This window comes from Oreochromis aureus, linkage group 1, assembly GCF_013358895.1.
Source record: "Oreochromis aureus strain Israel breed Guangdong linkage group 1, ZZ_aureus, whole genome shotgun sequence".
NCBI classification, from domain to species: domain Eukaryota; kingdom Metazoa; phylum Chordata; class Actinopteri; order Cichliformes; family Cichlidae; genus Oreochromis; species Oreochromis aureus.
This window is the reverse complement of record NC_052942.1, coordinates 32,795,171-32,867,259: the sequence shown is the minus strand read 5'-3', so window position 1 is coordinate 32,867,259 and position 72,089 is coordinate 32,795,171. Positions and strand designations below refer to the sequence as shown.

The 72,089-nt window shown below is 38.6% G+C and overlaps 1 protein-coding gene across 1 annotated transcript; it reads right to left on the bottom strand.

Moving 5' to 3' along the window:
* Positions 1 to 17,878: 17,878 nt before the first annotated feature.
* Positions 17,879 to 55,855, bottom strand: tox3 (TOX high mobility group box family member 3). The gene is made up of 7 exons (XM_031746404.2): positions 55,060 to 55,855; positions 34,639 to 34,704; positions 27,944 to 28,195; positions 21,403 to 21,666; positions 21,057 to 21,287; positions 20,889 to 20,969; positions 17,879 to 20,658 (listed from the first exon to the last, which is right to left on the bottom strand). Exons 1-7 carry the CDS (start codon positions 55,159 to 55,161, stop codon positions 19,795 to 19,797), a joined length of 1,860 nt encoding a protein of 619 aa, XP_031602264.2. The 5' UTR covers positions 55,162 to 55,855; the 3' UTR covers positions 17,879 to 19,794.
* Positions 55,856 to 72,089: the final 16,234 nt, after the last annotated feature.

Here is a 72,089-nt window from a genome sequence, read left to right as displayed (position 1 = left end):
GTCAGTGTAGTCTTGCACTGTGCTGGACAGGCTTTGTAGCCCTTAGCATTCTTCAATTGGTACCTATTTTTGCTGGTTATTACATTTCAAAAGGACAGTTCCACCACTATGATAAATCTAAGCCTATACATTATAGTGCAATTTTTCAAGATGCATAAAATAGCAGGAAATTTGATTTAATGCTGCGTGGCAAGCATTCAAGGTAATGGACCCATTTTAATACAGATAAATAGCAGTTTAAAATTATATTTTGTTGTTCTTTGTTAATTGAATGTATCTCTAAAAGCCCGCAGAGCTGCTCTCAGACGGAATAAAACTAGCCAGATCACAACAGAAAATTCTTACAAAGGATCAAATGAGTGATGTAACATGACAGTAAAGACGTTGCCCACCCTTTGTTCTTCTTGCTGCCCTACTTTTGTCAAATGATACCGAGGGAGACTTCAGGTACTGTTGCAGTAATTCAAGCTTTTATCCACACATAAGAAGAGGAAAGGAAACACTTTGAACTCTGCATGAACAGCAAACAGATGCTAATGAACATGATGTTCTAGTACAGGCCTCTGGCAATAGGATTAAAACAATTTAAAGGGGAGTGGGGAAGAGAAGATATTCACACAAGCAAGGATGAACATTAAAAAACACTGTACTGATGATGATTCATACTTGGCTTGGTTAGTATAACCAAGAAAATGCTTTTCTGTATGAACTGTTCTTATGATAATTTGAGCTATTTTATGTAAAAATGATTTATTTCAGTTCTTTCTAAAATTGAGTTTGCAGAAAGCGTGGCACAGTTTTCCTGCAAGCAATTATTTTATGCTTTTGAGATCAATTATTGAATACATCAAAATTAAGGTTTAAGGTCTTTCCAACTTTAAAGTGCTTTGTCAGTTTCCTTTTGTCAACATTTTCCCATCAAGAGCATAATATGATAGCTTTCAAATGTACCCTTGAGAATTAAATAGAAAACTCAAATTTGTTGCATCATCATGCTAGCTGTGGATGAGAACAGAATGTCCTTTAAGTCTAAGCCAACCACAAGGAGAGAGTTTCATATTTGTCCACCTTTTTTGCCAACATAATGTGAAGTGTCAGAGTTTTGTCTATTATTATAGCGAACTGAACATCCCTGCCTCCCACCCTAGTCCCTGCAACAACAGATCCAACTGTAATTGGTTATTTAACTGGTGTAGTTTATGTGAGATGATGGATGCAATAGTGAAGGATGAGGCATAAAATTGCATATAGTGAGACAGCCAGCCAGCTAGTTCTGGTACGAAAGGTTGGAAAATGTCATAAGCTGCATCGTGGTGTAGCAATAACAAGCAGTAGCATAGTAACAAACAGACACATGAATAATGTATTTACATGTGCACACATATGCCTCATGCACACACAAACACACACATACACTACAGTACACGCGTGCTTGTGCATGCACACAAAACAAATCTAGTCAAATAAATGCTTGATTATAATGTATGAAATGTTTCTGATCAGTCAGCTGAAAAACTAATTTCATTTTCTCATTAGAAGTTGCTGCCTGAGGCTCGTTCTCATGTCAATGTTTATTATTCTGAAAACAGAAAATTAAAATCATCAGCTTGGTCAGAATCAGAGCTGTGAATCACTATTTACGACTTAGGGAGAGAAAAAGAGGGAGAGAGAGAGAGAGCGAGAGAGGGGGGGAAACATATGAAAGACTGGACAACAATTGAAGGAAGTCATTTCATTTTACTGAGCCAGTGGATTTATAGCCAGCGTGACCTTTAGTTCTGCAGAAATTTGTTGCTTTGCAGACACTCATCATGTTTCTTATTTAACACAAGGTGCAGTGGGTTCGTGAATAGTTTCCATTTGATTAGTCAGTAGATCTTAACCAGTTAATGAATTGGTTTTAGAGCTAAAGTGATAACAGAGTAATTTTCAGTGGAGCTTTTTTTTCCTGTTTTCTTAAACAGCAAAAATATTCTAATTTTCAGAAAAGGCTAAAAGCATTATTTTTGTACAGAGGCTAACTCCAGAGAATATAGAAACAAACATGCAAGCACACATACAAAAGCAGTATGTTCAAGGTACCTTATTGAACTAAACCATGAACTGTCAGTCTACAATAATAAATTAACTGGAAAGATTTTGCAGAGAAATACTGATATTATCACACATTTTCTAACTTGTTTGTAAGATTTTATTATTGATTACATCTAGATTGCAATAGACTGAATTAGGGATACACTGAGATAATGGTTGAGGCTGATATTGACTAATGTACTAGTTTACTGCCATTAAGCCTGTTTGCAAATAAAGCCTCCTTTATGCGTGCACTGCAGCCCTCAGCTTTTCTAGACATTGCTTCCCTACAAAAAGCAAAAGGCAATCTGTCTTAGAGTTTATGGGAGATAAACAAGTGCAGGTATGCGGAGGAGGGTCACTGGTAAATGGGAAACAAATGAGACAAATATAACAAAGATGAAACTGATCAGAGTGGGACAGACAATTACAAAACAAAGGGACACGAAGACAAGAAATAAGACTGAAAACAGTGTAAGAGACTAATATATTGATCTATATTAATCTCCAATAACGTAGTTTTGCACCAATGTGAGAACTGATGCAATACACAGCTGGCTTGTGGTCAGCTAACTTTGGGCAGCCTGATTGTTGTTGATTATGCTTGAAAACAGCTGCAGAGCACATTTATTCACACCAATGATAAACAGTTGTGTCACATCAAGGTTTCATTAGCTAAATGGAAGCTAGAAAAAAGCTGGACGATTTTAAAACTTTATTTTAAATGATGTAAAGTTTTTTTGTTTACCTGCCATAAAAAGGGTAATGTATGTCAACAAAAGTCAAATATATAAATAAAAACACAAACTTTGCTGCAGGAAACAGCACGGAATTTTAAACATTTTTTAATGAGACATGTATATCTTATGTAGAGGCTTCCTCATAGTGGGAAAGTGATCACTTCCTGACAGCCTATTCAGCTTATTGCGGTGTTTTTGTATCTTTTAGCGCATTGTTTTGGTTTTAGGGCTAACAGCATCACTGTTTTGATTCATTCTCATACTTCTCATTGGATCCATATGCAGCAAGCAGCCTTTTCAGGCCTTGAAAAGCTTCTAAAAATCCATGCGTTCCTTGCCAAACAACAAATGCCATGAGAGGTGCACCTAACTAGCAGGTGCACCTCTCAATGCACCTGCTAGTTAGATGGCATGTATGTGTATGTATATAGATGTAAGCGTGTATGTGGAAATATGTGTGTGTATGCATGTACGGATGCAAATATGTATGTATGTATGTATGTGCGTGTATGTTTGCAGGTGTATGTATAACTTGTACATATCTTTCTTGTGTAAATGTAAATTTGTCTGTTATTGTGTAAATACTTATGCTATTGTGTACTCCACGCACATGGAGAGATGCCAAACTGCCTTTCACTGTTCTTGTAACAGTGACAATAAAAAGCTATTCTATTCTATTCTATTCTATTCTATTCTATTCTATTCTATTCTATTCTATTCTAATAAAGTTAGTGAGTAGCAAGTAGATCTTTTAGTAGCTAAAAATTCAGATATTTCCTTTAATTATATACCTAAAAAGCATAATTGGATATAAACCCTATGTGAAAATAGTTACCATGTTAAAAATATATAAGTGCAGTTTTGGACCTCTAATATTTTTAAACTGCATATTTATAACTCCATGTTGGAGCCATACTTCATGGATTCATACCTTCTAACCTTGGCTGGTATTTTGATCCCCTTTCTTTGGATCGTCTGTACATGAGACAGGCTCCAATTTCCATTTGTGCCTAAAAGTCTGCCACAGTGATGTAAACTACTGCAATAGTTACAACATGGACCCACATTCGAAAGGCATAGGGCCTCTTCTTTTCTGGATTTCAAGGTTATTTTGTCTGGGTACAGTTAATGTGAGTGTAGGGTTATACTCCAGACACATCAAGCCTCCCAAATCCCTCTAAGTGTGAAATAATTTTGATATAATTAAATAAAGATCAAACAAGGTGTTTCCCCTATAGAGTTTGATTTATTTTTTACTTTTATGATTAATATGATCAAAGCACACAAACTCTATATGCATTTTAAGCACTTTGATTACTGTTTAATTGTATAAATAAAAATATAAGGATGGACGACTGTTTACATGAGTGAACTGAAGGTTGTATGGCTAATACCAATTTCTACAACTATATCAGTGATATAATTGATATAGCTGACCAATTTCTAGTCTGTGGTAATTCAGGCCTAAGTACTGGTTGTCTGCAAAATTTTCATTTACTCAAAGATGAATTGAATTAACCAATTCTAAATTGACTTCTTGCTGCCATTAAAAGAATCAGGCCTCACTGTACTATCCTGCTCTGAATCTAGGTCTAGGGCCTTGTAGACTTCTTATTGATAGTTCAATTTAAGCAAGCTCAAGTCAGTCTATTACTGTGGCGTTGAGTTGTGCTTCAGGTAATAGTACATTACAATCTTACTGTAAAGCTCTAGCCTTGAATAAATAATGGCATACTTGCTGTTATATTGGTTTGCTTGAAAATTGCAATATACTGTATGTGCATAAAGTTTGAATATTGAATACAGTTATATAGGAATATTTTACCACTTAATTAATTAAAAAGGGCCAAAATGACTCAAATGATTCTCAAGAATTTAAAGGTTATAAGCGCTTAGCCAAATAATATTTCAAAAATAACTGTATATAATATGTACAACATAGAAATGCCTGGAGTCTTGTGCAGTCTTGTTGCAGTAAAATAGTTTTAATTTCTAGGTTACAACAAACCTCAGATGTGAGAATGAGAATGAATAATGAATGAATAAGAAATACTTTATTGATCTTGAGCAGATTTCTCTCTGCTAGACAGATTCTTGTATTATATAGACTGATGCATATGAAAATTTCCTATATCTACCCTTTTCGCAATGGAGCTGAAGCAGTTAGTTTGAGCTCCTCTGCCTACCCAGTAAGAGATAGTCGGGATTATTCACGATGGATAACAGTTTGTTCGGTGACTTTGTCTACACTACAGCTTCAAAAATATTCAGTTCGCAGCCAGTCATAGACCCCAGCCTTCCTAATCAGTTTATTCAGTGTGTTGGTGTCACTAGAGCCAATGCTGCTCCCCCGGGAGACCACAGTAAAGTTGTTACAGAATCTCAGCCTGGTCATCATTTTTGTTGGTCAAACACTTGTTCAGTCTTTCAGCATTGTCACATGCCGTCCATGTGAACACCCAGGAACTTATACTCCTCCACCCCACCAACATCCTGTCCCAGGACAGAGAGTCCTCTTTCTTCTGAAGTTGATTACCATCTCTCTGGTCTTATTCATATTCAGAACTCCACAAAATCATCCACTAGTGCTCTGTCCTCTTCCTGCCTATCACTAATATTACACATTCAACCAGAGTTTTCCTGAAGGTGGCATGACCTGGAGTTGTACCAGACTTCAATATGTACGGGGTGAACAGGAATAGAGATAGCACGGTCCCCTTTGGAGCTCCTGTACTGCACATTAACAAATTCAAAAGAGCGCTATCCAATTTCACATACCGTGGCATGTTTGGTATTTGGTAATCTATGAGATGGTGGAAGGGTTTACTGACATTTCCTGTAGCTTCTCTCTCCGTAACAGCAGCTGAATTGTGTTAAATACACCTGGGAAATCAAAGAAGGTAATATGTGTATTTTATCAGTAAAAAGAGAAATCTGACTCACAAGATCTCAGTTCAGATGTATCAACTGTTCTGACAATGTACCGAAGATCAGCCCAGAGAGCAAAGTGCAAATCATCAGATATCTCTTTAATGTTTCTGGGCGGCAAGTGAAGAAATTTGAAAGCACTAGCAAATAACTTTGGATGCTTATGAGAGACCAGGGTTGGGCACCACATAAGACAGTTGCTTGAGAGGATAGCTTGCTAGTTTGAAAGTCTAAGGCCAGCCTATTGTCAGAAGAACTGGACACCAGCAACACCTGTTTCAACGAGAATTCTTCAGCACATATTTGTCCACATATTTGTCCATATGGTCTCACTGCTGCCCAGAAACTAGTCCCAAACAAAGACAGCTTAAAAATGAGCTGAAAATACCACACCATAGTTTGCAAACATGTGGCGCAGCAGAAAAATTGAGAAGAATTTCTTTTTTTTTCCAATTAACAAAAAAATGTCCATCTTAAGCATTGCCAGTATTGTTGACAAAGTACTGGAGCTCATCTGGACCCTCAGTTTCCCCAAAAGGTAAAGATTATGGTTGAGGTACATTCAGTAAGGAGGTGTCGGAGGATTCATAAGGTGGATGGGAACATTACCTGTGCTTAATATAAGGAAATCCCCTCAAAAAAGTCAGAAAAGTCCTCCACAGCTGTCTCCTGATGTGACTGTTATGCAGCATATCAGATGCATATCAGATGAATGAAGGAGGAAGCTTGAAACCTGGAGCACCTTTGGGATGCCCTCAAGGCAGCCTTCTATTCCATATCTGATAACTCCATAAGCAAATTCTATGACTGTTTGCCAACTATTCTCCAGGGTGAAGTAAGCCATATTAACTTTCATAGTTAAACTCTAATGAAAACAAATTGACAGATTTTTCATTTCTCAGTGTTTTTCTTGACTATCTTTCTTGACTATAATTTTATTAATCATAATAAGTAACAAAACCTAGAAATTTAATTGTTAATGACTGGCAAATAAATATATAAATAATGAAAACATTTCAAAATCAATTCATATATTTCAGCAGCAGTTAGGTGAATGGCAGACCCTCATTATTAACATGAGTTTTTGCTGTTATAAATGTGATAACTTTCCAACTTCATCACTTGATTCTGCCAGAGTAGCTTTACATGCTTTGCAGTCAAATAACCACTATTCTTATAACCGTTAATCTTTGTTTACTTATATTTTTTATCTTTGTGCAGCCTCTCAGTGATTTTAGTTCCTTCCCCTTTTCATTTAAACTTACTTTCGTGTGATTGGCTGCCCTCTGCAAACAAAAGACTTAAAAGGTAGTTGAGTGGGGCTCAAATCTGTGTGCCTCAGATTATATTAAAAATCATAATTCTCAATTCATTTCATTTCAGGGCAGCACGGTAGCACAGTGGTTAGCAGTGTTGCCTCACAACAAGAAGATCCTGAGTTTGACTCCACCATCTGAACAGGGCCTTTCTGTGTTAGCATGGATTCTCTCCGGGGACTTTGACTTCCTTCCACAGTCCAAAGACATGCAATTAGTGGGGTTGGGTTAGTTGATGTATTCGAAATGGCCCAAAGGTGTCAATGTGAGTGTAAATGGTTGTCTTTCTATGTTTGCCCTGCGTCATATTGGCAACTTGTCCAGGGTATACACAGCACCTATGGTAGCTGATCAAATTGTATGTACACTGACTTAATATTTGAAACTTTAGCTATGTTTAACCTGAGTAACTACCATTGTAAGAGTATATAGTTGATAGAAAATAATGTATTTTAGATTTTCAACTTGAACTTTTACCAATTCCTAAAATGTGGTTATATACTATGGTATATGCAGAGGGTATTTCACTAAAATTTGATTTGTAGAGGATTCTTTGTATTGAGGTGCAGCCAGCCATACCTTGCTATAAACAGACCTTATTCCATATCACAAAAACATGTGTCCTGACCTTTCCACCAGAACCTTTCATTTATTTTCTAATATAGTTCCCCCTGTGAGTTACTCTGTTCTATAGTCATAGAAAAGGTCAAAGCAAGCACTCATGTCTGATGCCTGCCTGGAGAATTAGCTGTGTCACCTTTAATTTCTTCAAAATTTTTCATATGATAGTATATGTTCAATATTCACGGTGTATTAAACATAGTGAATGTTCGGTATTCTTTCTGTGAATGTGAAAATATAAAGCAAATAATAACTAAGCATCTTAATTTCGATGTTTCTCCCATCTGCTGAATCCAGCTGCTTAGTATAAAATGAATTTCTTGAAAGGTTTAACTGCTATGCTGCTGTAAGATAATTGAAAAGCTTTTGCTTATAAATATGTAAAAACGTACAAATATTGAGATCTGTAGCATTGTAGACTTCGAATGCAGCAAAGAAAAATCATTCTGTATTCCTAAAAACAGACATGAAAGAAGTGGAGAGGGGTGTATCTTTCATCCCAACCCCATTCATCCAAAACACAGACGTTTCTTTAATAACCAAAAAAAAAGGATGAGGGGATGTGATTTTCCATTAATCAACAATGGCAGAGCAAGCTCATTTGTATTGTTCCAGGGTGCAATTCTGAATTTAGGACATTGTGAAGAAATGACCCCCTTACGCCTGTGAACAGCTTTGAGAGGAAAGGAGGGGGAAGGGCTTGTCAAACCGATGTTGATCGATGATGCTGCCTGAGATTATGAACACAGAATTAGCACATTAGGACTTCTATGATAAATAGATGACCAAGACCAGCTAGTCCCCAAATCACCTCAAAGTGCAGTTTGACTAACTGACTGCACCAACAGTTTAAGCTGATTTCAGTGGTCACTTTGCGCTTGCATTGAAGCTTCTACTCAGCTGTCTGTCAACAATAGGATCTGAATTACAAAATAACAAAATGTAGAGATACAATTTATCTGTTTCAGTTGAAGTAAAATCTAAAGAATTTGTTGATACTCACTCTGAGGCTGTTTTCAAGGCTTTTCTTTGCCCCGTTTTGTCATCGTCATGAGTATTTCCAGCTAGTGTTTGCCAAAGGAATCTGCTCATTACTGAGGCCAACAAATCACCCACAATTCTACATAAGGACAAAAAAACTGATTTAGCTTCTGATAAATTTTGTTAGCAAGTGGGTTCAGGTTAGCGTCCAGCTTAGCTGGTTGCTAAGCTGGATACAAAGACAGTAGATAGACATAGCCACTGTAAAGTCACGCATTCATTTGTGAAGTACCGTTACAAAAACCTTACATTGCGTGTTTTTGTCACCACCATCTTGGTGTATCAAAATCAGATGTGGTGAGCTTATCTGACACTATGCTCAGGAGCTAAAGACTCATGATTGACAAGTCATTTTTCAGTGAGCATATCTGAAATAATCATCTTTTCGGACTCTTGGAATGACCATAATTTACAAAATGGACTTAACAAATTTGTTTTATTCAATGACCTGAAACCAGAAAATTGTTTATTGAGGTTATAAAGCAAGGGTTTATGTTGCACTGATAGGCCCCTGCTGGCCACTAAAAGGAGCCTTTTTCTTGCCTTCATTTATCAGACCTGAAAGCTACGTCTACCATTTATAATTGTAATCTAATAGTATCAAGCATTAGCCAGTGAAGTGGTGAAACTCTTCTGGCTAGAAATGATCATAGGTCAAGGTTGGAGCCAAAACTAGGAACTACATTAAAAGGTCATTCAATTCATGAGTGGGGTGGCTGTGGCACAGGAGGTAGATCAGGTCATCTACTAACCAGAAGGTAGGTGATCTGCATGCCAAGTACACTTTGGCAAGATACTTAACACTGAGTTGCTCCCGATGCGTTCATCACAGAGTGTGTGTGTGTGTGTGTGTGTGAATGGTAAGAAATAGAAAGCATTTATATGTAGAAAAATAGTGTATATAAAGTGCTTTGAGTGCTATAAGAATCAGCCCATTTACCATTAAAGGAGCTTTTGGTGGATTTTAGCGATCACAACCAATCATGATGTCTTTTTTCTCGCTAATCTTAGCTTGCCTCCTAACACAAACCAATGGTTAGCCATTTTACAATGGGTCATATTACATAGCTATGTTGGATGGCTTATCTTACTTTTAACTTTATATTTGTTACACTGCTTGTCATTTATTTATTTATTTTTACCTTTTCTTTTGTAGCTGTAACCCCTGATATCTGCTCATTTTCTCATCCACCTTCATATCACCTAAACCCCCGACTGCTATCTTTACTCTGATCATGATATGTACAAACATCTCTTTCTCTAATTCTATCATCTGACAGGTTCTCATTTTCTCAATACTCTCAACTTATATTTCTTCTTTAATGAGGCTACCGCAAAAAATGATGACGGTCTCTAGCTCCTCTGATGTTAGTATTGGCAGTGAATGGAATAATACTCCTTACTTAATTAAACAACAGTAATGCTGTTTATATTACAGCATGTACAATAACTGTATACTATACAAAGAAACAAAATCTACTGCTGTTTTCATACATATGGAGTGATGATTAACATTTTACTCACATAAAGTGGACTTTCTGACAGTAACATTAGCTGAATTCTGTGGTTTTTCTGTGGTATATTTTGTAATCTTGCAGTCTTGTGTAATCATGACTCCTTCGTGGAGACATTCTGGTTGTCTTAGCTGTCTTCATTAGTACCCCCCTATATAGATTAACAGTTTCCACCTCATGTTAGTTTGTTTCTACTCAACCCCACTAATAGTTTCTACTGTCCCTTGGATTTTCTGTTTCTTTGTATCTTTGTGTTTCTTTGTTTCCTCGTATTATTTCCTTGTGCATGACCTAAAGCACACATAAAGCTCTATAATAATAAACTGGTATTAATAACATTTAGTTATGAGTGTGATTGCACTTTTTATTGATTATTTCAGAGATGTGTGGTTGGCTGCTAATATGAACTTTTGAGAATAGGGGCATTTTTTGAGTATGTTTGAATATTGGTTAAGATGGTTTTCTCTCCAATATAGGCTATATGATGAATATGGCTTTGTTTCTATCTACTCTGCTGTCATCAATAGGCCTAATGTAAACTTACCTGAAACACAGTCCAAAGCAAACACAGAAAAGGCTTTATGAGGGGAGAAGGAGCTACTTCAGTGTGCATAACTGGCTGCACACCTACACCTGATACCGCAGAGATAAGGGTAGAAACCTTTCAAAGCATGAACTGGTTTTTTTTTCAGCAGTTTCTTTTTGTCTGTGTTCAGCTGTAGATATGAATTTATTTGAAAATCTAAACAACCTATGACTTTCTTTTTGTAAATGTATAATCATAATCTCCTATTGACAGTATGTGAATAAAACCTTTGTCTAAACTAGAGGGTCTCTTTGTAAAATGAAGCTTAAAGTATTTCCATGCTAGATCTGCTTTCTTTGGCTGACTGCACTGTTGAATCACACAATACTAACCATACTGACTTTTATTACCATTCTCCAGCTTGCTTCTCTTTACTAATTTTGCCCTTTGTTGACAGCTTGAGTGCAGAAAAACCACAATGTTATACATTCACAAAAGGTGTGAAATCTGATATCAATAAAATGTCAACTAAATGGATTTATCCGCCTTTTCATGTTTTCATAGGAGCTGATTCTGATATGGCATGCACAGAGGAAGAAGACTGAGGGGAGTTATTTAGTGCATGATGTGTTGAATCAGATAGAGAAACTTGTATGAAAAAGCCACTTAGACACCACTGAGCAAACACGCAGTGATCCAGTGTTTGAGCTTGTGGACTAAATGAGCAAACAAATACCATGTTAGCTGAAAACTTTCCTAAGCTACACAACATCACACATTTTTTCTTTATAGCAACAAAAATGCAACTCTTCATTTAGGCTCTCTGAAGATCCATACAAACTGCTGCTCTTTTAAGGCAGTCCAGCATTTTGGCCATTACTAAAAAAAGCCAAACAAGTAAAATATTCATCGGTATCATCGTTCATGCATTCATTTATTCATAGAACTTTATTAATCCCGAAGGAAATTCATGCATTATGTAATATAATACATATCAAAACAATGACTCGCCTTGAATTTTGTTACAAGCACCAATGTTTCCCAGAGGATGACTCATAATAATTATTTTGATAAAATTTCCTTTACTTTGTATTCAGGTGGCTAATATTGTTGTTTCATGTAAAATATATGGATTGTCACAAGATTTGAGGGAGTTATTCATTAAACTGGTTTGGTCACTTTTAGATGTTATAGGAGTAGATGTAGATCTGAGGGATTCTCTTCCCTTTGCTCCACCACTCCTCCATATTAATGCCCGTAGAATTTACTTGCAAGCTATGCTGACGTCAACATTAATATAATTTGTGCCAGCATTTAATTTGCCGTAAATAGAGAAAGCAGCAATTCATATTGCCAACCTGACACTAATAAAATATTTAGAAATTTTTTGAAAACATATCAAAAATCTAGAAAATAATCACCTGTAGTGTAAATCTGAAGTGCAGTGCAGTGCATGTTTGTGCAGCAAAACTCATGCTCATAATAAACAATAGGCAGCATGGCCTTTTAGGACTAAAATGACTGTAGGTAATAATGTGTTGAGGGTAAGTGAAGACCTCTGGCACCCAGCGAGACCCCCAGCTCTGCTTCTTCCCTCCCCTTTAGCTGGCCCCTTCTCTCTCTGCAGGCACTGAACAAAGAGAGGACCCAAACAATGGATCACTCTAAGAGTTGAATGGCTTTGCGGGTCAAGCACTAACCCCCTCCCTCTCCCTGTTTGACAGAAACACAACCCACACTTGTTCTGCTGAAGAGAGGCTGACCCTCCCGGCAAAGAAATAATGAACACTGTCTGGGCATTAAACTGATAAAACTACGGGGACTGGAATCAGTTTGGCAGACAAATCACCTCTAATGGCGTGAGGCTGGAGCCTGTCTTCTGTCCTGTCTCTCTCCTCTTCATTACAAGTCTACTGTACACTGTCCAGGCATCCATATAGTCATGTTAAGCTGCTCAACAGAGTTCATAGCTCAGGACGTGACCTTAAAGAGCAGCTGTCCACTCTTTTTCTTCAGGCATCACTCGCTTTTTTACATTTACTTCATTTTCTGTTTTCAATCTTGGTTGCTTGTAATGGTGTTGCAAACAAAGAGGCCATCATATGCAGTCAACTGGAAATGTGTTGGGGAGTTATTTGCTAGGCAAATTGACTGATCAACTGCCACAGAAGCCTCTGTTTATAAATAAAAGCTCCGCCTATCACATCTCTCGCAGCATCAGGGTTCAACCCAGACATTTGCATGTTTCATAGTCAAATTTGTTAAAAATACGTTTGCAAATCATCTCTAGAATTTATTGTGCGCCTTCTTCCTGGAGTTTCACAGCAGCTGGCAGGTTGTAAATCACATCAGAGAAAGATGAAGAATTTCTTTTCAACTGCTTTCCTGTGCATGTCTGAACCATCATGTTCAGTTGTTTTATGGATTTAAAAACACAGTCAGGCATCTGGTGCTGTAAGGTTAAGGAATTGTTTTAATGTTATAAATTATGTGCAAATGCAATTAGATCCAGGTCTGTTCATAGCCCCGGCAAGGTACGATAAGATAAAACTTAATTATCCCCATAGGGACGATGGGTAAGATCATCATCATTTACTGATGCCTCCCTCCTCCATTTCTTCTTCTTCCTACACTTTAACTTTGCTCCTTCTTAGCTCTCTAATGCCTGTATGGTGTATAAACTGCATTTGAGCTCCTGTCATATTTGTATATGGCAGCCATGACACTTCTGCGGAGCTCAAACGGTGGTTTTAAAGCTCCCTGTGTGCATGGGCAGCTGAGGTCTGGAGGCATCCAAGCTGTTCAGTCTTTCACCTTCGCTCGCGGCCCCTCCCCCAGGTCAGCAGCCATACATTAGATCAAGCTAGGCCTCAAAGGGTCAAGCAACCAGTGCCAATCATTCCACAGTGCAATTTAGCAGGAGGGCAAAAAAACTATAAGCCTTTATAAAAAATATTATCTCTTTATCATTTGATAGTTAGTATCTTTTCCCTGATATAGTATTTATCCCTTATTTGCATTAATGTCATGAGTTGAGATGCCAAATTGAATCTGCATTCAAAATCTACTACTAGTAAAGAACTGTGTTAGAATGTTAATGCTTTATGTGCAATTTCCTGATAATTCTCCCATATAAAAATAGAACTGTTTGTACATGCTGTACAGGTATTTCTGTTTAATGTAAGCAGTTTAAATAATTCATAATGGCCATTTTACACTATTTCCCAATTTAAAGTAAATTAGCAGCCATTTAAAAGTGTTCAATAAAAATAAAAATAGTAATAGTAATATTAAAATGGCAACAACAGTGTGACAGACATGTATACACCCTTTTCTTTTTTAACCCAGTTCTTTCCAAGCTCCTTACAATAATAACAACATGGTGTTTCTGACTGTTCTCTGTGTATCTATGCCTGCATATACTCCAGACTGCACTGTAAGGAAACTCTATGGCTCATTTGCCTCTACTCCTGCACCCTGAGAATTGACTGTGTAAAAGAATCATCCTCAGCTTGAATCTATTATCACCTGATCCTGTACTGTTGCAAGTCTGCCAGGTCCACGGATAGAACAGTCTCACGTTTAACCCCTTCCTCTCTGCTGGATGGCATTCTCTTTCCCTGACTATTACCAAGAGTAAATGTTTTTCTGCACCCTCTCCAATGAGTAATTTTTGGTGTCGAACTTGTCTCTAACCTTTTCCTACCCCCTTTTGTTTGGCTTTTGTTTGGCAACAGCTGTTATCATGGATTTCTTTTTCTTTTTTTCTTCTTTTTTTTTTTTTTTTGGTCAGCTGTGATTGCTTCGGGCAAAACAGGAGCAGATGGTGTTTTGCTATGCATGAATGGAGCGTTAGAGGAGTTGGACTGAATAGGCCAAGTTTTGAATGGTGTCTACACAGCACCTGCCTCTTGTAGCAGCAGGGACATCCTAGTGGCATGATCTGTCTTGGCTTTGCTGCCATCGTAAGGGATGAAAGAAAGAAACAGAGGGGGAACCTTGTTGGGTACCATCCATATTTATTGATTTTCCTGCAAGTCGTGGCATAATGTGGTGTACAGTCAGTTTGAGTTAATTGGATGTGACACAGCATGCACGTGTAATCTATCACTCTAGTCTCCTGGTACACTTTATCAGTTTTGTTGCCATAGAAACATGTTGGCTCTGTAATAGCCTATATTAACAGGCTAAGTAAGTTGCAATAAAAGGCAATTTCAGAGTTGGGATCCTCTGCTGAACACAAAGCCTATAAAATACTGATGAAATAAATCGGAAAGTGGCAGCAGGGGGAGAGCGAGCTGGATTTTTATATTCTTAAACTAAACAAAGTCCAAATAAAAAGAAACTGCTATCATTTCCATGCAATGCAGGGACATCTGTCAACCTCTGGGGCATGATGATCTGTCACAATAAAAAAAAAAGCTGTTTCAAATCACTGACAGCTTGCTGAGCATTTTTTTTAGAGCAACTGTATAATTCAACTGAGGATAAATGCTCCAGATGCATTTGGTCTGCAAAAAACTGACAATGCACAATAACAAACTGAGCTAACCATAATAATCTGAAACAAGCCAGTCCCTAACTCATATTTTCACTGGTGTAACTGTTATAAACAGTTTTTCTTTGGACTTTCCATGTTTATTCCATGACCTTTATTACATTGACTGTAAGGTAGTAGTGGCTTTCTTATCTGCTTTCCATTTCTGCTCAAGGCACACTCAAATATATGGTGTTTAAACATTGTTTAAACATTAGATAACAGCAGATTGTGATCTGTTTCAATATTCTATTTATTATGATCACATACTGTTAATCATTTACTGTTGTGGGGAAAGAGGATTATTCATTACTAGCAGCAAGTCACCAGAGTACAGACCAGCGATGTGCGTTTTTCTTTTGGTGCATGCTAGCATGGAGGTATCAGATCTGTGACAGCGTAGCAGTGCACAAGCTGACAGAGGTCACAAGACTGGCAGATCAGACTTACCTTAACAGAATTCAACAAAAGCAGGGGATAAGCCTAATGGCTGAATCACTCCGTCTCCAAGGCAACATCATTGTGCTGAATTCCGTGGATGGAAAATGTGTGCACACATGCATGTTTCTTGTGCCAACGTGTTTGTGAAAGATCAGAAAGATGGAAAGGGAGCAAAAGAGTATAAATCTAAATATTTATGCATGGATCAAGTTTTCTGCAGCCTGATTAATTTCTATTTGTTAAATCCGTTTCCCCTAAAATTCAGAAAAAATATATTTTCAAATTAAATCAAAGTGCTAAATTAACTGACTAAATCAGAAAGGTTGCAAAGGGTATCATAATATTTACACTAAGCCTATTGAATATTCTATTAACTTTGCTAAGAGTCTTTGTCTGTGGTGCTCCTTCAGTCTGGCAGGTCAAAAGTTCTCTAAACAAGCGTTACCATTGGTCAGGGATGTCAGCAGTCCGGCAGACTAACAGAGCAGCCAGCAGCCCCTTCCAAACAAAGTTTACTATTCATCTCAAAGGTCAATAGTTCTCTCTGTGAAACTCATCAACGCAAGGTCAAGAATTCTTTAAATGTAGTCAGCCATTTCACTGGAGGTCTGATTCCTCCTAGTAAACAAAGCTTGACATTGGACTTGTAGAGGCAGATGTCTCTGCACTCTACTGGATCAGGTCTTATTAGGAAAAAAAAAAGGTTGTTTTTCCTCCTTTTTCTTTAGGAGACAATGTTTAGGTTGCCGTATCAGAGTGGCAGGTTCTGCATCTGCGACCAGACTGTGCGAGTGACTGCAGCGTGGGTCTTATGGTCAGATGGTCAGTGTCAGCAGGGCTTTTGTTAAGCTCATATTGTATCTGTGCAGTGAACGGGAAAATAACAAAAGAGCCAAATAAATCATTAAAATACAGAATCCCTTAGCTTCCACATCTGACTCCTTAGTCATCCTTGGCACAGTGCCCACCAACTGACCTCAGTGGGGAAGAAGGGGACAATTGGGTCACTTCATGACTGCATTACTCAAATGACATATTAATGTCATACTGCCCTTCATGCATTTCATCAGCCTTAGTTAATGATGAGGACAGGAAGAAAGAACTGCATAAGTTATTGACTGCTTCATTCTGTGATCATATCATATTGCACTGAGGAAACAAATGATCTTATGGATACAAGGCTGATGCATAAAGCAGGTGAAATTTATTTATTCACCTATTCAGATGAAGCCAGCCTTCATGATCCGGGGATGTATAGCAGTGTATTATTCTTGTAAATTATGTGTGTGTATAATGGTGTTTTGAAAATATCTGTAACCTTTTTATTGCACAGTCCCATAACTCCAACCCTGGCTATGAGATATTTGTACACACAGTGACCGCAGTACTGAGGGGTTATGGAATAACAAGAAGCTCCATGCATTATTAATGGGCTCTGCTGTGAATCTGTTCAGAATAATAACAGCGATTTCCCAGAGCCTCATTACTGTGTGTTTTTAAAGCATGTGTTTGGTATCCATGGACACCCGCTCTCACATTCTCCTCTTCTTCCCCCCGTATTGAGATTCAGGTCATGCACGGCACTTGCTGTTTTTAATTTTCATTTCATCATAAGCACTTTAAGACTGTTGCCAGTGCTTATTTGCAGTTTTCCTGCAGACCTCTTCACTCGGGCTTCTGACAGGACAGATGCTGCAATTAATCACGGCAGAGAAATGGGCATCATTTCCACACCGAGCTGAAGAACCAATCACCGCAGCAGCAGAGGCAGCAGAGGCAGGCCTCCGCTCCAAATTACAAATGCCTTCCTAAAACTAACTAATTGAAAACAAACCAAAATGTGAAAATTCTATCAAGCTGCTATCACAGAAGCGCAGGAGCGAATTCACTTTCCTAATTTGTAACTAACATTAACCCGTGTTTAAAATGTCTCAGCTGCCATTGGAAGAAATAAAGGCCCCTTCTCTGGGCCAGTGGATTCACAGCCTATTGTGAAGATATGATAATTATTGTTTGCCTGCCTTCCCTCCCCCGCTCACCATATTATTCAAGGGAGCACAGCAAACCCCTGGGGATGTCTTGGAAATGAAGTGATTTTAAAAGGGAGTAAGAAAGAGGCAGAATCCAGTGCACTGGTGTGTGAGAAGGGGACTGTTATTGAGACAAGTACCAGTTACATGCTGACCTTGTCCAGTATCAACACTGTTTTTACACACAGTAACAATGGACTTCCATTCAAATCACTGAGAAACAGCACACAGTATAATAAAGCCAACATGAATGCTCATATAACCTTGTAAAGTATTGTTCTCATAGATTTACTTCATAGAAAACATACAAATTTATCTTTTTATATCTGGTGAGCGTTATGAGTATCTATAACTGCGGTTCTCTTTAATAACTAACAAGGAAATGAAGAAGTTACGAATAGAAATTATGATTAATATAAATTTTGAAAGAAAACAGTTCCTTCAAATAAATATTTGTGATTGAGAGTTTAATTTTCAACAGAGACACAAAGAAATATATAATACTTCATACAAAATTATGGCTACTATCATATTAGTGGTGGAATGTCTCTGGATTCGTCTTCACGGCTGAGCAAAAACTCCAACATTAATTTACTTTTTCTATCTTGAGCAGAAAACAACCTTTTAAGAAGTCCATACGGATATGCATCGACTCTATGGACAGTTTTCAAATGCAGTTGGTTTTTAAGCAAAATACAAACAAAATTAATTGCTGCTATTGTAACTCATAAAAAAGTATAAAAGAGCAGAAATGCACTATGTGATATAGCAATCCACAGGTCGTTTAACAATGTTTTAATTAAAGCCTCACATATTAAAACTTTACAACAGGTGATATGAAAAATGTACAACATTTTCTTGTTTCTTTTTTTCCCCCGGGACTTCTGTACAGCTGGCAAAAATACCTCCGATGCTTTTCAGTTGGCTTTGGCAGTGCAACAAACTGGCTCTGCTAGTTTTCTTTTTTCCATTTTTTTTTAAACAATGACAGTATCAAGGAGCAGAGTAAAAATACATCAATCCCCAAACCATCTGCCTTGATCCAGAAATTTGTATTTACCATAAAATATCCCCTTTGTTACACAAAATAAAAACATAATTTAATTGTTAAACATCTGAAGTAAAAACAAATAGATTAAAGAAGACTTTTTTTTGGGAGGGTGCCAGTTACACACTTTTCGGCAAATCATCTGGAGGGTAAATTACTGGATAAAGGAGGTCTCGTCTCTTCCCACTCTACGAAACATGTACAGCAGATTACAGCTACAGAGTGATGATGTGATGAAAGAAATGATTTATGGCAGTTTCTCTCTCTGTCTGTTCAGTCGTTCATCCACAAATTTGGATCCCAAGACCTGTTATTTTCAGTTGCCCTCATTCTTGAAAAGACACTGTCTGCATTTGTAAAATGTTTTACATTTGTGTTCCAACACCACTGGGCCTCCAACATCCGATGATCTGTAGAGTTACGTCTGCAAGAATGATGGGTGAAAGAGAAAGGTTGGACTAAAGAAAGTTTGCTATATACCGGCCAGTGTGGGAACAAAGACGGATGGTTACTGGTTTCCAGCAAGGATCCTGTGAGTCATTCAGTCCAGGCAAGAGCTGATAAAAATCCTTTTGATGAAACGCATTCAAAACGTCCTCACACTGCGCTGAACTGACAACTCTGGCCTCATAAATAAAGCTTTATTGTTAAATAAAACAGTGAAAGATTTGCTTCTTTCAACATACTGTGTGTCCAGTCAGTTCAAATTGAAAACTGAAAGACCTCACAAACAAATAGACAATCACTGGGTGCTCGCCCTAAAAGGCTTCCGTCATAGCTTAGCCTATTTTATAGACAAAAACCCAGTTAACATATTAATCCCCTGTACACGCATGTGCATATCTGTCTATAACAATGGACAAGTTCTTTGTATAACATTCTAAATCTTACACACACTTCTTAAGTGCAACTTAGAAAAGCAACATGTTTGATGCTTTTTATTCTATTCCTGTTCTTTTAGATAGGACTTCCATTTGGCTCAGTAAATGCTGACCTGGGATAGGACCTGGGCGTGGGCCTGAATTTGGGAAGGATGCGGCTGCTGCTGTGGGGCTGGCTGCGGGCTGCCAAGTGATGCAGAGCCTCCCACTGAATGGGGTGTACCAGGAGAGTGTTGAGGTGGAGAACACTGGGCCTGGTGCTGCTGCTGCTGATGATGATGTTGCTGCTGTTGCTGTTGTTGCTGTTGCTGCTGCTGTTGCTGCTGCTGCTGCTGCTGCTGCTGCTGGAGGTGTTGAATCTGCTGCTGATGCAGCTGATGCTGCATCTGCATGTGCTGCAGCTGCATCTGCTGCTGCTGTTGTTGCTGCTGTTGCTGCTGCATGTGGTGCTGCTGCAGCTGTTGCTGGAGATGATGCTGGAAATGCTGATGCTGCATCTGCTGCTGGATTTGCTGGTGATGCATCTGCTGTTGCTGCATCTGATGGTGCTGGAGGTGCTGCTGCATCTGCTGCTGCTGTTGCTGCTGCTGGAGCTGCTGCATTGCATGCTGTTGCACCGGTTGCATGGGCGGGCTCATCTGAGAGACTGCTGTGGACTGGGCACCTGCCACCATGGACCCTCCAGCACCCATCTGGCCGAGCAGCTGCGGAGGCATCCCAGATGACATGTTCTGGTGGGAAACTGTAACAGAGGTCACGATTTGACTGCCCCCTAGTCTCATCTGCAGAGGTTTTGGGGCAATGGCCCGTGGCAGGGCTTGTTGAAGAGCCTGGGAAGCTGATGGCATGGAGGGGTGCTGGTTGAGGGGTGACGGCAGCACCAGGCCAGGGGACAGGCTTGTGGAGGCCAGGGTCTGCTGCACTGAGCGAATTGTCTGGGCTTCAGCTGATTCTGCTGCAGCCTGGATAAGTGAAAAACATAAAAACTTATTACGATAACAGATTTCACCCATTTAAAATCCCACTACCTCCCTTTAAATGACTAGCATATAGTATCTAGTAACTACTTCAGTCATTATAAGTCCTCTACAACTTCACAGTGCATAATATGACACAATGAACTCAATAATTCACATCACCTTTCTGATAAATTCACACATTTTAAAGGTGAAAAGAAGAAATGGTTTCTCACCTTGGAAACCAGGCTTGCACGGTATGCTGCAAGAGCTTTTAAATATTCTTTCTTGGCAGCTTCTGTTTTGCTTTTGTAAACCTGTGATGACACAAAAATGTGTGTGAACAGAAAATCATAGCTTTTAAAATGGCAAATAATTTAGAGTGGTACTAAACTCTCTAGTACCTGCTTCTGTTCCTCTCCAAGACCATCCCACATAGATGCCACAATCTTTGACACTTCTCCAAAGGTGGCATTAGGATTCTGACCCTTGATAGCAGCCTGAGTGTCTCTAAAGAAAAGGGCATAAGCTGACACTGGCTTCTGAGGCTCATTGGGATCCTTCTTCTTCTTCTTTTTCGGGGTCTTAGATTTCTTTGTGGGATCAATGGGGGCTGGTCGTTTCTCCCCAATGACCTGAAATGATGGCAAGGTTTAAATAAGCACAATAACAAAATTGCTCTTTAACAGAGTCTACTTTTTACTGCTACCTTTTTAATACAGTAATCCAAATCATTAAAAGTTTGCTCACCCTGTTGGCTTCATCCTGCTCATCCTCATTGATGGAGCTGGAGGGTGAGGGTGTGGCAGACTTGCTGGCAGGAGGTGAGGGGGAAGTGTGGGTGATGTTGGGTCCTGCCATGTTTAAGGTTAGCTGTGTGTTGAGCTGGGATTGGTTGATGGTGGTCAGCTGATTTCGTGACATCATACCATTGGGGCTGTTCATGCTGATGATGGACTTCATCACCATGGCTGGGTTGGATGGGTATTGACGTAGATGACCCGGGCCAACGTTCTGCAAAGAAATTCACATAATGGCAAACACCACTTGTTAAAATAATTCAATAAAACTGTACTTTTTAAAAATTCATGTTTTTGTTGACTGAGGCCCTTTCTGTTTTTTTTCCCTGTACGGACTTCATGCTGCACCTAATTTGCTTCTGCTATCCAGCTATCCAGTTTGAATAGCTGTACTCGTTGTGACACCATGCTGCCCAAAGCTCGAGAACCTGTATTCCTTTACCACAGCAGAAATTGGGTCATTGGATTCTGTGGGTTGTTATGTAGCAGATTACATGTCATGATGTCCTGGGTCTTAAATGTCTCTATTACAAGACATGATAAATTATCTCGACACCCGAGGCACCATCTTAATACGTCAGTAATAGATGACTACACAACTTGGTTGATTCATTTCAAAACTCTATTGTATGGAAATCTGTGACACAGCTTCAGACTGCCCAGTCCCTGTAGGGGAACAGTGGACTTCAAATGCCACAGTAATATTATATATATATATATATATATATGTGTGTGTGTCAGTTTGTATGCACTACTTTATTTAAGGTTTTACAACTCTGAAGTAGGCACCTTTCAAAGATCACGTTTCACTGTTAAAGAGTGGAAAAAAATACTTGTACAGATCAACGCCATAAATCAGCCAGTTGAAGGAATGAAGCTTAAGAGGTTTGGACAGGTCCCATCCATTCTACCATCCAGGGTATAATGTAATAACATTTTCTCTTTCACCTTTTCCTAGTAAAACATTCAGTTCTTGAAAGAGTCTTAAAGAAAGGTACAGGCGAAATGTTTGCATTGATTGTGGTGAGGAGGAAATTACGAAGCCTGCCAGCTCTCCAGAGGGAAGACTGATCAGACAGCCAACAGAGCTGACATGGAACAGAGAGGGGATGTGAACACAACAGAAAAGGTGATTTGTTCTCCCTGGGTACATCCATCTGGTATTCAGCAGCACAAACTCAATCTCTCCCAACATCAACACATCATAAACCCACGCACCTGGCTTTATTGAAAGAACCTTATGAATGCCCGTCTTCGAAAACAATATTGTAACACCATTTCAGACAGAAACATATTGGATCTACAATCCATTTCTTTCTCATATGCCATGTCTACTGCTTATCATAAATACAATCTATGAAGTGAAAATGGATTTATATTTACATGAAAGAGCGGGTTTCAACAAAAAGATGAGGAAAAGTTGGGGAAAGAAATTTAAAACATATTGTTATTGCTCTTCAAATATGGAAATCCTCACAAATAAAAGCTGCAATAAACAAGCCTGCAACCAAATGACTGTGATTTACATATCAGCAACCCACCATGTTCCAAGTGCCATTGTCATCTTCATTACTGGGAACACGATGGCTCACCGTTTGCTCTTTGCTCGCTACGAACATCAAAGATGCACACACTGAGCTCATTAGTCGTGGCCATCTGTATAATAACACTTTTGCCCAATCCTTATGGTGCAGTTTTGACTTAGAGCAATGGCTCATTTTGCCGTTTGGGATGTGGTGAATTCTTTGAAATGGCTTCAAATTAAATATAGTGCATTAAAAAAACAAAGAAAGAAAAAAAAAAACATGTTTTGATGATCACCTTTAGACACATCATTATATCACATTCAACACCGTGCAAAATATCTGGTTTTACAACATATTTCTGCAATAACCAGAGTACCAGCAATTTAGCACCTCACTCTACAAAAAAGCAACGGCAGTTGCGTCACTGAAATGCCAACATTAGAACATCTGATTTGAATAAAAACATAACAGCTAATAAGTTAGTCGCAGAAATCATCTTAAGTAACAGTTGTCTTGATTGCGAATATGAATCTGATACTAGGGAGGTTTATTTATGTCCCTCTGACTCCTCATTTGCATTTTGATTGCAGCATTGTCTGGAGTCACAGCAGACATCCAACCAGATAGTTTGATAGTCATCGTAAATCTGCAAATAATTCTTTATCTTGGGTACACAGTGGCCAGATGTGCCCTCCTCAATCAGATTTGTGCGTTTCTAGGTGTGCTCCTATCTGTGTGTTTGCACATCAAACACTAACAAGCTGAAATGTACTCTCTAATCAATAAAAGGTTTTTTGAATGCAAATTCAGTTTGTGCGATTCCCCATTGTGTTGCTTTAAATGGGAAAGCTGAAATGACTAACAACAAAAATAATGATTTTTAGAATATGCTGCAAAAAAGGAAGAAATGGCTTGTTTTGTTTTGTACATTATCACCGACTTTAACCACTCTGAACACAGCAGCAGCATAAAGTGTTCTGAAAGCTAGCACATGAGTGTAAAAAAAAAAAAAAAAAATGTTTATTATATTCATTTATTTATTTTTTTGACAATGCATGAAACCCTTTCCACAATAAATGCAGGTCAATAAAACCAGCAGTGGAGCTCAAAAAACAACATTATGCATTCACCAAATGATAAAAATCTCAACACCGATGTCAATGAAAACAGACTCTAGTCTGTTCTTAAAGATATTGAAAATCAGAATTTGGGAAGAATTTATGAACAGTGGCACCAAGCTGTAACAGGCTGAAAAGAATGTTAACAAGTTCAATTTCCATTCAATCAATGCCAGAGCTCTTGGAAATGTTCCATGGCAGGAGAGGAGTAAAATCATCTATATGTTAATTATAAGGATGAATCCCCCAGTAACTTTCGCCAGCATGAAAGGTCAGTCCTATTAAAGATAGTTTATCAGTGCTCTGCACATATTCCTTTACTCGGCTTCTAAACGGGAACATCATTTTATTTTTTTTTCCCTTCCATTTTCTGCAACCTGCTGAAGTCTGTGCTTAAGCCAAATGAGAAAAATGGAATTTTGAATGCCGGTAAAGGCTATAATAGCACGAAGATAAATTGTTTTTCTTTCCTCTGCCCTGTCTCAGTCAAACACACTTCGCTCTCTTCCCCTCTCTGTGGTGTGCAAACTCACTCCATCCATCTCGCCAACCTCTAACCCCCACTTAAAAACAAATCTCTCTCCTTCTCTCCTCCCCCCTCAAACTGCAAGGCCAGCAGGTCCCCTCCCCTCTTTGTCTGGTGCAGCCACTGACCCATACCCCTTTCCACCATTTCTCCTAGTGCATTATGGGTATTTAAAACTTGTCCAACATGACATCATTTCAGTTTGAGAGCTGCCTGAGAAAAGTAAATTACAGAATCAATCATGCAGAAGGTCAAGCTGAGACTTCATTACAAGTATTGCATGCCTGCATGAATATCTTTCATTTCTGACTGACCCAATATGTCACAATAGCTGTCTGTCGGGAGAGGAAAGAAAAAAAAGAAGAAGCAGAAGAAGAAGAAGAAAAAAAATCTCTTAAATTGATGTACAACTCATGTCAGTGCTTCTTGGCTTGGAAAGGAGATAAGAGGACAGTGTAGAAAAACATGCTTTCTGCAACACTGCTCACATTTTCCATTTGATTCAGGATATAGTGGTTTTTGACCAGTCAGAATTGTGGGTATTATACTCACTCACAATCTACACAGTATCGTGGCATATCAAATCATGTGAACAACAAACTGCAAATGGCTTTTTCAGACTCACTTTTATCTTGCATGATGGATGCCGTTCAAACGCTACCATCGCTTATTAGCATATCTTTGCTGCTGCAAAGCTAATGACATGTGAAACAGCTAGTTGGTAATGAAAAATATATAATGCATTACCACATAGTGGTAAATGTAATAAGACAGCAGGGCTCATATCTTCTAAATATTGATTTTAACATCTAATACAACCGGTTGACTAGTGTAGGTATCGAATCCAATCAGAGAGGACACAGAGCCCATTTCACTACATGCTTACACGTGTCAAGAAAAAACCTCAAATGTGGTGAAGGCACCAGGTGTTTTTTGAAATAGAACCCAGAGACCCTTGCTGTGCAGCAGGGAGAAAATCGAGAAGAAATTGTGAATAAAGCAATACTGGCAGCTCTAACTCCAGTACTATTTGGCACTATTGAGACTCAATCACAAATCAGGAGGACACATGCTGGGAGACAAAAATGAGAGTCAGAAGCTTGTTAGGAGAGCAGATTAAATAAATAATGACTTCAGATTCAGGGCTTGCCAGGCACATTGCAGCTGAGAAAATGTATTTCTCTTTGTAGAAGCCCGGCATCTGTGGCCAATTTGCAAGACATACGCTGAACATTAAGGGGAGAGGAATTAGCAGAACACTTGGCAATGCAATGACATGGAAGAAGCTTTTTGAAAATAGCCCAGGTATATTTGCTGGTTGGGTTTCTCATTAAGTTCTGATAAGAGACAGGCTTTCACACAGGCTAAGTATTCTACATGAGTAAGCTAGCACAGAGGAAGGAAACCAAGACAAGAGTTTGGGAAATATGAGCATGGTGGCTTGATGAAAAATGTAATTGCAATAGTGCACGGTTTATTTGTTTGCCCCTGCAGCCATAACAAATAACACAGAATGTAATCATGTATATAAGGTTGTCATTCCTTTATCAGTGTGCTGACAAAATGACAAAATACCCCTGTTAGGGCCTTCGTAAATCATTGTCTCTCTATATGGAATACAGTGAAAACAGTGCTGTTACTTATCTCATTTAAAAGTTGCATTCTCTTCTCAAAGCAAAGATAAAACCACAGATGAATAGAATTTCTAAAGGCATTGTCACAAGACTTTTGGGGATCAATCCCATTTACGGGAAAAATGAGGGGCCACCACAAGTCTTCCTGCGGTACAATGTGCGATGACTGATAACGAGTGAGTAGTGTGCCGACGACAATGCCACGAGGCAAAGAGTAAAAACCCACATTCTCCCCTCAGTTTTTAATAGAGTCTCTGCACAATCAGAGACATGAGCCATGCAAATGGTGTTAAAGAGGAATAATGTTTGAGAATCAAATCTAATCCTCCAGCAAGTCATGAGAACAGTCAGGAATGTAATTGTGTCAAGGTTCCGTTTCTTCCAGATGCAGAAAGCTTAACTGACCATGAAATGAAAATTCTTTAGGCAAAAAGCCTTCAGGGGCTCACTTACTGTATGCAGCCGAGATATTTTAAAAGCTGCAATTATTTCACATGCCAGAAGCATGGGAGCAGGAAAAAGAGCTGTAAAAATGTTACAGTCCTTTCCCATATGGAATGTAAATAAATATATCTAATATCACTGTGATTCAACAAATGTGTTAGGGAGAAACGGGGGCAGAGGGTCTAAAACACATTACATTTATTCACACACACTTCTAATAATAATAATGGCGCCTCATCTCAATGCAATCTGATTTGTGACTCACAAAGCAAATGCACCATCAATACCATCATCTTTTTGCTGATGCCTTTGTCCTTTCAATTCTTCTCTCCTAAATGAATCTTCCATTTTTGTAATGGCTCTGTAAGACAACTAGGCAGCCAGTGACATTTCCATTTTTCCTCCTCAGTGCTTCCATGATTGTGGCATTTGAAAATGCCTGTCCACCCTCAGACAACGATCTCACAATCTGTAGCACACAACAGTATCAACATAAAGAAAGTGATTATTTCACTCTACAGTTCTATGTTTAATCAAGTGTAACAATATTAACCAATTAAAATTTTACGTATCAACATTTTACTATAGGGATAATTCTCCCCAGTCCTAAACTCTAAACATAGCATGTGTCGTTACTGAAGACCTCATGTGACACTGGGCTGAAGCACAGATCAGCATTTACAGCAGGAAAAAAAGGTTTCAGGAGGTAACATGAATTAAATATGAGCATGTGAAACTGTGGCACATTTGGGTCCCATTTTCACCGTCCTTCTGGGGATGAATGAGCATTGTACTCTAACACCTGTGATCTATTCACATCTGTTCACCTCATATAGAGAGGGATCATTCACATTCCTGTTTTGGGGGTTTTGTTTTTTTTTAAGAGATAAAAAATGCTCACAGTAAGTAACATAATATCATGACATTTACTCAATGTGATCATATACCTCCTGTGTTGTAAACAAGGCCAGATGCTGTGCCAGATGCACTGACAATAGGAGGCATGCAAAACTCTGAAGGTGACATTACAGTATGGTTCAGTAAAAAGGGCCTTCTTATAAAGGCGGATTAGTGCAGATCTCCAAATTCTGTCTTAAATTCTTTCAGTTTGGATACACCATCAAAAAATAAATCTGGAGAGTAGGACACTTGCTGGAGAAGCATTGGTGCAATATTTCTTATTCTAGATAAATGAGAGCATGTTTGGTTTTTTTTCCACTTAGTTTGAGATGGCAGTGCTCACCACAGACTGGCCGTTGTTGACAGACACCCCTTCTTGGTCCATCATGTTGCGTGAGATGGTAATTGAGGGCAGATCCAGACTCTGTGGGGGAAACTGGGGGATTAAGGGACCCCTGTGCGGAGCTGGGGGCTCAGGCATTGCTGGGAATGGCGAGTCCACTTCTGACAGACCCAGACCGGACTCCGTCTCAGGTGGAGGTGTAATGGGAGGAATCTCAAACTCCTCATCTCCCAAGCTGGGTGTATGAAAAGTCTGCGAGAAAGAGGAACAAAGAAGAAAATTATGAAACCCACCAACACAAAAGAGGCAGGAAGCATTTGTTGAGGTGGGCCTTATCTAACAGGCTGGAAGGAAACCTTCAGGGATTAAATCAGATGACTTTGTTTAAGAGATGGAGTGTTTTAGTGGAGTGGTAACACACTTTTATGTAAGTGCACTAAGATGTAACATTTCCTAAACCTATTAAAGTCCACTTTAAGGAAAAAGAAGGAAGAAGGCGAGTGTGGAGAAAGACGTCAAAAGCAAAAATATCAAGCAGCAATCATGGGAGAGAGAGGATACATGATAAAAGCCCTTAATCTTGGGGATGTTGGGTTGAAGTGCAGTGAAAATACACGTCACAGGGAGATGGGTTTAAAGAACATTTTCAAAGATTATAACGCTTGGCCAGAAGTGTTTCTTTTTGTTCCCCTTGCCTGCACCCTTAAATCTGCTCATCAAACAGCCTAATCCTTCTGCCTTTCGAATTAAAGCTTTTGGTCACACTTAATTTGCTTATGTGCCTTCTTGGAGATGGAACTGTTCACCTACTTGGGTCTTGTTTTCATCTATGCATTGCATTAAGCTACTCTCTGCAAAGCCAAAATATTCATACCCTCACAATGACCACACTGCAGGTTCACATAAATGCAGGGCCTGTTATCTTAGGTGCTAGGCTTGCTGTGCTTCCAAGTAACCAACAACCTCTTTAAAGCACAGTTCTGTTACTGAAAGTAACATGGTTTAAAACGCTGAGTAAAACAGGCCAAAAATCATGTTAAACTCCAAGAATTCTTGGAAATGTTAGACTTTGGGTATGTAGACAAAGAGAAGCTAGTTCTGCATCGAGAATCTGCTTGAGGTTGATCGCAAACGCCACTTTCTTGGCCCTGCGTCACTTTTATAGCAGTGATTGCTTGTTAAGCCTCCTCCCAAATCCTCATCTAGTTCCTGAAATTTCTCAGACAATCATGGCATGAAAATAATTGGCAAAAAAAACAGAAGGAAGCAGGCACTTATGCCAATTCGAACAGCCACAGATGAGTTTCCCACATGCCGATTCACCTTTTCACACACCTGCCTGTAATTCTCAGAGGGATTGAGAGTCCTAGAGATGTTCATGCATTGCTTTTTGAGATAAGCTCCTTTGAAAAGGGTCCCGTTTTTCCCTTACTCTTACCACTTACTAACATGTAAAGCATCATTCAACACCCTGTAGTTCTGGCATGGTGTAAAAACAGGAATCGGGACCTTAACCTCAGCAGAGGTGAAGATGTGTTATCTAAAACACCTATAAACCTGATATTAACAACCCTGTCTTCCTCTGCTCTGCCTCTGGTAGGTAGGGGATAGAATAACAGAATAGAGACAAGGGAGGGAATATGCCAACACAGACCTTGATTAGGGAGTATTAATGTTCCCCTTGCTTGCTTTAGCACACAGACACTTGAAACTAATTCATTGCCTACTCAGGGCAGCTGTCTTGACAAGCACTGATGAATTCCAGTGGCGGGAGAAGCTAATAGAGTTTTTATTCTCCACTTTTCTTTCTCTCTTCCTGCTCCCTACCACTGCTTCACTTTTCAGTGCTTGTTTCATAGCTAGAGAATCAGTTCTCCTTTCGGAAGGAGCTAAGGTCATATTCATCACAGCCCAGGCCTCTGGCTCTCAAAGTGTGAAATAAATCACAAGCACCTTAGGAACATTTACTAACAGTCCACTGCTGTCATATTATGCTCCAGTCCACTCAAAAACCACTGAAAGTTAGTTCACAATAATGCCTGTTCAGCAGCATGTGAATGAAAACCCAGTGTACGTTTATAAGGTTAATAAAACAAAACTGTCATGAGTCATGGACAAAATGTTCCAGTAGCACATGGAAAAGATCAGAGATCGTCTATCATCACAGCCGTCATTCAACTTTTTCAACTTCCCCCGTGGAGCAGGGTCAATCCCCATGCCAGCCTTCAGATCTATCGCCCCAGTCTCATCTGGATCACATCATGTAACAATCTGAAGACATTGGCACTCTATCATAATCTCTCGAACAGGAGAGTTTCATTCTGTCTCGGTCTTGGCTTGTCCACTACAGCCAGATACACTGCTTAGGCTGTGATTCTATGGCCACATTCATCCACGTAAGCCCCTGCAGGGATGTTTTTGAGGGGGCAAAAAAAAACATCACTTGCATTTTTTTTGCTCTACTCGACTATGAATACTATTTGCTGATCTAAGTAGGTTTCCTGTGGTGTTACACTGTGTAAGGTAAATCAGGGCAGAACTATATAGGGCACTGGCTCCTATATTCTGGTGCATTGTGGCCTGAATTACAAAGCCAACCTAGAGATTTGAGACAAATGTCAAAGAGGAAGGTTGGCTGAGGTCAGCTACACTTTTGTAAGGGAGCAGTACAAGCATGACTGTGACCTTTAAGTGAAACACAGACATGTACTTGGTGGAGAGGAATGCTGGTGTTTAGTATCTGCTAAACAGCATGGAAGTGGAGGATAGCGAAAGCAAAAATCACAGTGGATGTGGGAAGATGGAGCAAGATCAGTATCACAGTCTGCGCCTGTATGCGTTGCCTCACTCTGTTAATGATGATACAAATTAACATCAACACCAGGGGCACTGATAATGGAGACATGGAGTTTGTGCCTCATATAGGGGGGAGGTTATGGAAGATGTCAGCTGTCTGTGTAGAAAAGGCCCTCTCCCTAGGGAAGAGGTGCCAGATTTTACTGGATCCCACAGAGTGTTACAGTGTTGCACACTGTCTGGTGTCATTTCACATAAAGCCAGTTTAATTCTTCACCAGGAGCAGCTTAGGGGGCTCTGATCGGAGATTAAGAGATGCACAATCCACTTTCTTCGCATCACCAGCCTGATTATCCATTTAAATTGTTCTGAAAGGCTCAGCAGAGCCAAGTGCCAAGCCAGATGCTGGCTTGGGAAGTGCAGGCATGTACATGTTAAGGGGTGGGCAAAGCACAACACAACAGACAGAAAGAGAGAAGGATAGTGTGTGTGTGTGTGTGTGTGTGTGTGTGTGTGTGTGTGTGTGTGTGTGTGTGTGTGTGTGTGTGTGTGTGTGTGTGTTTTTCCACTGGCAGACACATGGTTCAGTGGTCTGAGGACAGACAAGGGCTTGTAACAGAGAGGCCTGATGTACCCAGCATGAGCATCCTAAGCAGGTGTGTGGGAAATCCCCCAGTTCTTAGAACCCATTGGAGGTGGATCAGCCCAAATTGTACCAAGAGAAATTCTCAACAGTTGTTATATTGTGCTGAGTCAATTTTCAGTGTAGGATCTATGTGATTTTAGATAAAAGCAATAATAAATCAATCACTTCATCATCAAGCTTAACTCAAAGTGTTTTTGAACAGCATCCTAAATGGTTGCACTGACAATGCAATTAATTTCAATACCCCTTTTCCCATTTTTACTTGTGTCATAGTAAAAACACAAGTAAAAATGGTGCCATAGATAAACTTTAAAAAGTTAATAGAAATGACAAATGTACCTTCAGTTGGTTAACTTGAATTATGTTTCATTTCATTGCACTTCACTTTAACAAAAACGTTTAGCTTATGTTGCTGCAAGAGGAGCTTTGAGCAGAGCAAAAAGTAGAATGATACTAGAAAGTTGTGCATATCTAGGAACTATGACTTGATTCTCTTCACGTGTTTTTTATAGTTAGTTTATTTTTGTCTAAATTACTTTGTCTAGCAAAGATATTCCATAGTTTAGGCAGAACCTGCTTGAATATCTTTTCTGAAATATGTGGAACTGAATGTTTCAGAATCAGTCCCCTTAGTTTCATAATAAATATATGTACCAAATCTCTTGGCAATGCATGCTTTCATTTTCATTTTCGAGATGTCACTAAAAGCCAAAAATGTCAACCTTATTATGGTGCTCAAGGACAAGTTATCCCCAAGAGTCCTGTTTCTAGCATGCAGTGGAAAAGAATGAAAGCACAACAAGACTTTAGTGCAAACACAAAATGTTGTCATAAACACTATAACGTTGGTTTATAGAGAATGTATGAACTACAGAAATATAAAGGGATGTGACTGGGATGGGAATCACTGAATTTTCCCTTCCAGTGGATTATCCCTGCGGTGCCTTGGAGCTCTTTCAATATCAGAACGAGAGGAAGAAAAAGCTTTTCAGGCAATATTTCCAGTCGTTCAATAAATGTAGTAATGCAATTCACAGATGCAATAACCAAGAGTTGTTAAAGGCAGCAGCATGCAATTACTGCATATAATAGGCCTCAGAATCAATAGAGGCTGGACTGAGGATCCAGTTTCAAATATCTAGACAGGCAGAGTGCAGCTACTCAAATGACAACATCAACCATGGCACCCCTAATCGGCACTATTTCAAATTTGGATCATTTGTAGTCCATTTCTACATATTTATAGTTCATTACATGATGCTAATTTGATTGGGAAAGTAAAGTGATACATCTGAGTGGAACACAATCTCAGTGTACAGTATCCTTTTCACTTAGGAAAGCAGTCAACCTTTCTCTCCTAGGATGTATGCTTTACCAGGCACACCAAGGTCATCTTATCTCATTTTCTAAGTGCATAAGGTAAATGATACAACAGCTATCCAAACAGCAATGCAAGTCTGTCGCTCTGAAGCAGAAGCACACACACTGTGTGCAGTTTTAAATATACAGTATCCACTGTGTAAATAAAGAGTAGCTGGATGTAAACAGGTTTGCATTTTTTTCTTTAAGTCATTTGTGGTAAAGCAAAACATCTGTATATATAGTAACTTTAGAAGAAAGGAATAACCCATGCTTATTCTTACACATGAAAGAGTAGGCAAAGTATCCCTATGGCTCGATTTGAAAACAATAACTAACCAAACATGGGGGCATAAATTTAACTTTGCTGTGTTTATCATGGAGCCTTCATAAAGGAGACTTCCTTTCTTATCCTGTAGCCACAACACAAACCGGTACATTTAAACAGTGCTATTGTACATATGGTGTGAAACCTCACAACTCAAAGTGGAAATCACTTTAATCTCACTTTAGCTCAGATTGCAACAAACAATACTTTGGACACTCCAAATCTTGACAAGAAAACCCTATGCTTAAGGCTTCTTCTTGCTCTCTTTCTTTCCTTCAAAGCACAATACCATCTGTGCCCTAACACTGGAAACAGTTGTTCCTTTTGATAAAATGCAAATGAGCTGGGCTGTTTTTATTAAGGAGTGCACCCCCAGCCCATTCCCCCTGCTTTCACTTACTGCCACAGTGGGCCCTCACAGCTGGGGGCTGAACGCTCTCCAAGCAGCCTGTGTCGGCATGGTCCCTGCTGCAGTGGGCCTCAGCAGCCCGTGGATACAGAGGATGCGCCCACTCAGCGTAAATGTGGGGGAAAATTAGACTTCTTCCATAATACTCTGCGGCTTTGTGAAGCAGCCACTTTATGAACATGAGGTCACACGCTCCAGACACTTCTGTGTAGCTGCCCGAGTTTGAATGTCACAGTTGCATCCCTGCTGCCCAACTGACATGAATGAAAACAATACGGTTAACAATGACATCTATTTCAGTATTTTGGAGCTACTATGTAATGATGCTTTGCTTTGGGTTTTGAAGCCAGATCAATCTCCCCTGCTAAACTGGATGAGATTAGACAGTTTGAACCACAGAGGATGATGGGTATTTTTGGTGCACTTGTCTCTAATGACAGGGCAGCCGAGTGGGTGGAGGGGGAATAAAATGGATAAATTTAGCACACTGTTAGTACTGCTATGGCTCACAGAGTCCGTTATATACCTCCAGAAGAACAACTGCTCCCTTATTCTTTTCAGTGCGACAGTATAGTACACAGTTATTCCAGCAGCTCCTCAGCCAAAGATTGCTGGTGACATTTCACTTTTTGTAAGTGCCAGGAGATAGCACAGCTCAAAGAGTGACACAGCTATGGAGTTTGTTTATGCTCCTTTATTACGTCTTTGAAAAGAGAAGGAAAACAGGTGTTTTTATCCTCAGCTTTCTGAGATATCACTTCATCTTACAGAGCATAGTTGAAGCAGTCACATCACATTAGCGTCCACTCTCACAAGTTACAACCAAGCCTGAAGAGGTTTTAAGGAGAGGAGGAACATTTTGGATGGTAAAAATTTATTTCCTGATTGAGATGACAAAAATAGTCATTCATTTCCAGGAATATTTCCTATCAGATATGAAGCTTTTTCTGACAGTTATTCATGGGACTTCTACCATCTCCCATCATTTTCAAAAAATTATTCAGAAGCCAAAAGCAGAGACTGCTTTTTTCCATAACATGTATAAAAAGGTGTAAATTATCATTTTATTTAGTCATGTTTAAAAAAAAAAAAGACGAACAAAGACTCATTTTCACACCCAAATTTGTTTACATTGATGGAAAACAGAGTATACTTACATCCCCAGCAGCGAGCAGGGCACCGTTCGCCTCGGCCATGTTCATGTAGTTGTTATTATTCTGGAACTGGAAATGAAAACAAAGAGAAAAAAAAACACAATCAGCCGAGTGGTGTCCAGATAACATCCAGTGTAAATCAACTCACTTCCCTCTCATGACCAACACCTGTCACTCAAACAGATTGTCACACATGGCTCTGAATATTTGCACACTGGGTTAACCCCTGTCTCTACATGCATAAGCACATTCTGCCACTTTGCCATTATTGTGACATGATGAGAGGCATTTGAGAGGCCCTGGCCAATTCAAACCAGGGTAATGAGAATCTGGTCCAGCTATTCAGCTCTTATGGGATAGCAATTAAGGATATGTTTGCATCACAAAGCCAAGTATCAAGATGCAGTGGCAGGTTATTAACTTAAAATAACCTATGGGAGAGGAGTGATACTGGGGGGAAATAAGGAGGTAGAGGGTGTTTTTATTATGGCTGGTGTACATTTTAGGTCAACGGGAACATTTGACTAAGTCCATGTTCATGAAGAAACTAATTTCCCCCTGATCCGTTACAAAAATATGCATTCTACTTCAGCATTTACATATTAATAGATATAGTCTTTAGTGGTGAGTTAGAGCCATACTCTAAAGACACATTAGTGATTAAGGGAGCTGATAAGCTATCAAAACCCTGTACTTTGGAAAGAAATAACATGTTTTTACAACATTCCCCCCGCCCCTACCAACCCCCACATAGCCTGTTGGCAAAATGGCAGCCACTTCCTTTCTTCATAGACAACCATGCTGACAGGTAGGAACAATGGGACATAGAATGAAGAATTATGGGCTAGCAGCTGGGCCCACGAGCACAATGCACCTCTCTGTGAGTGAGGAGAGCAAACCCCAGCCTACACAGCTCAGAGGAGAAAGAAACGCAGCACGTTTGCGTCTTCATGAGAACATTTTACCTGTTTTTAACAAAGCTCTGAAGTCATCTCTTTTGTATGTTTATTACAAAGTCACTCTCTTAAAACATCATGAGAGAAAAAACTAATAGACGGGGGGAGAGGGGGAGAGGGAACAGAAAGAGAGCGAGGCAGAGAGAAAAATGCTTCTTATCAGAGCAGAAGCCAAACAATAGTGGAAACAAATTAAGATCAGAGCAAACTGAGAAGTGCATTAATATATTTTCTAGCCCTTTGTGTTTTTTTTCTATACTCTTTTTCTTCTGAGTGGTTAGTATGCGAATGTAATTACCGAAAGAACTGCTGCTAATCAACTGCGAATGGTATCCATTAATTAGTCTATGCCCTGGAGAGAGAGTTGAGAGTCAGCAGCAATGTTAACAGTGTTGCGCACCAATGAGAACAGGGAGCCACAAGCTCCACTAGCAGTTGCTGAAGCAGGTGGTTTGAGCCACCTAGGCTTCCAGTGCCATCTTACCTGGAGCTGTCCTACTAAACTATATCCGACTCAATTACTTGAGTTTACATGTTTGAACAAATGCATGAAGACACACACACACACAGACTCACGAGCCTCTGCTGGAAAAATAACTGTCAATTGCTGGCACTGCTTCACTTCCCAGCTGTGTGGAACTTCGAGACATGACATGGCTAGGTTACGTCAGCTACTCAGCTTGTAATTAACCTTATGCTGGGCTTATCTTGGAAGTGTTACTCCGTTCCCCTTCTTCTTTTAGATAATAAATTGAAGTCTCAAAGATATCCTTCTCTATTCAAGCACTAGAACATTGTTCTGATTGTGGGGGAGATATGGCTTCATGCAGGGCTGCTTCCGCTTCTTCTTGCACTGTGCCTGAATGAAAGATTTTTTTTTTTATTTTTTTTTTTTAAAGGGGGGGGGCCGCCAGTTGCTCTCCAATGCAAATAGTTGACTGAGAATTTAGAGGGGAAAAAAATTCACAGTGAAAAAGAAGGAACTTCTGATTTTTACTTTGTTGCCTTGAAATAAAGAAAAATAATTTGCCCTAGACTCCATGCAAACTTCCTGCTCTCATTAATAGCCATTTTCAACTCAATTACTTGAAATGTTACACCAATTTTTAAACGAAGAAAACATCACAAGCATGTTTGTGAAAAAAGTGTGTGTGTTTGTGTCTGTGCGTGCGTGCACACCAATAAAACAAATATCACACAGAGGCATCCCTGAACTGTAAACTGTAAAACAAAGATATTGATCCAAATCACTTCAGCTTCATTACAGAAAACATGATCAAGTCAAGTCCATGTGCCAATTAGTAGTGTTAAACTCCCTGGGCTCTGTCTCTCTGAGTCATGGTTTATTGTGTTTCCAGGCCCCTTTAAGAGCAGTTCAGAATCTCCTCAGAGAACTGTGCCTAACATCCCAAGAAATGTCCCCAGTTACCAGTATCAATCTTCACCATTAAAAGCTGTACCATGTCGGGCCGGAGGCCTCGACGGACAAGCAGAGCAGGGAGTGGAGATTGTTATTTTTATTCCCAATTCATTTCTGGGGTAGGGGGCATTTTGTGCCCATGTTTGCGGCAGTGCCGATTGAGTCAAATGCCAGATTAAATTAAGTGTGATTGGAGGGACCGAGCAGTTGACGGTAAGGGACCATGCTAAAATGGGTCAGTGTAGACAATGAAGGCCCTGTAATTAAAATGATGTGACGAGCTAGAAGAGAGCTGTGGCTACCATGTGAAGAGTCAAACAACTGTGTGCCTGCCCATATGCAGACCTATATGAAAAGTTCGGGAAATCTGAAGGATGGGATTACTTGATTTTTGGAAGATAAAGGCTCCTAAAATACAACAAAATGGCTGTAAATGTCTAGTACTACAGTCACAGCCCAGACAGGTTTGCTACTTGCAAGAAACCAGCCTCCTCAGTCTTCCCAGTTCCAAAAAAGTCAGTTACGTACTTGGGCTTTGCTTCTTTCAGCAGTGGGGAATCATGAGGAAGCCATAGAAAATGGTGCTTTAAAATAGCTTTGGGGTAGAAGGCTTTTATTAACAGAGTGAATTCACAGTTAAAGGTGCTCTGTAATACGAACTGTGCTAAGAGTCAGACATGGCTACACGGCAGCATAAAATGCTGGGTTCCCAGTGTTTTTATTTCGCCTTCTGCACCACCAGCACATTTCTTCAATAACTGTTTAACAGGAGAGAATTAAGAGCTTACATGGACCCTGATCCTGAAGTGAAAAGACTCCAATGTCTGAATAATCACAGGCATTTAGAAAAGCCAAGCAACCTTGCAGCGAATAGGATACGTGTGAATTTCTAGATTTTTCTACAAATGCAAAGTATTGCTTTTCTTATTCGTCTTCAGACTAGATTTCAGAGATTTTTTTTTTTTTTTTTTTTAAATCGCAGTGAAGGTTTCAGTTATTCATTATCAGAGACAGTAGTACCAATCACAATTTAAACATGTTTTTTTTTTCCTGACTAAAGCCAGTGTAATTTTGCTTGATTTTTTCCCAGCTATCTTTTAAATCCCACTGCAAGAACATTTGTATGAAAGAATGTCCAGTGGGAAATAAGGTGTTTTACAGCTATTACAGCAAACAAAATTATTTCAACCTCAGGGTGAACACAATATTGCACCAACATGACCCCCTCTCACTCCCAATATGATGGAGTAACCACACAGATCCTATCAGTAAACATGAACTGGACAACGAAGAATCCACAGAATACAAGCCTGAAGAGCCTTTGATAGCACAGCTGCCTTCTCTTCATGCATACAAATGAAATGTGCATATGTTTTGGTGCAAACATCAAATATTGCTTTATCAATGGCAATTAAATGATAAAGCATGACTGGGAAAATGCAAGGTGACAGTTTTCACCAGAAAAGGGACAAACATAAAAGAGTGTTTTCTTTTATTTTCAAATCAGCTTCAAAAGACTACTGCTACTTGGTTTTACTGTACAATCATAAAGTTATAATATCATAGCTGTCTGTCAGCAGGTAACCAAATTGGACACATTCTTGCTCCGTACTGAAAACCGCCAAACTAATTCAATCAAGAGCCTGGGCTTTTCCAGAAGCAAATCAACTGCTGACAAACGATTTTACAGTTCAGCTTGAGCTCAGTAATCACAGCCTAGCATGTGTTCTCTGGAACATGACACTTGTGCTAATATGTTCTCCAGTGGTCTCCATAAAAGACAGTGAAAACACCACAGTTAAAACGCAATCTTCGATCCCAAGTAGCCCACTGTAATTTTCTATGTATTATTTTATGCAATTTCCTTTAAGGCCCTGCCCATAACCAGGTTTAGCTAACTCTCACACTGAGTGCAGGAGGCTGGAGATTCAAAAGAGCAGCACTGTTTCCTTCCCTGCAATACTGGTCGGGCTGTGTTGTAGCCTCTGGGAAAGTTATCTTCCAGAGGTACTCCTCACCAAATACATGCTCATTTACAACCCAATTCAGCATAAACACTCTGCAGCTGCGTCTCTGGTGATCACAAGGCCTATTCATGCACAGCAGGCCACTGTGCATGCAGAGGCAAGCTGACATATATAGATATATTTCCTCCTATGTGTGCAGCAGTCAATTTGTAAAGCAACTCCACAACACAGCATGTCCACACAGTCAGCTAGCAAGCTGTGTTCTGATCTGCGGGCCGAATCGATTGGTAATTCAGTTTAAAGCTAAAATCATTACTCCCCCCAGTCCAGCACTGTCTTCCACTATTAAGACTGCTAGTCCTTAACTACATAAGGTAGCATTGAGGGGAAGTTCATTGAAAGCATCTCAGTCTTCCTTTGCCTCTCAGTGGTAGTACCCCTACAACAGTACAGAGAAGCTGGTGTGAGAAAAAGTGGGATCTGAACTAAGCTGATGACAGTGTTGTTCAGGCTGTGTGGTGATTACCTTCCCTTCACACCACACAGACCACTATAGTCTCAGCTAGAGGTATCACAGCTTGCTTTACTTTAGTAAACACTGACCTGGAGGAACACTTTTCAACCCTTGCACAGATATCAAACCTCTCACAAAAAGACTGTTTCCTGGCCACAGAATGGTAGTGATTCTGCTCCGGTGACGGTGAGACACGTTTATTTAGCATTCGATCAGAGAAGGTTAAACAGGGATCTTTAACTTTTGGACCGTGTAATCATTAAAGTCTCTAAAATAATAAACTTTAGGGCATCACAGATGGGGTTGTTTTAAGCAAACCCAAAAGCAGAGCCTCTGTTCTTTAAATTACTCCAAACGGTAAAGGAACACTATAATTCCGTCACAGCGCATAAAAATAAGTTTGCATGTCCAACCAAAATGACAAGCTTAACTATCAAAATAAAGGAAAAAGTTACAAGTGATTTCACAGCTCAGCAAATATATATTATATTTTTTCAAGCTTCCCAGTCATTATGGCTGTGTTGAAAGACAGTAAAAGGCGAACTATAGTTTGTGTATTCAGCATGTTCCTTTGGGCAAAATTTATATTCAGCGCAGACACGGTGTATGAGAGCGATAACACGGAGACACAAAAAGACCAGAGTGAAACAGCATTTCTAAAGTCAGCCAGAAAAGCTGTCAATGACTAAAAGTAAACATCTGGCATATACTGCATCCGTTTATTTTAGTTTTTTTGTTTGTTTGTTTTTTTTAAGAAGACATTTGACCACAACCACATTTTTAGAATGGCTAACAGATCAAGTGACAATGTGAATTACCGATTTCATATTGAAATTCAGATTTTTCCAAATACAATAACTGCTACTAAATACAGATTCCACAAAAAGACTTTACAATGTATTTGTCATTCACCTATTCTCTCTCTCCCTCTCTCTTAGACACACGAACAACAAATTAAAGGCAGTGGAGCTGCCATGCATACCTACTATTAGAAGGAACTGGGTGCTCAGCGTCCTGCACTTGGGCATGTAAGGAGACCAAGGATCAGATCTCCAACCCTGCAATTATTGGACAATCCACTCTACCACTTGAATTATGGGCTCACTAAATTAATAGGATTTGGTAACCACTATGCTAGGAGTATAATGCTATACTAGATAGTAGATCTGTCAGGTTGTATTTATGCACAGAGTTGCTTTGAGGTGTCAGGTATCAAGGGCATCAACACATCTTTAGCAGGAAATGTATAATAATTATAGAAAACGTCATCTCAGTTTAGTGTGTTAGGGTGCTAACATTTGCTAATGAGTACTATACACATGGTTGTCACAGCTAATAGAAATGGGTCATAAAACAAAGGAAAACCTGGTGCAAAACTGTTGCTACCATTGGGAATCATGAATCTATGGATGTATGTGGGATACAAAATTCAACAGTACTCCGTCCTGCATCCTGTTGAGGTAATCGAGTCTGGAGTAAAGGGTAGACTGACTAAAATGGCCAATGTTAGAGCAGCAATGCCTACATGACTAAAATTAGTCCTTGTTACCCTTATTTTATATCATAAACGCAGCCCTTTGCTTAAAGATATAAACTTCTCAGACTTCTGCTTTCTTGTGTAAATATGGACTTTTAAGTGTAATTTACAGTAGATGTAGCTGGACTCATTTTATAACATAGTCACAGCTAATATCACCGCACTAGTTACACAGTAGACCTAAAAACACACAGAGGTTCTCCATGGCTACTGTTTTCTCTGAGGCCTAAGACTTGCAAATGTTGCCAAAACAAAGACAGTCTCAGGATTCGTCATAATGGACCAATAGCCTGAGCTCAGCAGCCTCAATAGTATGCAGGTCAACATCCAACATCCCATTTTTTCCCTGGCTGTTGAGTCTGCTATGTACTCTCAAGAGCAAATCCTAAAAGAAAGCGCGAGCTAAATGGGGTTCCATCTTTGATTTGGCGGGGTGCAAAGCCATTGGCCCACAGCCACAAAGGAGCTTAGGCAATGGAGAGGGCCTCAGAAACATGGTGTAGCTTTCTCACAATTGCTGCTGTTGCATGGACACACGGCTCTTGAGGAAGTAACATGAGAGAGGCTTGTCTTGTTGGTGTTGTCTGGCTTTTACTGCTAAGCCATGTCTCAAGGCTGTTTACTTTCAGCAGCTTTGATGCAACTCCAACTCAAGATGGTATCAGGGTGTGGATTTTAACTCAAGCTTGTCCTGTTCTGCTTGCCATTCTTCTACTTCAGAGCACAAGGGTGCTATCAGGTTAAAGAAGCTAATAGTAATTTTTTAAAAAAACGGTCAAATGTCAAAAAGTAGAAGAACAGCTTTGTGCCAGTGGAAACAGGTTTGCTTCTGATGGCACTAATGGTTGTACTTTTTTCCTGATTTGTCAGATGGCTTTGTCACTAGGACTTCACATAAAGATCCACTGAAAGCTGCAGGGAGTGGAGCATAGACGTTTTCTTTTTTTTTTTTTTTAATTCCCTGTGTGCTGTTACTGACTAATACAATCATTATGAATGGCTCTGGGAATGTGCACAGTCAAGAGCTTTTAGTGCTGGACTCAAAACAATCCTCTATTTCTTATCTGCTAATGTTGGATATAAAATGATGTAAAAGCCTAAAGTGGTGAGAGCATTAACATCAAACTATTCAGTCCATTAAAAGCCTAATGTATTCTATAGCGTGTTTTTGAGCAATGTTATCAAGTAATTAGCCCAGTTTAACAGTATTTAAAGCTATCAAATATAAAATCTATTTCTTTCTTTTGAGAAATGTTTACAAAAGGCATTAACAGCAAATAGTAAACTGGAGGGTTAGTCCCATTTTTTCCCCCATTTCATAGTTATTTCTCATCATAATTCTCAAGCCCATTAAAATCTTCATGTATGCAACCTGTGTCTTTTCTGTTATTCCTAGCAGAAGACCAGTATGCACAAACCAGCCAGTTGTTCAATCTCTATAAATCTGAAAAGCACAAACTGCTGAGCGGTGACTCATATATCAGTCTATTATATACTACAGGGCTGACTGTATTAAACAAATGGCTAGGCCTGCAGCTGGAAAAGAGAGGCAATATAGAGAGAGCAGAGGTTATTGTCTAATTTAAATCTTGGCTGCTTTCCCAGAACTGTACCACATTCCAATTTGTGGCTGTGTTGCTTGGCGCTACTGACAGAGGTCCGGCTGCAAATACTCTCGGGCTCCTCTCCAGAAATGTGTCTCCAAACTGACAATCAACAAGTTGGCAGAGATTAACGGAATGATGGGAGCAAATTAGGTAAAATAATGAAAATGCACAAATATAGATGCCGTGCTCTGTTATTTTCTTCCACCTGTGGTTGCAATAATGTATCTATAATCATTAAGACTTGATGTGCAACAACACAGGCTCATAAAGAAAGCCAGTACATTGCTTCTGTAATGTCTTTGAGTTCCATAATGAAATAGCAGCTGGAAAAGACATCTGTGAACACATAGTAGTTACAGAATGGTTGAGTGAGCTCTTAGAAGCAATTAGCTGTTTCAAGCATTTTCTCCTTGGCATACTATTGTCCGTTCATCTGCTAGATTGACAGCACACCAGGACATCATTAGCAAACCTGACAGCTGTTGAGTCGCAGGCATTGTTTTTCTTGTGACAGCCACCATCAGGCTAAGTGCTTCACTAGTGTTTTTAACAGTATTTAAACTCAAAATGTCACTTTAACATTTCCTACTTCAAAAGCAGCGTGAGATTAAGATACCAGCTTTGAATAATTACAAACACTAAGCCTCAACTTTGATTCCGTATCATTGCACTGACATTTAAAAAGATTCGGAACAAAGACACATTACACATCTTTTAGTCATAATGCAAAAATTATTCCTCTCCTCTGTGTAAAAAGACAGGTTGGAGATCAAAGGCGTATGAAAAACCTAGAGGTCTGCTGTGTGTGGAAGTGGCATTTTTTTTATTTTATTTTTTTTAAATAGAGAAGATAAGTTAGGAAAGTGTTTACACAATTTTTTAAACAAAAACTAATGCAAAAGCATTTGTTTAATAAGACTTGTCAGTCTGTGGCCAATCAAAACCAACCATATCTGGACTTAATTTCCCTAACGATGGTATCACACAAGAGAAAATTTCTGATGAAAATAATCATATACGTTGTACCTGTAAAAATCCTCCCTGTACAGGTCTGTTTATTTCTGCTTTGACAACAAATCCCTTTGAGCACTTTTATCTAATTTCAGTGCAGTCGGCTCAGGGAAGAAAAAAAAGAAAGAAAAAAAAAAAGGGGGGGGGTCACTGACATTTTCTGTATTTGAGCCTTGCCCTCTATTTTAGGACCATGCTGAGTTCTTCCACTAAAATAAATGAGAGCACGACAGTCTGCTCTGAACTCGCACCTTTCCGTGCACATGTTCTCCCATCACTCTTCATTTATCTTCATTAGGTTTGTTTGACCCATCACCAATCCTCTGCCAGTGTAAATATAAACACTACAGTCCGTAGAGATCATCTTTACGTGTGATATCTTGCAGAGGTGAAGAGCAGCTGAATGTAAATGGCCGACATTTATGTGAAAATGTTTCTCCACCCACTCTGGAGTATTCGTGTAACAAACCTCGAAAGATAAATTCCACCGATCCAATTAATCAATATATAAACAAAGCCTGTAATGAGAAAAATCAGTGATTTCAACAGGGGGCGCCATGCTGTAAACTACTGACTACAGGTTTAAGCAGGAGTGGGGAACAGAAATCCCACTGTCAACTTGTCATCGGCTAATTTACCTGGAGCCAGAGGGGGAGATTCACTGGACACATAGGGAGAGTTAATCTCTTCATTCATCTTTCGCTAAAGAGATCGACCCAATTAGCTTGCCACATTGACTGACAGCCCTTGTGTCTGCTTTTCTCCCTCGACTTTTCCCTTCCTTTTAAAAAAAAAAAAAAAAAAAAAAAAAAAGAAAAAGAAAAAGAAAAAAAAATCAGGAGTTATGCAGTTTATGCTGGCCCCGGCTGAAGGCTGTGAAAATTATTCGAGAGTACTGTACAACAGTGAAATAATCATGATGGCTTTATTCAAATATGTCGAGTCTGAAATATTCACCACTACAATTTGCTGTGACTGATTAGCCAATGGAAGGGCTGCTTGGGGATAGCTCTCCAGAGCTCTGTAATTGAGCGGATTTGACTTGGGAGAGTTTTTCTTCTCCTGATAACTACACATTCCCTTTTGAAATGTACTTTTCCTTTTTTAGCCTTTCCTGGGAGCCAGTGAACATCAGAGTTCTAACGCTTGCAGAAACAGCATGTATGTAGGACAGTTTATATTCTGATCGTCATCTGTTTAAAATGTGACTCCACATTGTGTGGATTTAATCATTTCCCACTGTATCACTGGTTGAAGGGCAGAGAGTGCAGAGACATCAGATCTGTAACCTCAAAGATCAGGGACAACAATAGCCTGAAGGTCTGCCACTGTGACCATCCATTTGACATAAATCTCTATGTTCCAATACAGATATTGTAGTGACAATTTCCCGAGTGCAGCTTTATATTCTGCAGGTGGTGTATACAAGTGAGGACTCGCAAACCAAAATTAGGAATAGGAAACAGCGCACTGAAAGAAAGAACATCAAATGTGTAACAATGAGCCGTTTCATTTTAATTCTGTATGCATAATTATAACATTAATATGTCAATCCTGATTTTGTCCGGTCCTGGAGACAAGAAAGGCTACATTTACAAATATCTGTGTGCCAAAACGTACTGAAAACAGCTTTCTTCTTTCACATTAAATCTCATTTATTTTCTACAGGAGGAAAAAAAAGAAAAAGATGTTGTTATTCTTTTTCAAAAACACACCACTAATGCTCTGGGGCATGGTTTGTCATTGTTATTCAGTGCTCGCTCACCTACACTTAAAACATGATCCTTCTGGATTTTAATTAAGCACCAAGGTACCTCCCAGGGGGTTCTGGCTTGGCAAAGGAAACTACTTTGATTTATGTACTACTTTGTTGTTCCTGCTTCAAGCTTGCATGTTATGAGAGACTGTGGTGATGAATGAAAGAACTGGGCAATTATTCTTATTTGTTAATTAGTTCCTGTTGGGAATGCATTATTGTGGATTCCAACACTAAAAGATGAACACATAGCTGTCCCTTTACCTTTCAACAGCTATGTTAGGACTGAGAAAACCGAGTATCATGCTACAAGCTGGGTACATGTTCGTACATGTTTGATTGAAATTGAATGTTAAATCAACTAAAGCTGTTAGGAATTTGCCTGATTGTCAAGCATGCCAGCAGAATAATGCAGCAATTTACATGCATCCCACTCTGCCCACCCCACCCACACAGCAGAAAATGGTACAAATCAGCAAAAATACTTATTTGCAGAACCCGATGCAATGCTATTTCAACAGCAACACTATTCAAACAGAATTTACTGGCTGTTAAACAAGCAATTAACAACAGCTCGAGAACATTTAGTAGAAGTGCCAATTACTGATAAACCTCTCAGACTTGGGGATATAGGAGAATTTGACACCATAGTCTTATGCATTAATGCACAAGGCAAAACAATAAACCCATAAAATATTAACAGCCGCATTCAAATCAAAGTGGGAGCTGACGACAAATCTCTCGGTGTCACTTGAAAGGGAAGTTGGCCAGGCACCTCAGTGACACAAGGATGGTTTAAGAGGAAGACCTTGTGCAAGCTCTGCTCTCCTGGATGCATATCAGAAGCTAATGGAGTCTCAAAACTACAGGGGTGCTGCGGGATTGCCACGATTAGCTCGTGGAACTGCTGAAGGTCACCACTGCTGAGCTGAGCAGCCACAAGCCTTCATAAAACCATGCAGCGTATCATTATTTTCAAAGTGTTTCATTATGGACGGTTAACCTTGGCTAACTCCAACCTAACACTTTAATCAGATGCCTGTAATGCTTTTGAAACATTGTAATCATTCAGTTTCTCTTCTTGTTTATCAGCGGGGGAGAAAAATAATATTGGAACTCCTTAAAAAAAAATGTTTTCCAAGGTTGTGCAGGTACTTGAAAAGTTACACTATTGAGTCAGAACCACCACAGATTAGAAACTAGATCAGTTGCCTTGGAAGGAATGTCATTTAAATGAATTGTCAGTGGCTGTCCGCAGAAGGAAAGCCCTGGCCAATGTAAAGGCCTCACAGACCTTGATCTTGTTTCTACTTCTGCCATCCCACACTACGACCACATGCAAGAGCTCACAAGCCAGCAGAAACATATATGCACATGACAGTAAACAAGGACATGCTGTGAATGAGCCTCAATTTCACCTCACAGAAATATCAGAAGTTGACTCAAGAATTTCATGGCCCCCATTCATAATCCCGCAATTGAGGTTTCTGGAGAATGGACCTTTATTATGTGGTTGGAGCTTTTACTGAGGCTGTGTCCATTGTTCCTTTTTATCGTGGAACTGAATAAAAACTAGATAGATTCATGAATACTGCATGATTTTCATCAAATAGAAAATCTCTTGGAAGAATTCTCAAAGCAGTGTTATTTCAGTAACATGTTGAGAGCTGTTTATTCAAATGAGGACAGCTGATGGGCAATTATAACCAAAAGAATAATGTCAGATGGAAGACAAGAGGTTTTTTTCCCCCCCATTTTGTTTTTTTAAATGCTGAATATTTTTAATTTGCGTTCCCCACAGGATCTACTCCTGACAAATAGAGATTAAAATCTTTCTGGATTTATGGCAGGCATAAAAAAAGCTGTCTGTTGAGGGCTAGGAAAAGATTATCATCCTAGATCAATATTGAAAAAGTTCAGTGTGCCGTGTCTCATTCTTCAGGTCGGGTTTGCGCAGAAATAAAGAGTGATGGCAAAACAGACAGCTGAAATACAAGTTATTGTTGTTGAATTCCTGTGGCCTTGTTAAAGAAAATGGATACAAAGACATTTCTGACAAACCAAGGTATGAAAGAGATATTACAGAACAAACATTTAAGAAGAGCCGTTTCACTCCCCTTAGGGACTAAAAAGAAAAAGACAATCCTCAAGCAATCAGTGCTGTGTAACGAGAGCTTGATTCACTGCAACTGAATAACGATGACAAAAAATCTCCACAGTACTCATATCAGAGGATTTCTATCAGTCTTAAATATGTTTATAGAAGATTGAATCAAGCTGCTGCAGGTTGAGATGGCAGATTTTTAACTCAGGGGACTATTAAAACTCTTGTTTAAGGGGTAACGCAGGTCTGTAGGCGGCAGTATTCCTGCTATGGTAGTTACTATATGAACAGAAATTATCATCTAACTGACTCACACTTTGTTTGAGACATCGTGTAAACAGGAGACAAAACGGTCATCAAGGTTATATATTTTACCAGCAAGTGTCAAATACATCTAATTTTTAAAGGAGTGCTTTCATCGTTTCCTGCATGATAAACAGGTTTTCTTTCAAGTTACTCTTCCTTGAACTCTGATGCAGTTTTGCTTGAAAACATGCCATCCATTTCGCCATTCAAATAAAAGTTTTATTTACCTACATTATTTAAGCTCTTTGTCCAACGGGTCTAAGGGATATTTGCACACCTGCTACTATTGTCAGTCCTTTTAGTGCAACCTGGTAACAAGCTGCATTATGGGAATGTGTGATGTAGGAGGGGGGGCAGCAGAAAAAGGGAGGATTAATCACACTGTGTAACAAGTAATACTACACACCTGCAGCTCATAGCGCTGTAATGAGAGAGAAATTCACACTCAACCTGATATATGAACAAAGGTTGGGATCATGAATAATAATATCTATGACGAGGCTGGTTTAGTTTTAACAGTTAAAGCAAACGGAAGCATATAACAAATTCAATCCCAAACCAAACCTAAGCTTTCCCATTCATTTATCCCCTTCAGTAATATCTCAGTTTTGAATAGTTTTCAGTATTTATCTAACTCAAAGGTCATTTAGATGCAGAAATTAGGAAAAGCTCAAAGAACGAAGCCTAAATGTGAAGATAGAAGCAATAAATTCAACCTGCACTGCTAAGAAAATATTACCCATAACTGTATGAGACATCCATCAGTGGCCTGTGCTCCTTACAAAGAGCCAAAGGCTTAAGTCAAGCAAGTCAAGTTAAAAGGAAAACAGCAGAATGTTTTGATACAGTCTGTGAGCCCATTAAGAGAATTGGACATTAGATCTATGAAACATGGAATGGCTGCCTCTCTGGAAAGCTTTAAAAATGAATGCGTCTTAACAGCGAGGCTAACCACTAAAGGGACACAACACTTATTGAATCAGCCAACCAGAAGTGATTGACTGGTCCTTTTGAAACTGCTTAATTCACGGTTAAAAACTGTTTTCTGGAGCACAGGGAGTTTTCCTTCCTGCTTTTAATAAGTCAGCAAGGTTGAAGCTGTCAAAAATTTAATGAGCCAAAACCAGATTAAAACAGTTGATCATAGTGGAAAAATCTCTCTTAAGGGGCTCTGTCTTGAACAAAAATGGGCATAGCATTGACTCCTTCAATATAACTTCTGAAGGTTAATGATATCTTTGGCCTTACATAACTTCAAGGTGCATTACACTAGAAGAGGTTGGTGTTGTTTAAGAATTGTACACAACAACATGCATGGAAGGAACCATCATATTGGTAACATATGCTAACAACAAAACCTCTTAGTTAATCCTTCTTTTCAAACATCGCTTGCCAAAAGCTTTAAAAATCATAGCATTTACTGTTTCATTGATTTCCTGTCATATGGTCAACAAGAATCATAGATACCATTCAATAAAAATATGATCTTGTAGTGCTGTACCTCAGGATTGCATAGTACAATCCCATGAGGATTTGGGTGAGTGCTACTTTGCGCTTCAGGCAATCTCTGCAATGACACAGACACCTTTGACATAACCTCACAACCATTAATTTTTCCACACTGTTAATCATTTTACTTGTTGTTTACATATTGCACCTCTAAAAAGGCAATGCGTACGTCTTCACGTCACAGCTTAACAAGCCTCTTGTACGCCAACTCTGTTTGGTATTTGAGTAAACCCTCAGTCCTATCTTAAGATCATCAAACCCTAAAACTAAATCTCAACCCCCTCGCTGACCTGGACAATGTCATCTTTTCCACTTTTATAGAGAACTCTGTGGTCTAGATGAGTTCCATCTTTTGGTGGATCTCTGAGTTATGGTTGCTTTTTAAGTGAGCCCAGCTCATGCTAATGCTTTGCCATACAACTTCAACATATGTTTTAATGAAGTCAGCAGTGAAATTATTACTGTCATTTTTCATTTGGACTTTAATGATGCATTAACTAATTAGATATTTGAGAAAATTCATAACACGGCTCCACATGTAACTAAGAACTTAAAGATCTAAATGATGTTAATTTACATTTTTTAAAGCAATCCAAATGAGAACAAGTGTTGATTCATCCAGAAAGCAGATACCCAGAAAGTCCTTAAAACACTGAAAAGAAAAAACAACAACTCTTCTGTAATAACTTACCATAATCCTTTGTTATGATTCATGATTTGAACGGTGTAGTGATGTTGTTTACATGACAACACCGTGCATCTGTTCTCTTTATACCACTGGAAGAGATGTTTTTGAAACAGCCAGATAGCTACACATAGTCAAAAGGGAGAATTTTCTGTAGTTTTATTAAGCAGAGCAAGGACAAATAATGGTGGAGTGGATGCTTGAGGTGAAACTATATGCACAAGGAAAGCCTACAGCATAAAGACACTCCATATGCAAGCATGATTTCTTTTTTTGCTTTTAATGTGGTTTCCCCTATTTTTCATTGGACATGAGATTACACAAGCAAGATGGTTCTTGTCTATAGAATGGTGCCTTATGGTTTGTAAATCCACCAGTTGGGAAATAACTTCATAGTGTGAGGTCTGCCTAAATGAACCACGCTGAGTAATGCACAAGGAGATGTAATGAAGTGGATTTATGAGCAGTGATGGCAAGATTACAGAAGGTCTTTACGAGTGCTGATCTGGGTAATGGTCTATGTCTGTTGAAGATTTCAGAGCTGGAGGATTTGTCACATCCACCTCATAAACAAAGTGGACAACCTGATGTTATGTTTTCCACTCTGTTGGATCAGATTGTCATACAGTTGCAGAATGCTTGTGGGATCAAAGCAACAACCATTAATGTTGCTCAGAAGAAATGGCATGCAGAAAATGGAGCTGGGCATTTACAAAATACGTGTAGTGCTGTCTGTCACATATAGCCGTCATTCTTAGAGACAGGAGCTCCAAGTACAGAGTGCGTCTTCGTGTAGAACAAACTAAAAATAACACTCTCTAGTCTCACTGGGAAAATTAGGTGTTTAATAAATCTGCTGAACTACATCTCCTGACAAGCTACAATTAAAGGACTCAGCAAAACACATCAGCTATTCACTTCTTGGACATTTAAACATTTAACATGCACCTTGGAGTCATATCCATCAAGTGTTGAGTTTGACAAAGCAGACAGCCTCCCTGCCCCTCCCCAAGACACGCACACACGGCATTACCGCACACACACATTTAAAGTTGTGTTTGGATATGTTTAGAATGTGTGTGATGAAATGGCACCAGCTGTGTACACTGGAGAGATGCACAAGGCCCCCTGGTTAAGAGAGTTAACCCCTTCCCTCCCGCTGGAGCTTAAGTGACAACAGAGACAAAAGAAACCTGACGTACTATGCTTTGGACATAAGAGGTTATTGCCCAGGGGTTAGCTAATGTGAAGCTACATTAATTCACTTCCCCCAGACCTTAAAATCTGTGTTGTTCCTGGTTTCCTTACATATGCATGTGTCAGTGGAGCCCATATAAACTAAGTAGTTCATGGCCTACGGCCCATTTCCCCCGCTCAGTAAAATCCTTTAAGTGCATCATTTTGGGTCTTGAAGAACTTTCTAATCAGGGAATAACAGCAGAGCTAGTCTGTCATATTATAGCTTGTGGATGATAAAATACAAAGCCGACAATAAACAAATTATCCAGGGTCCTTTATCAATATCTGGTCGAGAAACAAAAAATAAAGCATGTGTAGCTAAAGAGGATTTGTCATCGAGATCATTTCTCAGAAAAGACTTATTATGCTGCACATAAGGCTGTAATCCTTAACAACTGAGTCCAAGTTGATTTGGCACTACCTGTTGTTAATAGTCTGTGGTTTCATGCAACAGCAAACACAGCATGTGCATCTTAAAATCAGTGTACAGTGCAACCGCCAAACTATTAACCCTGTCTTAATCAGTAATCAGTTTGTTACCTTTGCAAGTTAATTGGTTGGTGAAACATGTCTATAGTTTGGATTTTTTTTCCAGACACACAGTCAGCAAATATGATTTTTGAATATATAAGTTGTTAAAATGCTGACAACATTATTAAAAAAAAAAAAAAAGCTTAGTCACAAATTTCTAAGATGTTTAATTATAATTTGCCCTTTCCTTTTAAAATGCTTCATTAAGCACGACTGTTGCATGTCTCTTAACAGCACTACACAGCAACACAGCAGAGATCCTGCAAGACTTTTTCCCCCCTTTTGTAGTTTTTGTTATTCACAAAGGCTATGGAATTTTATAGCAATGTGTTTATCTACATCCCTCTGCTATACTGCCTTTAAAATACTCCAATGTATGGTCAATTCTCAACTGCAATGAATTATAATGTCTCTGTGGTGCTGGTATTAGTTTTCCAAATAAACCTTCAGTGTTAGCACCAATGCAGGTGAGGAGTTTGTATTAACATCTGTTGGTGATTTCTTGGCGCCTGGAGGTAATGAAAGCCCACACTAAATGGATACTGTATCTGAAACATTATTAAACCTTTAGGAAAAAAAGACCAGATGGCCATAAATATGGGAATAACAGAGGGTCTCTTTCAAGAAACCATTAAAGTCAATCACATTTCACTTTTACAAATACCAAAACTAGTTAAATCCGAACAGCTCTTTGTCTTTGGTTTATGTTGTGCCTGACTGAGGAGCTTGCCTAGAGAAAACAAGCAGCCTTAACCATCTTGCATCACTGAAATTTCTTTGAATAATAAATTAGACAAATGAGCTATAAGTGCATATATATGTATGAGCTCATACACTGATTTAAAAGTTTATCAAACCTCAAAAGGGAACTTTTATAAATTTTACCAACTACAACCAGGTGTTCTTAGAAGAATCCAAAGAGCCAGGAAAACCAATAGTCATTATCAGATAAATTGAAAACAACGCTACCTGAAGTAACAACCAATCAGTAAAAGTAGGAGCCTTGGTGTTTTTGCCCTTGAGCATACCTGTTCCGTGTTCACCCTCGAGTCAAGGTAGTTTAAGAGAAATAGACCCCACTGTGACAGCCTCGTCACTCACCCTGCACACGCTGTAGTCAATGTTTATAACCCACAGAAATAAGCCTTTACAATTTCAGTTTCAATAGAGAAACCGTGTTTAATTTTTCCAAACTGCAACAAGGGAATTTTTCTCAAAAAATAGATTTTATATGAGAATTATTCAGCTTTGTGAAGTTGTGGCATGTTTCTCTTCAGCACCTTCATCTCTGTGCCAAAAAAAAGGAAAGAAATGGTAGCTTCATTAGTTATGACTGCAGCACCTAATTAAGTTTGTGCCACTCGCTTGGATTTTTCTGTAAATTTAAAAGAATCTCTGATGTTTGAAAGTGCCTCTGGGCCCTTCTGTCTCTCTTGTCATTAAAATTGAACATTTCCTGCGCCAGCATTTTGAGTGGGTATTGCCTGTTTTCAAATCAAAACTGTAAATCTAGTGAAAGTTTGGCTGTTCGCAAAAGGTGCTGTGACAGCTTATAAATAGATTAAAGAAGTATTGCTTCAGCTCTGTGACTTGTAAGCATGCCACATCTTTTAGATGACTAACCGCTCTGCATTGTGCTACCTTTCAGCAAGCTGATTCAAATAAATTGGAGGCTTATTTGAAAGATGCATGCAAAAGAGCCTATTTGTTCACAGTGGAAAGGCATTGTAATTAGCATGAAATGCATGCTTTGTACTTTCTCTCTTCCTCTTTCCAACGTAACTGGTAGAGATACTGGATAAGCACCTTCTCACCACCCTCTCTCTCACTCTATGCCTCCTTTTGCATTGTGGCCAATTACTGTTACAGATGGAAAATTTCACTTGACCCGGGGATTTTATGAGCAGGAATAAAATCGCACTTCAACTTTTACACCAATTCAAAGCAATGTGGTTAAAGTTTCTTGAGGCTGATGAAGACATGATGAAATTGGGCACATATGACAACTTGGCCAAATGACAAAGAGCTGATGAAACACTGAGACAAACCTGGTAACTGTTTTAAGCAGCATCAGATTGCAAACAGAGCTGCATTACAGGGCTGAATAATTTGAGAGGGGGGTAGTGTGTCTGTGTCTGTGTGTTTGGGGAGGGCAGGGGGGTATCATTGTTTAGACTTCATAAAAAAACTGTTATTTTTGACTGCCACAATGATGTTCTCTCCTGCTGTTATACACGAGAGTCAAGTTAGTGACTGATCACAGGCCTAACAGTGCGCGTGTTACATCACTGACAAAACATTACAAATCATCAACTGTGTTTTACATAAGCTCATAAGCTCTAGTTGCAAGAGTTATTAAACTTCAGCATTGGTTTTATTCACAGCTCGGACACGGTGGCGTTTGTATACAAATACGAGGAAGCGAACAGATCAACATGTAAACAATGCAAATACATCATGCAACCTGGCAGTGGGCAGATAAAACTGTAGTGCACAGTATGACAGTCAAGAGTTTAACCGATGCCATGGGTAAGATAAGTGCACAAAACGGCGCAACGCTGACAATGAATAGATTTATACGGAACAGATAGTGAGCTGTCCATTCCTCTTTCTGCTTTTGCATGCTTTTTTCCCCCTAAAATGTTAATGAGGAATATGATACTTGGAGCTCATTCTAAGAACTGCTTCCAAATGCAGTGAACAACATGAACTGAAGGCGGTTTGAAAATGAGGTTAAATACACAGTAGTTAACCAAAAGACAAACAACCATTTCTTTATCGTGTTCTCATTTTATTTAACTGCATGACGTGGACAGTCATGAAGAAGAGCAGGTACCTGACAGCCTACATCTTTTTTTCTCTTTTTTCTTTTTAAATCACATTTGAACTGTAATGGTAGGATGTTGAGAAACACGGAACCCTAGAGGCAACAGCGCCCATGACTGTGGAGCACATCAGTCTGGTGAGAGTTTAGCAGTGCGACGAGGCAGGTTTGAGCTGGACAAAAAGTAACACTGTGCCGCTACACTTGTCCTGTGCTCCCGTTTCCTTTCCTAATGAACAACAACAAAGTTTGCGGCAAGAGAGGAAAGTACTGATTAGGCGGAAAGAACTCTGATTCAAGGAAGGAGGAAGTGAGTAAGGGGAATTCTAATTAAATCAACTTAATATCGGTCAGAGTTTCAATAATTAAGCTAAAAACAGTGCACTCGTGGTTCCAGTCCCAACGTGGTCGCACAACACAAAACAAGACTACGGCGCGAAACGGGAAGAATTTCTCACCTTATTGAAGTTGTAGTAGCCCAAACAGTGGGCAAAATCCAGGTTTGGTGGATCTCCCGGAATAGAATTTCCACCGGCAGTCGGATAAAATCTTACATCCATGGTGTGTGACGGAGCCGCGCAGCTGTAGTTGTAGCCTGCTCTGCACGGAGCTCAATTTGTTTCTGCCGTTTACAATCCAAGCGCACAGAGAGATGGAGAAAGAAAGGCGGCGAAACTGACCCAATCTTTGTTGGGTTAAACGAGATATTACGGTAAGAGAAGGAGGGGACAGGTAAAGTTTGGATATTCCTCTTTTTACACCTTACACCAGTCGCTTCATTTCTGTGGAAATCCACATGAACGTTGGACTGAGCCCAGGAAGCTGTCCCTCAAAGAGCAGCAGACGCTGTGTGCCCATGCATTTACACACAGCTGCTGCTGTATACAAAGAAGCCACGAGACCGGCGAGTGAGCGTGGGTCCACCTCCTTTTTCCTCCTTCAGACTCAGAGAGGGGGAAGGAAAGGGAAAAATGAAAACTCTAGGAAAGTGGTAATAAATACCACGAAGTAAAGTCCGCGCGTCAGGATAGCGCTCAAAAACGTGCCCGTGTCCTCCGCCGTGTTTCGCAGAAGTTTATCTCTCCAACTTGTAAAACTAGTTGGTGAAGTAGTTTGAGGAAGGAGCAACTAGCTGGCCGCTCGAGCCCATCTGCTAAACACAGCTTTTGTACAACAAGCTAAACAACACTCCACAGATGGTGCAATTAGTGAATGTGATGTACTACACTGAGTATCTCCGTTCAGCCTTCGGCTCTGCCTGTCGTAGTGATGAACAAGGCAAAATGTGTGAACAAGCCAGCCACTCCCCAAACACACTAAGCCACTCCCATGAAAACACTGCATTTAAGTCCATGTGACATGTTGGCATATGATAATTAATCATAATTATGAGTCTGTATGTGTATATTTTGTTAGCATACCTTTTTATGCCCTTTTAAACGGTGACTTTCATACTGAATGGCAGGTTACATCCAAATGTAATTTTACATCTTACTCTGTTTTTACTCTGCGTTACGCTGCCAAAGCCAACAGGTACGATAGCTCCTGCACTTTTTCTCCCGTTTGTTTTTCCTTTCTTCTGCGAATTTTAACCTTCAGTTCAGTTTTTCACCGTAAAGCTTTTACGATCCACGGTAATTTTCCTCCCACTGCTACTGTATTTGATGTTAATGTATATTTTAAACACGTTTCTGTCTGTGGCAGTTTGTCACATACGTTTTCACAACTGACTTTGAGAAGTGTTTTTGATCTTAAAGTCATATTGGTATCGGTCACAGGGCACCGAACAATATACATAATTAGACAAAAATGATACACCAGGTCGACATTAATCCATAGTTCAAGGGTTGAAGAAAACTTTACCTTTCCTAAGCTGGAAGCTTGCAAAAAGAGATGAAAAAATGTAACTAAAATATACTTTTTTCTGGTTGGTAACCTCTACACAAAATATTATAGCAATAGCAGAAGGTTCTGTGGATTCAAAACATCTGACAAAGGTTTAAATAGTCATAGACTTCAACACTATATTTGAATTTGGATAGCTTTACTTTAGACAAGTAAAGATCTTAAAACTGGTTAGTATTATGGTATAAACAACTTGAAAAAGAAAAAGGCAAAACAACTAGAGATTTATTCCAAACGATCAGAAAACTGTGCTTTTTGTTGGCAGTAGTGAAGTGTCTTTTCAACTGGTTAAATTCCCATGGTAAGTTAAGCTGAACTAGTTGGAAGTTTTGGTTTAAAATTGGCTGGAAGCACCATATTTTCACAAATCTTTTATTTACAGCATGTTTTAAGTGCAGTACAGAGTCTCTGCTGGGCAAATATGTTTTAAAAGTGCAGGTTGTGAAATCACAACTTACTAGCATTACAAGTGAAGCACAGCTGTAAAGTTACAATAGTGCAAATTGTTCATCTCATTGTCACTGGAATGTGCATGTTTTCAGCTGGTGATGCAGAAAATGTATACATTTTAAAATTTTGTTTGTTTGTTTGTTTTACTTGATTCTAATCTTCTGCTAAGTCTCTTTTACATTGCTGAATACACAGCAGAGAGCAGAGAACATACAGCAATAAAATTTAATCTGTAAAATGAATTTCACTCTAATCTGCTGACAAACTAAAGAGATTTCCACATCTCCTTTATTACTTTATGTGACAGCAACCTTTAATGTTTAAATGGATCCAGTTTGGCTGGATCCACACAGAGCTCTAATGTGTAGCCATCATGTTAGAAATAAACAGCAGTACAAAGCACTGGCTCGGGGTAAAAGTAATTAATTTGAAATAATCTCTTATGTTATTTTCAACAGCATTGCATTTTATTGTTCGATATATTTATGCTCTTTAGATTTTTATCGCTATTTTCATCATCATCCTGTAACATTTGTCTGATAACTTGAAGTAGGCTATGCTCATAGGGATCATTTGTGCATGCAATGCCCCTTTTTATGTGAGTGTATACAGAGCCTGAAACAGAAAGCTTTGCTTAACAGAGAATGTTGATAACCACCATCAATTTTGCCAAGTCAGCTAACGCAAAGAATTCCTGGCTGTGTTGAACTTCCCACCCAATATACCTCCCTGGTGTGGGCTAGCCCACCCACGTAGCTTTTTGCTCACTCAATGCACACCAAATCAAAACTTACAAAAAGTATTTTTTGTTAGTTTGTATTGTTCACCCAGTGGAAATAATAATAATAACAATAATAATACACAAAACAGGAGTACAATTTCTAACTTCTTACTGAGTGGGAAGCCCACAGGCCAGCTCCAAAATCTCCCGCTGTACACCCTTTTAACGTGGTCATAGGTACATATGCACAGAGGTTTAATAACCCCGCTCGTAAAAACTGATGACTCAACATGTTGTTTATGTTATTTTTATTTTTCTGTCTCAGTTTAAGCGTAGGTCTGGTTTACCAGTAGCTTTTGCGATACTAAGATGTGTTGTGACGCTCTCTCTTACTCTCCCTTGGTTAAGCTAACACTTTTAACATAACATAGATCTTTACTGACATGCTTTGGTGGGAGAAAAAGAGCTTCTGTGTCTTTATTTGCATTTCTGATTTGGTGCAGGGCACTATAAGAGGGCAGAGTATTGTCTGCATTTATTAGCTTTTCAATTAGATGTGTGGAAAGTGTTGAATTATAATTAATATTCTTATATATTTGAATAAGCAGCATAATACGCTCTTTAAGTAATGAAACAAATTCCTCTGAAACATGCCTATATTTACATGTGAGCTAAAGGGTAACTAATTTAGTAAACAAATTATATCATATGTTTCAATGAATATGAATTTTATCTGTATTGTCTTGTTTTTATTGTCAGTGTTTTAAGTGTAAAGTATGCACAAAAAAGCTCACACGGTTGTTTTTACAGATTTTGGAGAGTCTGTCTCTGCAATATAATTTTCAGTGTTCTTCAGCTTGTAGAAACCATCCTACAGCTGCTACATATGGACTAGAACAAAGTAGTTTTCTAAATATCACTTTAACATCATGTAAGATTGTTTATTATGTTTATTTTTTCCCATGCAGAAAGACACTATTCCCAGACAGAGAACCCAGTATTTGAACAGGGACTCAAACCAGCAACTTGAAGGTTACTAGTTGGCTGCTCTGACCTGTTCAAGTTGCCCATCTATTATTTCTAACACAGGATGCAAGAAATCCACCCTGAATGTAAGTCACCAAATTTTCTTGACAGTGATTTCTTAAAGTCTGCACAGTTACAAAAAAGTAAATATTTAAATAAAAATAAAAATTCATGGTTAGTGTTTTTGATTTGAGGAAGGGTTTTCTTGGTTCTGGCTTCTGTCAAGCTTCACTTAACCATACAGACATAATGAATGAGTCTACACATGAATAAATGCACAGCCTGAAACTCATTATGTCCATTGTATTCACAAATTAATAAAAAAGACAAAATCATTTGTCTGATTTGAGATTGATAAACTAACCAGTAGCTGAAACTAATTATCACACACTACAACTCAGCTTCTTTCAGTGAGATTAAAGAGGGGACTGCCATTCTTCCAATGTCACCTTCAAACATAAAAACTAATATATAATTATCAACTGATCACTGATAAGAAGAAATACCAAAGAGCAAACAAATAACTATTATTCTACCAAACATCCTCCTGAATTTGTGTGTACACATACATGCACCTTTACTCTTTTGTTTTTGTTTTAATCAGAGAAGGCAACATTTTTTGATTATTGAAGTTGATTATTGCAGTGATGATTCAACCAGACACATACTGTATGTATCCCTGGCCACTTTACACTATCTTGTCCACTTCACCGCTTTGTTGCGTTGCTCTACTCGAAACACTTACTCTGTCCTTGCAGTCTGTGCACTATCTACCAGCACACACTTCTCAGTTTCTAAGTAAGAAACAAGACAAGACTGTGCAAGTGTTACTTTTAGGATGGTGCAGGAAGCTGTTATTTCCAGCTAGAAAATCAAAGACATTTTTGAGCAGGACCCCATAGCAGTGGGAGGGAGTATGTGCATGTAAGGAATCCATAGTTACACCTGTGAAAAAATCTTTGGAGAAGAAGACCATGCTTTATACATTAGTAAAACAAAAATTTTATAGCAATTAGAATTTACAACTATAGAGAGGGTTTAAGTGAAACTTTGGGGACTTACTGCTCACTAGAACCCTAGTTGTGCAGTAAGGACATAAAAAGTCATTCAGCTGTCACAGTCATCTCTGCACTGACAAAAGAAGACATCAGAATCAAGAAGAGAATTAATCCTCCATGTGAATACATAAGCCAGATTTTGTCGTTATGTCATATTTGTCTGCAAGTGTCAGGTTAGCTTTACTTCCCATTAAATCTCTGCTTTGAAGTGTGTCATTTTTGTCTTTTTTTTTTCTTGGATTATCTAAATGAACACGGTCTACTTAATCACTGTCTCGTTGATAGTGTAGATTCCAATAACACAACTTTTTGTTTTATACATTTTCTTTCGGTGCTTTTTCAGTTAAGTTCAGTTGTTTGTTGATATAAAATAGAATATTACATAAAACATGTTAAACGCTGCAGCTTGCTACGGCACATTATTAATAATTATACCTGCACGTCACACGCTAATTAAGAAAATAGTGAATGCACCAATGCCCTATACAGTACATCACTGTAACACAAAATTGCTTTTTTCCACTTTCTGTCAACTATATTACACTGCATTTCTTTACATATTCAGATAACATTATATAATTATATATAATTTGTCTTTCCTAGATAGGATGCATTTGAGGAGCTGTTATGAAACAGAGAAAAACCCTATGCAAGTGGGATGCGTGTTGGCATGTACTATATGCAAGCTTAATCAATGACATACAGCGCTAAACTCTGCTGTGCTGCACTGGAGGAGATAATCCTCATTTGAACGCTCTCCAATGCTTGCTTAGAGATGGTCAACAATCCATGATAGTCGCCAGGAAATCTACTTTGTAATTATGGACACATTGATGCATATGCAAACCATTTTTTCGTCATGTTCTCATTTGATAGTGGCTCTTGCATGCATAACGAAGCAATGCCTTCACATACAACACACACTGATACGCCCACCAATCAAATCTCATTCACTCATGCACATACAGACACATAAGAAAAACCCACGCAGTCTCCCACACACCACATATCAGATAAGCAAGCTGCACATTCCCAATTCAGCCTGGTTGCTGTTGTTATTTATTCCTGTTTTTAATGTTGTTTGGCTGTGCAGCCAGGCAGTGGAATTAATTTCCTTTCTGATGGTTGAGTATCAGTGTCTCAGCCAGATGAATTATGCTTTTCTACTATATGCGATTTCCTCTCAGCCTGGCAACACTGGAACCATTTGGTAACGTGAAAACAAATTATCTTCTGCTGGCTCCTGCTCAGATTCAATTAAAGCGGTGCAGAGTAATTATATGGAGATACAAAAGAGTAATAAATGCAAAATAATTAATTAACCTAATAATCTTTATTTATTGCAAACCCCCCCTTCATATTAAGTGCTGAATTCTGTCAGTGAGTGACACCTTCACAAATAACTGCTGTCTGATGTTAGTCATTGGAGCCCCACTGAAGTCTGTTTTTGTGTAAGTGTCACAATATCTCACTTTCATCTGGCTCGGGTACCTGTCATCCTCAGAGCTATTATGGTTACTATCACCGTAATTCACAGTGCAAATATACACCCTAATGCTGAAATTTGTGTTTAATTGTCGGGCGGAGACTTACCAAAACGATCAAATAAGGCGAAATCAATTCAAATTGCAAATTGCAAAAGAAAACCAAACTACCAGTGAGCCCTGAAAGAAGTTGAAATTTCAGTGTAAGTGAAAGCGTTTACTGAAGTTGAGGTATTATTTTACAGTAAGTGAAAGTGTTGAGTGAAATTGAATGGTCAGCTGAACTGAGTGCTGAAAGGACCTGAAGATTCAAACTCTTAGGACTGAAATCCTGAAAATGTGAAAAAAGGAGAATCTATCAGTATGTGATTAACACAGCAGAAATTTGAATGAACCACTGAAAGCACTTGAAATGTCAGTTAAATGTCACTGTAAGTAGTTGAAGAAATAAGTGTTATGGACAGTCAGTTGTGCTATAGTTGGAACTGTTGTGAAACATTAATTAATTTGTTGGTTAAACTTAAATTATTAGTCGGAGAGAAACAGGTGGGAGCAGTGCAATTATAAGATACAATTTAACTAATGAAAGCAGTTAAAATTTTATTTGAAGTATGTGCAGTGAATGAAGAGCAGGACTGCTGGAACTGAGCACATTGGTGTAGTTGCTTTCAGCTCGTACCCTTAAATGGTAGGTCTGTACATTAGAAATCTGAATCTTTAAATTCTTCTTAATATTGATAATCAGTCAACTGAGGTTAACTACTTTGTTTTTGTTTTTTTAGTATGCGAGATAGGGCACGAAAAACCTTTGGTTAAACTCAGAGTGTTTTCATCTCAGGCAAACACGATATACGTCATTAGAGGAGTAAAAGGGCTGAATGACTGCACAGCCATTTCTGTGAAGTGTTACTGAGCAGTCACTCCACTAAGACAACACACTCACACACTCATCACTGGCAAATTTAAGTCTTACACCCTCTCAGAGATACACAGTGGCCCGGAGCCGCACACTGAAAACATGAGGGGGTAACACACTACACACCTCACAGCAAATCACAAGTTTCATTACTGTTCTGAATGGCATGTCCCATATAAAATATGATAATAATTATGCTCTTCAGTTACCATTCACATTTTATTAAAAACCTTAAAAGACTGTGAGGCCAAAAGAGGAGAAGGCAATAAAACCTAATCAATGATGTTACAGCAGTGATAATCTGTTTATTAGATCAGAGAACATGTCTTTTTGTAGAGAATAGCTTTTAGGTCTTAAGTCATTATGCATCACCTTTATCCTTCTATTGCCCTTTGGACAGGCTATTTTCTTAATCATAATCATTACACCATGAACGTGGAAAAGAGGTCTGCTTTTTATAAAGAGATATAAGATCTGACTTGAGTATACCAAGTAGTTCAGGCTATTTTATCTAGTTCAGGTGCATTCTATAAGTCAATTTATCTCAAGAGTATATGTGCTGGATATTGTATGAGTGAAGTATTTAAAGCTTGATTAATACAACAAGTTACATTAATTTATGAAATGACTCCAATTCTCCCCAGCTTAATAGAGCATTTTGGCTTATTTCAGCTTATTGTTTTAGATTAGAGCTAAGTGACTGGCTACCCACAACCAACTAATATGTGATAACTACATGGATCTGTTATTTTCTTAATACTGTTTAATGAAGCCACCAGGCAGAAGGAAAAGGGGAAAATCACCAAGAAGATTTATGTATGAATTGAAGGATGACATGCAGAGAGTTGATGTGACAGATGCTATAGGGATATGGTGGGATGCAGACAGATGATCTGCTGTGGTAACCCCTAAAGGGACTAGCCTTTAGTTTACATTAGTAACACCCTGGTAGATATAGCTTTAAAATGATCAGTAGAGAAACACAAACACAGTTTTTCCATCTTTAATCTATTTTCATCTCTAATCTACTAAATAAGTGTTTTCGACAAACTTGGCTTTGCCATTCTGTTACATCGCACTTCTGTCATGAAGCTTCTCATTTGTTTGTGTCCATCCTTCAAATAGCTAGCATCTTGTGGCCACAGTTGGCTATTGTCTCTGGATGCAGTGTTAACTTTGTTTAACTCAGAGTCATGGGAATCTCTAGTCTCTATTGTCTTCATGAGTGTGTCCATGTCCCATTGACAAAGGTTGGTAGTGTGCAAGACAAGCTGCCCCTGGCTTTAACTTGACTGTTCTGAGATCAGTTACAATTAGTCCATTTTGTGAAAACAGCTTTATTGCTAAATTTACTGAAGGAAATGTTATTAAAAATGTGCTTGGCATTGTCAGCTAATGGTAAATGTTTTTGATAATCAATCAATCAATCAATCTTTATTTATAAAGCACTTTTCATACAAAAAAACTGTAGCACAAAGTGCTTTACATGGTTAAAATAACTGTAGATAACTGTAGAAGTAATAATATTTTACAATTTCTCAGTGAGAAAGGAGTGTAGAAAGAGGAAAATATCCTTGCACAGTGCAGCACGTTGCAGGAGGATGTCAGCATCCAGAAAAAAAGAATAAAAGACAAGCGTGACAAAATCTTGAAACAGTATGTTTTAATCTGGCCCAATCTGTCTCGTTAAACAACGGAGGAAGATTTGTATTCTGTGTTTGAGGGTGGTGTTTTGATTAGATTTTATTTATCTCTGCTTGCCTCGCTGTAAAACTCACCACACACCACTGCATAATATCTCACCCAAAACCCCATGTGCGCCCTTTAACCACGAGGTTTGCTTTTCATGTTGAGCTGTTGGGGCCAGTATAGGCTATTACCCTTATCAGAAATGATCGTGCATTAAAGCACACAACATTACTGGTAGATGTGCTGCTTCTTGATTTTTTTTGTTCCTCCCCTTCTACTTAATATTCTTATTGTGTTGTACCGAAACATGCATACATGAAATGCATAATTTAATCAGTTGCACACAAAATGAAATGATGTGCACCACATCCCAAATAAACTGATAATGAATTAGTTCTGCAGAAAAAAAATCACTTTTTGTTGCTGGACCTACTGCTGGCTATTTTATTGCACTTCTTAGGCCTGTGTGGACCAATAAGGAACAAGGACTACATACTGACAAATCTGCAGGACACTTAATTACATTATTCTCAATTAAAACCTGTACTCAGCAACATTAGTCATCTTAGCTCTCGTCATTCATACTAATTAGCACTTGCCTTCCTTGCCACATGCTGAAAGAGGATATTTCAATATCCCATTAAGCGATTCCAAGATATGCCCTTGATTGACGTTCCCTTAAACCCGGGAAGTAATTACATTATACGCTTTGGTTTTCTTTTAATAATTTTAGATTTCCCCAGGTTTTTTGAGTTTCATATTTAATTTGTGTTAGATTTATCCATATCTACACTGAATAAAAAGAAACAGAGAAACATAAATACAAGACATCCTGGGACACTCATTCAGTTAATGAGTAAAGCTCTTAAGCATTACTGCATTACATGACTTGCAAAGTATTACTTAATTAGAATAAATCCAAAACTACACAGTGACCACATTTACACAAAGCCATTTACTGAATTATAATATAATCATTTAGCTAAATTCACTTCCGTATCTGTTTAACTATATTTGAGTGCCACATTTCTACAGTATAAAGTCTTTGCTTCACTCAATTTACTCACTTGCTTAGATGCACAGAGGCCTAAATGGGTCCTCATGCTGAGCTGATACAGCACATACCTAGATGAGCTTCCTAAATTTGCATGTACCTCACAGTCAGCAGATTTCATTAGAACCCATTCGCTTGGAAAAGAAAAAAAGGAGACTGAAAAATGCATACAGTAAAGACTAATAAGAAAAAAGGAAATTCTTGTGTAAAATGTGTTGCTGGTGAATTTTAATAATGCACTTTAAAAAGTTTTGCACCTTTGTTGTACTGTGGGTGAAGGTGACATCTCAGAGGTATAAAACGTAGATAAAATTAAGCAAAATGCCTTTTAAAGGAAGTGAGAAACTGTAATTATATAAATATATTGTGATTCATCAAACTGAATCTTTTTGTCATTATACCAACGTGGATTGCAGATATTATCCATTTAACAACTGCTTTGTTTGGTTTTTATTTGCCTTATATAGCAAAGTAATTAGAACCCAAACTTCATAGCTTAAATGAAAACATGTGCATGTAAACCTCCATGCATTGTTTATGTCTTTTAAAATATTTACTTCAATGCAACGATTACTCCACAAAAATGTTAATTACTGGGTGTTTTGACAGAACATCTGTTACTCCAGAAAGGTTTCCTCATGAAAATTTTTTATAAATGTGTCCCATGGCGCTGCACATATTCTAAATGGTCTAATGTAATGAGTTTTTTGTAATGAATGTCCAAAGCATGATGATGAATAGTTCTGGGCTCTTATTTGCAGAATGCAATCTGTTATTCTGTAACACGTCAGGGCTAACCTTTTTTTCTGTCTCATAGTCTTAACATAGATTTCTTTGGAAAGCTTTACATGTAAATTACAGTGTCCACGGGGTAATTGTCTCCTTATAATACAGTGAAGAAGGAAACTGTCACCAGACACAAAGATTACAGCCTATCTCACCACAGTATGAGTGTCAAAATACAATGAAGCTAGGGGGTGCATAAGAACAATTACAAGAATATTAATACATGCAGGGATTTTAATACATCGTAATTTGTGATCTGGATTTTGCTTGCCATATTGCAAGTCCAAGCATTTTTCACTAAATCATATTGTTTAATCAAAATCAGTCCTTCACATAGTAATTGTAGCTATCCCTATCCATACCTTTTCCTGTATCTTGACCTAATTCAGAACATTATACATTTGTTTGGTGATTCTAACCCCAAAGTACCATACAGTACAGTACAATACAAATGCTAGTGCTGTAATATCAATGTCAATACAATGCTATTATAATCAGTATCAAAATGTATTCAGTATAAGTCAATCACACCCTTGGTTGTAGTTAATGTATCTCCTTTGTGTGCCCGCCCACAGCCGTGACCTTTTGAAGTTACAGAATTCACACAATGAACATTTAGTTCCTGTCTCTTGTATGGTGCCTTTCTTTTAACAATACAGAAAGTATTGATATTACTAATGTAAACCTGTATTGGAAAACTGTTTACAGACTGTGCTGCAGCCACACCTTTGTTATATTAACTCTGATAACAGGCAGTAGAGAGCTGAATGTGGGCATATGCAGACATAGTAGGAAATGCAGATACGCTGATATTTTACTGTCTTGTAGTTGGACACTATGATGTGAACTGACCAGTCTTATCATTGTGTAAGATTGCTGTTACCTGGCTACTTTGCAATAACTCTGCAATAGCTTATGTTAAGTGACAGATTTTTTATGTATTTATTTATTTTTTAAAGCCACCACCAATGTGGTACAGTTAATGGTAAAGAAACTGTCTATGACAGATTTTGGTGTTACACCTATTTAATGCCAATAATTAAATAAATGAATGTTTAATTCCAAGCTCCACACCACTCCTACTCTTGTTTCTTTAGTTTATTCAGGTACTATATAAAGGGGATGATACTTGTTGTGTGAATATTTGCAGTAGATCTAAGGTTGTGAGCTCCAGAATCATCTTATAAGGATGTCATTCTCAGCATAGGGGCTTGGCATTGACATATCCCTTGAGGGAGTAGTTATAGATTTGAAGTGGTGAGAAAGGACATTCAGATTGTTGGTATGACGGCTGTAAATGCAAAGGATACGGTGAAATGGAGGCACATGATCTTCTGTGGTAATTCCTAAAGGTAGTAGCCAAAAGAAGAAGAACATTCATGTTGTCTAAAGGATGAGGATGAGACATATTTAATCCCTTCATGCTCTTCTTGACCATCCTTTTACTCATCCCGTGAATTATGTTATAATCTGCTAGATGAATTGGCATAACATTTTGCGCAGACATTGATAGCTTCTATGATTAATCCTGATGACTTTAGTGATCATTTAATCTTTCCCTACTAGCACCACGAGGTTCAAATTTGTAGATTTTAATAAAATGTCTGGCAAATTGGTTGATGGACTTCCATAAAACCTGCCACCAACATTCTTGTCTCCCTCAGAATAAATGTGTTCAGTTTTGGTAATCACTTCACTTTTCATCCAATGCTATGATCGTCTATTACTTTTATTTTATTTGACTGAATAAAAGGAATAGTGTTTCTACACTGAACTTCTAATTAGAAAATTAAAAATAGCCATAGCCATACCTAATTAGCATCAGCATGCTAACAGTCGGTATTGTCAGCATGAACATTTTGACATGGTGCTGTTAGCAAAGCAGCTAACCACAAAGCAGCCCAGTCTAATAGAATTGCTCTGTGGCTATTGGCTAATCTCAGTGATAGCTGTTGCATCTAAGGTTTGATTGTTTGTTGCCATTAGCTTTAGTTTGGGGCCATAAATCTTTCCACTTGAATGTATCAAATAATATTTGGGGATTTTTTAATCGTGTTCACATGCATTGCATTGGTCTGGTTTGGTTTGGTTACAACAGAGTCTAATCATTCCCAGTGTATTTTAAACTCTACTGTGATTACAGCTCAACTTTCTTTGAAGGAGTTGAGGGAGAAATCTGTTACCAAGTCGTATTCACCCTCATATGTCCTCTAATCACAGTAATAATGCTGATACCTTCTCAGCATCAAAGACAGGTTATTCTATTTGATCCAGTGTGACCACTCTCTAATGCCTGTCACTGGCTATTTTCTTATGTTTATATCATGGGTTTGGAGGAATCCTTATGAATATTTATGCTCCACTACAACTGAATGCTCAGCATGAAATGAAATACTGCGCTGCTTGAGGGTTGTTTGCCGTGAGACACAAATCTAAATCTACATATTGCCCATTGCATACAAATAATAGTGCTATAGGCTTCAACCTGCAGGACACATCCATCTATCTCGTAATCTAGTTGAAATATTAAGATCCCGTCTAAACTGGATATTTTTTTCTTATCAGTTATGCTCCCCATTTAGTGTTTAATTTACATGTTCAATGGGTTTTGACTCTCTGGATTAAAAAGGATACATGTATTACTTCCTAATTTCTTTTTAGACATGTATGTCTGTTGCCTGACAATCACATCGTGCACAGTGAACTGCATTTTCTCTTCCATGGTCCAATAACTGAAGAAAGGTTCTTGATTTGTTTCTCCCTATGGCTGCAAATCTCATTTTTATAGCACAAGATATTATGTGCAAACCAATTGCAAATCCACTTTTCCAGTCTACTTTTCCATTATCACAATAAAATCGGAGCTCATTTTTATGATGGCTGAATGTTGAAATACATTAAAACGGGTCTGAGAATAGCCTTGCCCTCTTGGCCGTTGTCTTTTGAATTAAATGTCAACACAGGTGTAAAACAAAATGTAACCTCATATTCTGCTGAATATAAATGTGCCATTTACTGATATAGATGAGTCTGGAAGAGAAAGAGGCTCATAAATTAACTAGGGGCTGTCCGAGGTTGAGTGACACATCTTTGATTTGTTGCAAGCAGTTAATTTCAATCCAAACCCACCAAGCTGTAATTTCTTGCCGTATCTTGTCTTCGAGACTGTCATGCAGAGGAATAAGGAATATACCACCATCAAATAAATGACATGTCACGCAACCTCTAAAAGTTACACTTTTGCTAATGTAAGTGAAAGCAAACATCCTAACGTCACACTTTCAGCTAAACAAACACGTGCAGTCCATCCTTTAACTAGTCAAAACTAATGATTGTTGATTGTTCATGGGGACAACCAATTTGTTGATTCCTCCACTCATATTTTTTCATGGTAATTGATTTCCACTGTGCAATTATTTCCAGACAAATGCAGTATTTTCAGTAGAGCGGTGTATTAAGTTGTGCGAGACGAGGCTCAGGAGGGCAGCCAGTTTGAACAGGAGTGAAACAGAGGGGTGGCTGGATCTGAGCCATGACCCTTCTACTGTCTCTCTCCAAAACTGTCATTTCCATTAGTGTAGACTCACCAGGGCCCTGACAAACTCTCTCATCCCCTCCAACTCTATTCGATTGGACAAGCACTGGACTGTGTCGTTAAATTCTTCATAAATGGTTGTGTTTTCTGAAGCATGAATAGCCCCATAGGGTTGCTTAATGAAATCAGTATATGGTATAGCACTGGGCGGGGGGTAACGAGTTACATGTAATGGAGTTGCATAATTAAATTACAAAATAAAGGTAATCGTCATCAATTACTAATCAAAAGTCCAGAGACTTAAGTCCAAAAGATCAATAAAAGGTTGGATTGTAAACCATTCTTTCTCTTTCCTTAAATCTTTTCATCGAGCACCGACAAAGGTCAGCAAAGCCTCTGGCTCAAATTTGAGTGAAACATTATTAAGGATTGGATGGCTTGCAAAGAGATGTCTCTACGTATAGACAGACAGCATGCACTAAAATATCAAGCTTTCTTTTCGTTGAGTTCACTTATTTAAATTGCTGCAGCCACTCTACCATATGATCAGAGAAAAACCTTTCAGTGCTGCAAAATCTACTTTATTTTCCTAATTAAAACAAAAAGGGGCTCTAATATTACATTTATTGTAGTTATATGGAAATAGCTACATTATAATTATTAGAGTTTTAACACAGTACATTTCTAAAATAGCCCTGCTGACACAATTTTCTTATAAAGCTGTATCTTTTCGTTGAATATGAAGCAGGAGTTACAGTTGGCAAGAATCTCAGTTGGTCCAATAAGTGGTGAAAGCTGAATTTGTAATAATGACAGTTTTAGGTTAATTTTCTGTAGGAGAAGTGTGACCTATAATGCTGGACATACTATGCATATGAAACTGAAGAGAAGAGAAGAGAAGAGAAGAGAAGAGAAGAGAAGAGAAGAGAAGAGAAGAGAGGTACAAAGGATGAAATGTTCTCTACAGACAATCCATTTACTCCTAAACACACCTTGGGTTATTGAGAACGATAACAATGCAGCAAGAGCCTTTTGTATTTCAGCGCACAGACACATGTTTCTCCGAGACTGACATAATTGCCATTCTTCCTCTATTTTCTATCTGGGCAACATCAATCTCTGTTGCTGGTCTGTCAGAACTGTCGGAGGCACGGAGCAAAGTCAGGCTTCCCGTTCAGAGCTTTGTGGAGTGCTGGAGCTATAAGCATGAGATGCAGCTGAGGATGAGAGATCATACAACTGGCTCAGCCAAAAGACTCCATCCTCCTCTTTACATCATGTGTCACCAAATAGATTTAGTGTAAAACTCTGACTGTAGCACCAAAAGCCCATACAGGCTGACAGTAACGAATTGATTGCTGTTGTCTCTGCGATGTCTGATATCACATCAATAACATCTCAAATGGAATTGCAAAAGCAGGGCCCAGGCTGCAGTGCATATGGACACACATCAGATCTGATGATGATATGAACACTTTATATAAATAAGTATGGTTTGGAATCACATTTGAAAAAAGGCGTATTGAATCATAAAGTATGAGCTTGTGCAGTTGGTTCCAAAAAAAATGAAATCCTGTGCACTTTGAACATAGACTAATCACTGTTTCAAAATTTTTTTCCACAACTTTGGGATGAAAAAGATTGTTTGAGGGGAGAAGCAATATTTCACTGGGTGAAATAGGTGCAGGCAATCTGCCTTTGGAGTGGAGAAGGCAGCAGTGTTTTATAATGGAAGAAATTCAATGTGACATGTCGAGAATGAATTGCTCAGTCAACCAGAAATATCCCTTGTTCTAATGGCTTGGGACATTCAGTGGCGTGTTCTCTCCTCCTCCTCCCCCTTCTCTTCCCCACATATTTCTCTCCATCTCTCCTTCCTTTCTATCTCACTCTCTGTCTGTATAAACACAACACACATCTGTAATGAATAAGGTTATAAATAGTTCTTGATTGCTTGAACTATTCCAGAACGTGCAGCAGCCAAATTGAACCAGCTAGTGGAAGCAGAACATAAATGACCTCCTGAAAAAACATTGTGAACAATATCAATGCTGACCTTAATAGCAGATTATCTTGTAAAACAAAGCTGTCTCCTAGTAGTTTCAAGTATAAATTCTTGGAACTATTTAATGCAGTTTGCATTTGCATCTGAGGGATTTGAATACACAAAGAGCACAAAATAAATACACAGAAATAGGACTGAATTTGAGGAAAGTATCTTAGTATGACTTATCCTTTTTATACATTGTTGTTGATAAATATAAAGTCTGTAATGCAGTGTTGCTTCAGTGCACAAGTACTTACATTTCTTTATATAGATTTATAGATTAAATCTGTATTGTTCATCTCCCTTGTATTTGCAGCCCAAAGTAATTTCCCTGGTGAATCACTGTATATCTGATTTTTTTTAAGTGATATATGTTAAAATGATGAAAATATTTTCCAAGAAAAATCATTAAACTCTGATTTGTGAAGCCTACCAAAATTACTATGTTTTACGACTATACAGATACAAGCCTTGCATCCTTAAATGTTATCAGCAAAACATTTTAATTGAAGCCTTTTTACAGAAATACACAAATATACTTAGACATTCATTATGTAGGCTAATTGCATCTTTAATTTTGCACTATTTTACAAACAGGCAAATGCAGGAAAAGAATTATTATAGAAAAAGCCATGTTTTCATTGTCCTCTGTCTAAATTTCTAACAAATCGAACAGCTGAATTATAATTATTTTCAATTATGAAGACAAAAGGTGAAAGAAAAAATAATGAGTTTTAGTGAGATGATCACCACATGCCAACTTTAGTGCCCCTTGGCCTTGATTCCACAAGCTTTTTAAAAACTTTACCAGACGAGT

Excerpts from the sequence above, each read along its gene's own strand:
- tox3 (XM_031746404.2), bottom strand. The coding sequence starts at position 55,161 with ATGGATGTAAGATTTTATCCGACTGCCGGTGGAAATTCTATTCCGGGA. Across the intron at positions 34,705-55,059 it reads GCTACTACAACTTCAATAAG|TTCCAGAATAATAACAACTA; the intron begins GTGAGAAATTCT and ends TTTCATTTCCAG. Across the intron at positions 21,288-21,402 it reads AGCAGGATGAAGCCAACAGG|GTCATTGGGGAGAAACGACC; the intron begins GTGAGCAAACTT and ends CCATCATTTCAG.